The 71895-nt window shown below is 39.6% G+C and overlaps 3 protein-coding genes across 3 annotated transcripts in view; all 3 read right to left on the reverse strand.

Annotated features, from left to right (window-relative positions):
- Positions 1 to 1704: 1704 nt before the first annotated feature.
- OC90 (otoconin 90) lies at positions 1705 to 25856 on the reverse strand. Its single transcript, XM_068397219.1, has 17 exons — positions 25682 to 25856; positions 25108 to 25122; positions 23862 to 23957; positions 20019 to 20084; positions 19765 to 19824; positions 19323 to 19497; positions 15058 to 15170; positions 13560 to 13688; positions 12061 to 12102; positions 11150 to 11206; positions 8813 to 8863; positions 8436 to 8492; positions 6391 to 6540; positions 5927 to 6025; positions 3956 to 4130; positions 2791 to 2897; positions 1705 to 2015 (listed from the first exon to the last, which is right to left on the reverse strand). The coding sequence occupies exons 1-17, from the start codon at positions 25854 to 25856 to the stop codon at positions 1705 to 1707; spliced, it is 1878 nt and encodes a 625-aa protein (XP_068253320.1).
- Positions 25857 to 26658: 802 nt separating this feature from the next.
- On the reverse strand, positions 26659 to 49759 carry HHLA1 (HHLA1 neighbor of OC90). The gene is made up of 17 exons (XM_068397220.1): positions 49755 to 49759; positions 46194 to 46269; positions 43229 to 43337; positions 41459 to 41518; positions 40247 to 40327; positions 39707 to 39790; positions 39532 to 39615; positions 37991 to 38074; positions 37364 to 37420; positions 37169 to 37255; positions 36008 to 36100; positions 34678 to 34875; positions 34052 to 34123; positions 33744 to 33815; positions 27350 to 27506; positions 26931 to 27013; positions 26659 to 26702 (listed from the first exon to the last, which is right to left on the reverse strand). Exons 1-17 carry the CDS (start codon positions 49757 to 49759, stop codon positions 26659 to 26661), a joined length of 1446 nt encoding a protein of 481 aa, XP_068253321.1.
- An 11208-nt stretch (positions 49760 to 60967) lies between these two features.
- KCNQ3 (potassium voltage-gated channel subfamily Q member 3) overlaps positions 60968 to 71895 on the reverse strand; it is a 216352-nt gene continuing 205424 nt past the window's right edge. Inside the window, exons 10-15 of the mRNA XM_068396589.1 lie at positions 71135 to 71322; positions 69980 to 70082; positions 67356 to 67487; positions 64689 to 64787; positions 62826 to 62910; positions 60968 to 61862 (exon numbers count right to left, since the gene is read on the reverse strand). Coding sequence (XP_068252690.1) covers positions 61128 to 61862; positions 62826 to 62910; positions 64689 to 64787; positions 67356 to 67487; positions 69980 to 70082; positions 71135 to 71322 — 1342 coding nt within the window. The 3' untranslated portion in view covers positions 60968 to 61127. The remainder of the gene's footprint in view (positions 61863 to 62825; positions 62911 to 64688; positions 64788 to 67355; positions 67488 to 69979; positions 70083 to 71134; positions 71323 to 71895) is intronic.

Raw genomic sequence — 71895 nt, forward strand, 5'->3', positions numbered from 1 at the left:
AGGCTCAGAATTGTACAACTCAGAATCCAAGTGTCTCGGGTAATGTGGTACCTGAGCTATTGGTACCATGGTTAATGTCTGAAGACACCTCAAGTAGAAAGTGAAACTACCTTGTTTTGATTTCTGGTTCTGTTTTCTGAAATGCCTGGGAAGTTATGGTGAGAGACAGTGCAGAACTGAACCCAAACTCTGAGGTGGTGGTGGTGGGGTTGTTGGTCTTTGTTTCTGTCAGTGCTTGGCACTGGGGAAGCGGCTGGTGAGAGTGAGGTGCTGTTACTGCTTCCAGGGAGTGAAATACAGCACTAGGGATCAAGGATGCAGTTGAAGAGAATAAGACAAAGGAACGCCAATATGATTCAACTGAGTAAAAGAGTGGAAATCACCAGTCTAACCTTTAAAAGATCTCATGAGTGATGCAAACCCAGCACGAAGTCAGTTATGGCAGGTCAACAGATGAATGGTCAATCAAGTTAAAATGATAGGACTGGTTTTGGTCAAGAAGTTAAACCCTCACTCTTACAATTAGATGTGCTTACAGAGGAAGTACCTTATTAGTATGGTTTTGATTTTGTAAATACATACTCAGAGAAAACACGGAAATATCAGTAATCCTCTTGAATACGATGTTATGTGCTATTTTGGGCAGGTCACCTTCTGGGTTTAAGCTGTGTATTTGCACTGTTGTGTGCTATACAACTGAAAACTAATGAGAAAGACATATAAAGAGTGTACCTTTGTGCACATCTTTCATACCAAAGTAACAAGGTTGCTACTGATTTTGACCCTAGCCAAGGTTTTTGTTGTTTAGCTTTGTTATTAGTATCCAAGTTCCAGTAATTTTATTTCTTGTGGCAATATACTATGATCAAAGCATAGTCTAAATTAACACCTTCTCAAGTAAAAGGATGTACATATCCTTTTATACTGCTGTTGTCTAATAACTGATGAATCTTGTGAGTGGCGAATTTGGAAAAAAAAAAAGCAAACTTGGGTTCATTAAAAAACAAAAAGCATTATTCCAGCTTTACATTACATACTTCGGAATACATTTGTTTTAATTGATCCCAGGAAGCAGAACCTTTAAATTTCTTCCCTTTAACATCCTGGAGTCTCTTAAAACTGGAGATAACCATGCATGGTACAGAGCTTTGGGGCAAGGAATGGGTCTTTTACTGTCATGATCTGATTGACCAGCTGAAACTCTGCGGGTTGAAAACTGCAATTAGATAAGAAAGGAAGAAGGAACTAATTTTCATGTAATTGCCTTAGCTTCTCTTTTGGACGTTTTGTGCTAAGCTCAGTAAAGGAAGAATGTCTGCAAAAGAAGTTGGAGTAGTTGCAAATTGGTTTAATTAAAACCCTGAAATAGCCACCATAAGCAAGAGCCAGTCTGAACCAACTACACAGTTAACAAAAAAGCAGTCTCTGAATAGAAGAGTTTTTACATAGAAATCAAATGAAATTATATAGAATACTGTCAAATAATTATTAAAGGTAATATCTGACCTAAATAAATGGTCCATAGTGCTGACTTCACTATGGTAAGGAGTTATACAGCCTAACATTTAATACCTAGTGTATGATTATATCATTTGTGTGCTAGAAAGTGTAAAGCAGGCTGTAGAGTGATGAGAAAGAGTAAGGTACGCAATGGCTGACTGCGAAAGTCTCTGTGCCGTTTCTCAAGCGCGTGGTGGTGGTTGGTTATCTGCCTTCATGTTGCACAGTTCCGGAGTTTCCAAGGGGATGGTGTGTTTCTCTCTTTGATCTTCTTAGTACGCTCCGCAGTGGACCTTCCTCCTCACTGCTCTCCTCGGAGCTGGAAATCCCAGTGCCTATTTCTGTGCCAATCAAAGGCTTTTCATACGGGTCTCTTTGACATAAGACTTTGTCCTCTTGGCACTCTTGCCTGTGTGGAAACTTAAGGCTTTCATTGAAGGCAGCAGAAGCCATGCACTCGGCTGCTGTCTTATCGCAAGCACATAGTAGTTTCTCACACATGCTCCAACCAATACCTTAAAAAGAAGTTTCAGAATTAATACTTGAAAGCAGTTACAATCAGTCAATGTGTAATTTGCCATGGGACTAAAATTCATGCCTTGAATTTTAGTCTTCAAATTCACCTTTAATCATCTAAATAATCACAAAAGTCTCTTCTCCCAGGTAACAAGTGATAAGACAAGAGGAAACGGCCTCAAGTTGTGCCAGTGGAGTTTTAGATTGGGTATTAGGAAAAATTTATTCACGGAAAGGGTTGTCAAGCATTGGAACAGGCTGCCCAGGGCAGTGGTGGAGTCACCATCCCTGGAGGTATTTAAAAGATGAGTAGACGTGGTGCTTAGGGATATTGTTTAGTGGTTGACTTGGCAGTGTTAGGTTAATGGTTGGACTCGATGATCTTAAAGGTCCTTTCCAACCAAAACAATTCTGTGATTCTGAATAAGCCTGATACCAAGGTGCTGGGCAGCTGAAAGTCTGACTGGCTTTAGTTGAAAATGTGAATATAAAGACATCAGCAGCTGACTTCTGTCTCCGATCATAAAATATCTGAATGTAATTTTCTCAGCCTGACCTGGTGACATCATACACAGTGCACAGTGGTGCAATAACCTTTATCTTAACTAGGAGAAAAGCTCAGTTTTATAGTTAAGCATTGCTAACATTTGGTAAGCCAAATTTTTCTGTCTCCATGTTCAGCTCTAGCAGCTCACAGGCATGCTGGCAGTCAGTCTGTAATGCTTTGATACACTGTCATCAGGACAGAAGAAATTTCCTCTAACCCAAACTTACATTTTGGCTTATGATCAAAACATACAACTTCAGATCTTAAACTTCTTTCTGCATGACATCCAAGCTTCTTAACTTGTTCCATACAACAGTGATGAGAGAAGCAGCACCTAAAATGGACAGTAGATGTAACAGAAAAATACTCTTCCTGCATCACAGAGTACTTGCAATTATTTTCTCTATTTATTTTCAATGCCCATTAAAACAGCAAAATTTATTTTTCATATCATGGAAAAATCTAAGGAAGAAGAAGAAAAAACAAAACTGTTCCTACTCTCCTTCTATACCTGTTCCTACTTTCACGACTTCCTTCCTAATTCCTTTGGTATCATTTGCTTAACAGTGCTGTAGTTTTTTGGTGGCATTTGTTTTAATTTTAAGACATACAATTACAATTGTAACTGTGACCTAATCCTCTATGAGAAGTGTCTTCAAGTGTTCAAATGTTGTTGTGTGAAAATCTGAAAACTGCATCATGATAGCCAGAGCCTTGACTAGCCTTCATGTAGTCTACTTAATCATCCATAGGCAGTCTTGTTTGTGTGCAAGTGTAGGAAAATTGTGTGTGCTGTATACTAAGTGCTATACTTAGACCTGATGTGGCCACAACTATTATGAACTTCCACACAGGGAGAGATTGTCAGTTGTAAATGCAACACTCTTAAATGAGATTACTTTGGTTGAATTCTCTTCATTACTCTAGAATTACTGCTCTTTGTCAGTTGTACCATGACCGCACACAGTTGGCTGTGGAAGGTCTTTCTTGAGCTGTACTCTCTTCTGAAGGACAGTGAGGCACAGATGCATGTTAACTCTTCTGTTCATAAATCACTTTCCAGAGCATCTCTTAGCCAAGTTTCACAGCAACCCTTATCCTCATCTCTTTTGATATACTCTTCCTTCTGCTCTACTTACCTCCCATCGTTCTCCTTTCTTATTTTAATTGAATTAGTAAGTCCTCTCCAAAACATTGATGCAATAGAATGTGTCCTAGTGACATTATTTAATGCTTTAGGTGTTTAAGTGGATTTTTTTTTCTTTTCAAAATGTGGTCCGACTACTGGTACGTAGCTACACAAGGCCCAACAAAAGGTATACTGATCTTTGCTGGTCCGTAGGCACCCCAATAATACCCATAGTTAATGGCAGATTATAGAAGAGCCCATACCTGTCCAGTTCATCAGTAGGATAACCTCTTCCTTCTTGGCCACAGTAGCAACCGTAAGACTCAAATTCCTCTGGGCATCGCTCAGTTAAACAGAACAGCATTTCTCCTAGCTGGGGAAGCTCCCTCTTCACTCTTCCATTTCCTCTCTCTTGCAGAAAGATTAATCGCTCGCATACTATAAAGCAAAAGAAGTTATTTGACACGTCATGTTTGCACTGGTGGGGGCTCTCTTGTGATGAAGGAAGTGTTTTCAAAGCTATCAGAAACTTTTAAAGACAACATTTTACTATTTCTAAATTATTTCTCCAGTCCATGAACTATAGCTCTTAGAATACTACTGAGCAAGACAGCAGAAGTGGGGGGGAAATATTTAAAGGGGAAAGAGATCCCTATGAAGATGTAAATTACAAGTCAAATTGGATTGCAATGAGAGTACTTTGCAATCCTCCATAATCCTTCGTAGTTAAATTTTTCTTCTAGAATATTCAAACCTAGCTGAGTATTCAGTAGCTTCTCTCTTGGCTAATTCAGAAAATAGAGTCCTAACCTCTTGTGCTTGCACGGTGATAGCTGGGCAATGACTATGTTGTGCTGGAGGAAACAATAACTTTTTCTTTCATTTGAAATACTTCCACCTTGCATTGAAGGTGTACTAGGACTAAAACGTGCATGATTCCTTCATGATATGCTTACAAAAGTTGTCCCAATAGAGCTTGGCTACTGTCACAGAGCAATCAGTAATAGTGTTGCTTTCCCAAAGGAAAGATTCTGGATTTTCACTTCAAAGATAATTGTTTCCTGATCTTACAAACCAGGGAAAACCACCTTGGATTATCACATTCACACTTTTTAACTGCAACTCTATTAGAGCTATGATACCTCTATCCAAAATTCAGGAGCAATCTTACTGTGCTGCTGAGGTCTTGGCATCTCTGTGCCCCAACTCTAATGCCTCTGTGGCTTCACCCACTCAGGAAGAACTGATATTGTGGGAATTATCCCTAAGGTTTGAGAGAAGAGTGTGTTCCATGTCAGGAACAATGTCAAAGAGGCCTTTTCTGTGACTTTGCCAGGGAAAAGACTTGAAGGGATTGGACTGAGGGAGAGGGCAGGTTGCTGTTCCCTGTGCATCCTTCTTGCTCCCATGAGTAATCTCATCTTCCCTTCTGCAGCTCTAGCCTGACTCTCCCTGCTTCTTCAAGGGACAGCCCTGGATTTCTTCTCCCAGTAGGAAATTCCTGTCTATGTGCCTGCTTGGGTCTTTGCTCACTCATGTTAATTCACCAAGAATGAACCCCAGGTTCACACACTGACGTGCACTCTTTAAAAGCTGATATATCCTATCAAAGTTTCCAATTTGATGGAAGGGTGAGTTGATTCTTCATGTCTGCTCTGTTCCAGTTCTGGGACCTCTTCTCTCCGTTGGGAAGCCTAACAAGATGGATGGGACAGTCCGTGAGTGTGGATTTGCAGCAGTGACAGGTCTGAAATGTCTTGGGATCTCTGTGAACTCTGGGCAGGAGTTGGAACAGAATCAGAAATGGTGAGAAAAAGGCCGACTCCGGCAAGACTTTCTCAAGAGGTCACAGTGAGGAGCAGGGGAAGTTCCTTTTATCGATTCTGCCTGTACCATCAAGTAACCCAAAGATGTGATTGAATTATTGCCTAAAAGCAAAAGCAAGGGGAAGCATTCACTGAGCTCATTTTAGATCTTGTACTGTACGAAAAATCTACTTATACCTTAATCATAAATAGGTTTTGTAAGTGTTAATGATAACACATTGGTGGAAGAGGTCAAACTGTTGGAAGCTTTTGCAGATGACTGAATCTCCTGCTGTTCTTACAAATACCCATACATATGTGCTTATTTAACTGGTTTAGAATAACTGTAATCTTCATATGTACTATACACGTACCTTTTAATATAGAGGTAGCTATTTCATTAGATGTAACTGGGAAAAATTAATTTACCTTTTCCTGCAGGTTCATGGGGTCCCCTGTCAGACAGCACCAGTTCCAGAGCTATTCCAGAGGAAGCTGTGCTCTGGCCACTACTTGCAGGGCCTGTCTCTGGAGATGACATATGCCTAGATTAGACTTGCAAAGGTAGAATAAACTCTTCTTTCAGTCATGTGTCCAAAAGTGCATATTCTGAACCATAATCAGTTATCAGTCTTCTAACATTTGTTTAACTCATAGTTGGAAGACTGTTCATTAATGGTTAGTTAAGCTTTCCTGGGCAGTGTTCGATAGCGAAGTGCCCTTTCCAGTGCAGTCAGTGTTGTGCATCCTGTATTCTGTGTAATCTATCCAGTTTTAGGGAGAAAATAGTGTTATTCTACATATCTATGAGAAATGCTGAATCCTCAGACAGCTGTGGACAGGAATAGGGGGGTGCTGTAAGTTAGAATAGGTGTAATTCAGTTTTTACTTGCCTTTTTGCTTTGTCCTTGCAGATATGCCTGCAGGAATCTTCTCAGTGGGGACAATTTTGACTTGTATTGCGTTGATACCTCCTGGGAAGGAGCCTGGGGAGGAGGTTATCTCTTCCACTGGGACCACAGCTTCCATAAATCCATCCTCTTCTGAATAAGCAGAAAGAGGAAAGCGGAAGACATGGAGCAATAAACAGCAAGATTTTCATTTTAGATAGCAGGTCAGAGTAATATCCTCAGGCAGAACTGGTGTAAACCGATGGTCTTAGAGAAAAAAAATTCAAAATGAAGACTGGAAAAACAAAGAGTACCCACCCTTGTCATTTCTTCACATTTCTTGCCTTTCAGAAAACAAGATGCTGGTTAAATAGGACCAGTATAACTGCTGATTTTTTTTTTTAATTTTATATGTTGCATACTGAGGTAAAGACCTGTGCCAGTTGCTGAAAATCATATGGGTTACTGATTAGTCAGCCATACTGAGTTATAAATTGAAGGTGAGGTGTCATTTTCGGAGTAAATTGTTAAAAAAAAAAGTGTCCATTCACATGGGGGTATCAAAACTGATAGCAACATTAGGGAAGGTGGGAAATGATTTGACTGATGCAGAGCTGGGCAACAGAAGGATTTTATTCATTGTATCCACAAGCAAATATTAAGGGGAAAATAAGTTGAGGATGAACAGAAACATAATTTTAAGGAGATTCTTTATCCTAAAAATTAATTCGGTATTTATTTTTAGATTATCTGAAGCTTTATTGTTGAGCAAGAATGTTTTGTTTAATTTGGGGATTACTTAACTTTTTTTCTTTCTTTTTTAACCTTTTTTATATAAGCTAACTTGTAAATGAAAACAGTTATCAAGTGGAAATCAAATGGTTTCATTTTTCCTAAATGTCAATACAAAGAAGGTGGCATTTCACAAACAAAATACTTTGAAAATACTAGTGAACATGTGCTTCCACATTTTTAAAGCCCTTTCTTTTGAATTCCTTGGCTGAACTTATTAATTGGATTAAACTCAAATTCATTAAATTTGTCCCTCTGAAGTCCTGTTTTTAGTATGTATTGAAAATAACCTGTCATAGGATAAGAGAATAGATTAAAAAAAATGAAAGTACTGCTAAGAACTCAAGGAAGCCCATGAAAGGTTGCAGAGAGGGATCAATAGCAACATGCTAGTTTTCATAGCTCAGCGAGGTGCACATTTTATACCACTTTGTTTGGTGGTCCTGTGTTGAAATGAAAGCGATTCCTGCTAGATGCAGAAAATAAAACTGAAGTTTGGGAAATTCTGCACTTAGCTAAGAATAGATATTACAAATAATCCTCCGGGAGCCATGCAGACCTGCAACACGACACACAGATTTTCTGATACATTCAGGTTAACAGAGGAGAACATTTGACCAGTGTTTAGTACAGCAATGCCACATTTCTGTATTAGGGTGGGAGACATGGCTACTGTCCAGACAGTGTAATCAGGGTTAAAAAATGACCACTTTCTACTCTCCATATTCAGTTTTCCTTGTCTTTTTTCTTGTGCATTTCAATCTGCCTGAACAATCCTTTCTACAAAAAAGGGGGTACTGAAAACTTCCTAGTCTACCAAGGTGCTCCATTTCTAGCTGTAGCTACTGGTATGGCTGCGCTCAAAGCAATAACTGCAAAAGCTGAAGTAGTTTTTAGACTGGGAAAGACATCCGTGAAATTCTATATAACAAAGGAGAAGGCAAAATCAAAATGAACCCTTCTGGCAGCAGATGCTATGAATGTAATTTAAAGCACCAGCCATTATATTGAAAAACCTTATGTGAAAAGGTTTTCACAAATACTTGCATGGGGAGTGCAAATGAGTGGCTGGAGGCAACGAACAGCTAATACTTCTCAGTCTGGTTTCATTGTTTGTGTATCTGCTATCTGACCCTGATCTAAATTTGATTCTCCGGCAGCCCTGTCGTCACCATGCAAGGATTTTAAACTGTGATGATTTTAGATGAGGTATTGCTCTGTCAGTCAAAGGAAGCGGAAAGCTGAGAGTCACTGACCTTTTCTCGAGAGGATGGGGGGAGCAGGAGCTGTACCTCTGTGGTCCCTTGGGGTAACTGTACAAAAAGCAGAGGCATCCTGGTAGTGACCTACCTGCTGTATTTCTGCAATGCATTTCTGGAGTGAATTTACTGAAAATGCCATAAAGCTTAACCAAACATCACTATTAGCCTTGTTTCATAAAGGGGGTAATTAGGAGAAACACAGTGGTTTGCTGAAGGATGTGCAAGTCAGCAGAAGAGCTAGAGGTATTATCCAGAAATCCTGAGCTGCAGATTTTTGCCTGTGACACCACAGAGCTTCATAAACCAAAATCCATTTTCACCTGGAGTCAGGAGGGCCTGATTAATCAATAAAAGTATAATTAGACTCTTACCCTTAGCTTTGGAAGTCCCCAGGACCCTCTCACTGGGCTCAAAAGAAATCACTGTTGAAGACAGAAAATGTGAACTCAGAAAACAAGATGCCAGCACAAACTCATGAAAAGTCAAGCTGCTGAGAAGAGCTTTTTCAGCCAAGCAGGAAGACCCAGGCATTTCATGTATAGAGATTTGACTGTTTTTCTCAGGGGTGCATTGATTGTTGTAGATAGTGTGATACTGATAAAGCAATCTCATCGCTGCATTCAGATAATGTGCTTTTCACTGACAAAGAGGCAGCATGACTGAAGCAGCAAATTAAGTATTAAAGCCATTTGACAGACAAATATACTAAAGAGAATTAGGTCTAGAATCGCACTGTTGTGCATGGAAGGATGCCACATGTCTCGGGAACACCTTGTATTTGCTTGTGCTGAAAGTCAAGTGCGGATGGGCAGCTACCAGCCCAAATACCTCCCTAACCTCTAATTTATTTCTTTACCTGATAAACTTATTTTCACTTATCATCAGCTACATATTGATAAATTATAAACACATATTATTAAACCAAATCATCTCTGCATCCTTTTGTCTGTTAGGATGTTGTGATGTGAGGAAGAATGTCTTTGCCTTTGGACAACTTTGAGTAGTACTTAGCTTTGGCTTAATGCGGTTCCCACAGTTGTCAATGGTGAAGCTCTTCTGGGCTTAGATGGGGAGACAGCTAGTAAAATGGTAAGTGGTTCTTCGAATAGTTCCTCCAAAGTCTGACTAGATATGTTATCTGTGATACATTTTCAGCTTTCTGAAATTCCTAATACAGGTTTTTATCCCTGGGCAATATTTTGAGCCTTATGATTGGCTATGGCTCTTTAGAGAACACGAGTAATCATTTTTTTCAGGAAGTAAAAGATTGGTGCAGATGTGCAAATACAGGAGCGCTTACTCCTTCAGGAGTTCTCAGTTTTCTGTTACCAAGCCTCCCAGAGGCAGCTAGAAAAACATGAACAAATACCAGAGCTGTTGTTAGGCAAAAACAAGAAATATCTGGTAAAAAACCTACCTTGATAATATAGGAGAGGTATGAAGGAACAGCCAGCACTGACATTCGGCATAAAGCCTTTTCAGATGGGCACCCCTATGCATGTGGCACTTTTTTATAAATAAAAAAAAAAAAACCCTATGAAAGTCTGAAGCATTGTTTCTTAAAAAGAAAAAAAAAGAAGATAATAAGGAAAAAAAAAAAGAAAAAAATTCATATGGTTTTTCAGTATTCCAGATTCACACTTAAGGCAATGGCTCACTCTGAGAAACAGAGGAGCATACTACAGCTTGAAACCAGGTTCTTAAGTTCCCAAAAAGTGCAACTTTCCGCCTCCCCCCACTCCCACAAAATAACTCCCAAGTTTCTCTGAGTTGAGCAGTGGCTTGGTCGCACCCATCCAGTGCCCATTTCTTGTGTGCTTGGCAGATCCAGGGTCTCTGTACATGACAGTATGGCTTTGCTTGGGATGGGGCCACATTACAAGAGTGCATCAGCTAAACTGGACAGTGGATGGTCCAAGACTGGTCTTCTTCTCTATTTCACTACTGTATGACTTGGCCCTCACTTACTAGGTGTGCCCTCCCAGAGCCACACAGGGCTTTGGATGACTTCTGTCCATGGCCTTTTGTCTTGCAGTGCACACCATGCAGATAGGAAGAGAATAGTTTTCTCATACCGCAGCAATGAGATTTTGCAAGCATCCATTCCTGAATAAGATAGCCATTGATTGTAGCAGAAAAAAAATGAAGATTGTCAGAAGAACCACTTGGTCTTGTGGTTTAGGAACTCACCCAGGAGGCACCAGAGAGGGAGGGACTTCAACCTGGATCTCTACATTGCAAGTAAATAAACCACCAAACTGCTGGCTCGTTTGCAACAAACCATGATCTATTTTTCGTCATGCTACTGCTTGATCTTGTGTAATTAAATATCTCTTTAAAGACAACAAATATGCAATTGTTGCAACTGTTGGCACCCATGCAGCACATCTCTGCCAAACAGCTCACCTGCTGCAACCTGTGTTCCCAGGGAAAAAACAGTCTGTTTTGATGAAAACAGGTTTTGTCATAGAGTGCTCGTTCTCAGCCCTTGGGAAACTTACTCTAAACACTGGTTAAGCACATTGCATACACAAATTGAAAATTGCACCTTCTCATTCAGTCTTGAATTAGATCACTAAAACATTATATCTACTTTTATATCAGTCCTTTTAGAAGGGCAGAAAGAAAGCGAACAGCTTATTCTTGTATTTTATTCTTTCAGATTTTGGGAGCTAAAAATAGTGCTGCTTGCACTGTAAGTTGCAAACCTTCTTCCATGGATGCAGTTGCAGCCTGTGTTTCGTCAGTCCCATGATGAAGGAACTCTGCAAAAATAAAAGCAGTCTTACTCCAGAGAGTCATGCCTTAGGATGCTTATTAGACAGGATCTTGGCATAACGGGATCAGAGTCATCAGAACGGAACTTATTTCTAAATATTACTACTGTTGTGCTTTTTGTTCAGTTATTATGTGATATAAATATAACAAATAGAAACCTAATTATTGATAATTACAGTAACAGTATTAAAATCCTGCCTTAATATTTATTCAGTGCTGATACTAAATTCTAGTCAGCAAAATGCAGTATAATAAAAAAAAAACCCCTCAGTCTTTATCATCAAGAGTTTCAACCTGGACAAGAGAAATTGGCTAGCAGTCAGCATTCTTTAAATTCCCATTTCAGCAGGTACTTCTATTTTCAGCAGGTAATCTATGGCCTAGAGTGAAGGTATGAAGATTAAAATTAAACACTTAAACAGAAAAGTTAAATGTTTAAAACCAGGCAGTTGACTAGGAACGTTGTTGAAGCAGGGCCTTAAATGCACATTCAAATAGAAAAGGATCTATCCAAAAATACTTTTAAGTTGCTTTTAGTGTTTTTCTTCTTATATAATTTCTAAATGAGATTCAGGGCTTTCTTCTGAATTCCTTCGCAGAAAAAGGAGTCATTTGGCTGAAATTTTCCTGTGCACCTGTGTAAAAGCTTGTCACAAAAAAATGGTGCTTTAGTTTATCAGGCTTTTTTCTCTTCCTTTTGTATTTTAACATCTTGCTAAAACTTGTCTTTGCTTCTCAGAGAGGAATTCATAGCTTCCAAAATACTCATGTTATTTTCTGAGTATAAATTTATCTTGATTTAATATACTCCACTCAAAGAATTACAGAGATAAGGACATACCCTCCGCGTGAAGTGTTGTCATCTCTCTCTTGCTGGTTGTTTCTGAAAAGGAGAAAGTTCTCTCACAGACTAAAGTGTGTGAAGGGGGTTTGTCACTGTTTAATCAGAATAGTACAACGAATCAGGAGTTCATTGAATTTATTCCTATTAAAGCCAAGGTTTAGGCAAATATGTCCCCATTTCATTCACATTTTTTCTCTGAAATAATTGACCAAAATCCTTTTCTTAGAAATTTGTCAGATAGGATTATTTTTTTTCTCAAAGCCTGAACAGAGCAGCTACACAGAAAGATAATAACATGAGTGAACACTAAATAAAAATGTTTCATTAAAAGAATTTTTTTTTCCATTAAGAAATATAACCAGGAGCTTAAAATTAGTGGGGGGTATTCAGTGAGCTATCTTTATCAGCAGTGGTAAAACCAGCATGATTTTTCCTGTTAGCACCTAACAATTTCCCCTTTATTTGTAATGTGTTGGAACTGCCATACTTTACGAGAGCCATCTGATCCCAGTGAAGGATTACTGGCTTACATGAAACAATTTTCTGGCTTTGATGCAAACTTTCCTGTGGCATTTTCTTCTCCCTTGACCTCCTCACGAGGGGATGCACGCATCCAGAGCATGATTTAGATGCGTATATCTGTCCTTAGCACTGGGGTGCATGAATATGAGCCAAGGATTAGAAGGATTAGAAAAACTGGCATTGCTTTTTCATGTCTGTCTCAGCTTGGGAGTTCAAAGGTCCTCCCCCTGCCATTCTCTGATTGCAATCCATGTTAATTAAGTTTTTAATCCAGCCCTTTTCCCACAGGACAGGTATTCAGTCTTACAAGGCTGTAATTTCAGCTACAGAGCAAAGATCAGTGTATGACAATGGAGATAAATATCCCCTTCATCTTTAAAGAGGATTTTTCCTTCCAAGATGGAAACCAAGTAACAAAGCAGAGTGGGTCTATTTTTGCCTTTCCAGCTAGTTTTTGCATGATTGAAGGGGAGATTTGAGCTAGCAATATTTTCAGTTTGGCATTCCTGCTAGTGAACTCAGAGGGTCACTAGTCACCCCAAGTATCACCCATTCATTCAGGTTGGCAAGAGCCTCACAGGGTTGGCAGGAGCCTCCTGAAAAAAAATTTCTTCATATCTAACTGGAATTCCCCTGTTGCAGTTGTGTCTCTTGCCTCTTGTCCTGTCCCTGTGCACTTCCAGGAAGAGTCTGGCTCCATCTTCTCTAGCCACCCCACTAGGTATTGAGGACAGCAAAAAGATCTCCCCTGAGCCTCCTCCTCTTTCACCATATGCTCCAGCCCCCTCACCAGCTCAGTAACCTCTCCTGGATTTGCTCCAGGATGGCCATTAGTCCACCTTCCTCTCTCTTGGTATTCACTTAAGTAGCAGTAAATGGAAAACACCCAGCTCTGCTTTATTCTTGTTGGGTCAAATTTGATGCCAACAGAAAAACTGTCAGGAGAAGGCAGTCGATCAGATCCTTATTATTACCTGTAACCAGAGATGGACAGGAGGAGACATCCAGCCCATTCAGGGAAGAGTTAATATGTGCATTCACAAAGCATTCAATGGCATCTTTGTCACAGTTGCAGAGGAACTGTTCACAGGGATCCCCAGAGTCTGGAAATTAAATAAAAATCCAAACAAGGATTACTGAAATATCTTTTCCACCTCTTCCTTTTTCCTCCCTGCAAGGTTTGTGTCTCTATCCATTAGTGCAAACCTATTTGTACTGTGCTGCTTCACGTTAAACACAGTCAAGTTTCCTAGTCCAACACAGTTTGTTTTTGAAACGCCATCCAATGTAGCACGGCTGGCAACAGACTTCTTGCCTGTGCTGGTTCGTTTTTCAGAGTAGTGAGGACTACAGAGTAGTGCTTTGCTACCTCTAGTTTTTCCATGGAAAACTTAACCCAGCTGATACTGAGTTTGGCATTTCACAGACTTCATTAAAATATTCCTGCTAGCCTCAAAAAGTCATAGTCCACAAACCAAGCCTTTCATGTAAGATGTGTTTTGCTCCTTATAAAGGGTATGAAACAGTTTCCCAGAAAATACTATTTTCCCACTTCAAAACCTTCTACATTTCAGGGTTTCAAAGAAACACATTGACCTTTTGGAGCTGTCACGCTTATGTTTCACATTTTTGATGGGGACTATTTTTTTTCTTCCTTTTTTATTTTTAGTTAGAACAAAATATTTTCTGATTATTAAGTATAGAAAGAGCTAAAAAAGCACTATTCATGTTTAAATGCACTTGGATCTTTATAGAGAGGCCTAAATAACAAAAATTGTTTTAACTTGTAACAAGGAAAGGAAATTGGATCAGATTGTTGCTTAAACAAGCCGTAAGGGTGTTGGTTTGGGGATTCTGCACCTCTTTGCTGGTATCCTCAAATCATATTCTAGCATATAGTCTTTTCTGAGAGTCAATACTTGCTGAAAAACTATATTAAAATTGATTAGGCATTAAAGAGCCCCACTCCACACTTTCCAGGATTGTATTAGTATTGCATGGAGGTCTCTGCCCTCATTGGTGATACTGTTGTATCTGAGGAGTATATACGACCCTGTGAACAAAGAATTTGATCCCTCAAAGTATATAAAAATCAGTTCTTGAAGCTTCAGAAGGGGACTGTTTTTCAGGTCTTTCCCCAGCATCAGCTGCGTTTCTGATGTGTGGAGAGATCTCAAGCAATGCTTAGTGGCCCTGCAAATTCAGGGAAACCTCAGCAAAAGGCTGCCTAATAGAGGACCCCTGGCAAGTTTCTAGTTATTGGACTTCAATTTTCATGCCTAGTTGGGCTTTGATGCCTCTGTGTATTCCTATTTCCATTCAGCCCTGAGCAGAACACTTAAGCCCTTAAAAATCCACATGTGGAGGTTGTTTCTGCTTCATTTATACATGACTTTTGGTAGACAGACCAGAACAAACCTCTCAGTCATGGTAAGGCTACAGTGTTACTCTCTTGCGACAGGTTAATCTTACCACAGGTCAGGTTTTCAGTAGAGCAGCTGACGTCTGTAGAAACCTTTGATGGATCCCATGTGCACTCCATCTCCATTGCTTCCTCGTAGCATTTGCGGTGCTGGAAACAGCAGCTTAAAAAATGAAATAACACAAAGCTCAGACAATTTAGTTTCTGTTCAAGAACAGACTGAAATGTTTTTGTGTCACTCTTATACAAGAATGCAGAAGATGCCAAAAGAGAAAAAAGAGGTCCTCAGTGTGGTCCCTACAGACAAGAAAGGCTGAGTACTGCTTTTCCCTGAGTCAGTCTAGTGAGAGAAGTACAGCTGGATGCAAACCTCGGTGTCAGGAGCAGGTTTTTACGCTGTGGGACACCACACTTGCATTTCTCTCCTTCTGCGGTGCCTGAGTTCTTACAGCTCAGCTCTAGAGGTCTTGGCTCCAGCCCTGCCACAACCTTTTTCACTGCAGATTTGGAGAACCGCACAGAACCTGGCACTCACGGAGTGTTAAGGCCTCTGCAACGCCTTATGAATCCCTGTGTCTCACTGAGTCTATATAAATACGTGCAGTGTTACCCGCTGTTTCTTGTACTTTCTCTTCTATGCAACAATCAGAATTAAAATGCACCATTTAACCACGGGAAGGGGCCATGAAATATTCTTCTCACACTGGAGTAAAGCAGCTTTCTCCTACCACCACACAACAAAGGCAGTTAGAATCGTTGGTTTTCCTACACCCCTGCTGTTATGCAAATTCCAAATGCCTGCAGGACCACTTAGCTGTGAACGGCAGTGGAAAGTCAACTAAAACAACAAGCTTTTCATCAGTCCTCTCTTCTGTTCAGCTGTTTTTGAACAGGCAAGCCATCTACTTCTATAGTATAGCAACATATGCGTGCACTGACGTCAACTATAAATGAAACACCACTAAAACACGTAGTCATTATTTACCCCATATAAGATTGTTACATGAATTAAGCAGGGGCTTAATTTAGATTGAAATATCCTCATCTCAGAGAAATGGACTCAGAACATGGGTCTGGTATTGAATTGCCTTGGTCTTGACCATGCTGAATGCAAAGAAAACATTAACAATCAAAACCAGCATCTGCTGCCAGGAAGGGATAACTTGTGATCATGATGTAAGGAGTTAACTTCAATTAAGCTCGTGGGATTTTTGTTAAAGACACAGTGAGCGTGTTATTACACCTCACAGCTCTGCATGTGCACTGAACTCACTGATGGACAGAAGCAGTCCTGCACTGATCAGAGCAGGGACCAAAGATCTTCCCCTTGCAGGCTCCCTTCTAGGCTATGCATTCACTTTCTCAGTTCCTATATTTAGGAGGCATTTAATATTTAATCACTTACTACATTAATAAATAGTTATTACAAAATGTAATATGTCCTCACAACCAGGGAAGCAGTCCATGTCTTAACCGCAATCAGACTTTTGTCTTGGTGAAAGACATCAGTGATGAGGTTTGCTCAGGTTGCCAGCAGCGGATCAGAGCTGGTGAATAGTGCTATCCCAGCTGATGAAGCGTCAAAGCACAGTTTCTTGCACTCCAGTGTCTCTGCCGCCTGTTAGTGGATTCGCTCCCTGCTGTAACCTGGTCTAGGGGTCTGCAGGATGTATTGAACAAAGGTGAGGGCAAATAGCGTTCAGCAGAGAGGCCTTGATGGTTCCTCTGCCCCACAAACGCTACTGTGCCTTGTTTCAGATGTGAGGCTGAAGTTTGTAAGCTCCATCAGGAACAGGGTTTTAAACATATAACTGATGAAATGTCTCAAGACCCATTCCTGTCTCTGCCTGAGGTCTAGTGAGGTGTCAGCACCTGAAAGCTCCTCTAACTGCCTAATTAGTCTAATACAAACTCCCTGCAGTTCTTGTTTGTTTAGAGCATCACAATTACATCAACAGCTAATGCAACACTTAATCAGAATATTTACTTGTTTTCCCTTTGCAATCAGGGGATTGTAAGACATGGATTGTCCTTTGGGCATGCTTCTCTTTCCCCACGGACTATGGAGGTAGACTAGGCTCCTAATTTAGATATGACAATTAGCTACTCTGGGAAACGGGAAAAGGTTGGGCTTATCGGCACAAACATTTTCCAATGCCTTAAAAAACCTACAGTGAGATATTCAGCCCTTTTTTGTGGAACAGAAATGGCAGTGACAAAATCCAAGGTTTGTAAAAGTAGTTTCTAAGAAATTAAGTTAGTGAAAAAATTGCAACACTGTGGGAACTGTATCTGAGAAAGACACGTAGCAACCACCTGTTTGGAAGCTCTCTTGAACCAAGGGCATATCTGTGTCAGTGGCAAAACAATAATCAGTCCCCATTTGCTGAAGACTGCAGTGGGGTTGCCATGCTGCTAAGGAAACCTCACTGCAGGACTGCTAACCAATTTGTGAACACAAATGACTCTGTGGACATTTCTCAGGACAAAACTGCTGACAGATTATTCTGCTGTTTCTGTATTTATGCTGCTCTTCATTAAAATAAAGCTGAGTGAAGCGAAAGCCAAGGTGCTCAGCTCTTCAGGTATCAATCCATTGAACTCACTCAAGCTCTCATTTCAGCATGTCATCACAATTGTTCAGAAAACCTTTCATAAGAAGTCCCACTGCTTTTTTTTCCAGTAGCAGGGTTAGATCTTCATTTTCCCAGCCATCCCATGCTGGAAAGTGGATGGATTAACTTCCATCTAGCTACAGGCATTAGCCCTTTCTGAGCCATTGCTGTTTTCCCACAGGGAATTAGTACATTACATTACATTGTTGGAAAAAACTTTTTTCTATTTGCACACGGATGGATCTTGATTCTCTTTGAATTTCTTTTCACACCTTCTGCTGGCATAAGTGAACAACCATTTGATTGTCCTGTCCTGAGATTATATTTTTTTCTCACTAGCCCAGGCAGGGTCTAGGGCAGTATCCCTCCAAAGCACAGAGTGGAGTTCGGATGGTTTTGTTCCTGCTGCATGGTACTGGGAAGAGCCATTAAGCTATACTGTTCTTCTCCATGCCTAGATACTCCAGTGTCTTACAACCTCTGCATGTACACAGGTATTCAGGGAAAGATCTACTTAACCTCCTAACTATCATCTGAAGTCATACTTAGCTGTAGCCTGATTCTGTTGATGCTTAAATCCCCCTCAGATGCCAACAGTTTCATTATCATAGAATCATAGAATGGTTTGGGTTGGAAGGGACCTTAAAGATCATCTAGTTCCAACCGCCCCTGCCACGGGCAGGGACACCTTCCACTAGATCAAGTTGCTCAAGGCCTCATCCAACCTGACCTTTAACATTTCCAGGGAGGGAGCATCCACACCTTCTCTGGGCAACCTGTTCCAGTGCCTCACCACCCTCACAGTCAAGAATTTCTTCCTAATATCTACTCTAAATCTACCCTCTGACAGTTTAAAACCATTACCCCTTGTCCTATTATAGTCCACTATGAGCTTACATTGCTGGTGTATTACGCAGCTCTCAATTCCAACAGTTATGGTAAGATTGTAAACCCACTAAACTGCTCAGATTAATGCTCTCCCACCCACCTTATTAACAGGCCATCCAGTTTTTGGCACCAATGTTAGTGTGAGACAGAATTCCCCAGTACAGATAAATGAATGAGGTTTTTATTCACAAAGATCTGTTCAGAATTTAGAGACCTCTGGGTAAGATACATCAAGGAGATGGGTATGGCATTTACTTATTCTACTACGTTGTTGGCCACTCTTTGCAACCAATTTAAACCAGCTGTGCCACCAGAGTTGCACTGGTGGAATTATATGCAGGTGTTGGGGACCTTGCTTTTATCTGTAGGGTGGGAGTATTTCTCCACATCAAAGTGTGGGGAAATAGACACTTTGAGCTATGAGAAAAAAGAAGCGAGTGGATCATCACATGCTGTAGATTATGACCACCTCGACTTCATCTCTTTCTAAGACATGCTGTAAGGCAAGTGGTACGGGGTGTTGGCCTAGCAAAAAGATAGCGCTCACCAGCAGGTAGGAACAACAAGGGACAGGGCTGATAAACCAGAGTTATCTTTTGTAGGTCATATCAGATATTTAGGTTGCAAGTGAGTGATGACTAGATTAAACAGAGCTGGATGGTTTCGGACTGACTTGCCCTCTGAATAAATCTTCTATTTTTTCACAACTGTGCTTAAATCATTTAGGCAAGCATTATGCTTTGGGTCATCAGAGCTTGAGGTCACTGACAGCCAGTCAGGGCACAAGAGAACATCTCATAGGTAAGACTTACTCATCAGCTTCATCCACAGGGAGCCCTTCCATCTCAAACCGGCAAGAGCAACCATAGTCTTCAAAATCCCTGGGACAAAAACCAGTAACACACTGCATTTTGTTCACAAAGTTGAGCAGGGCAGGGAAGTTAGTGAAGATGGACTGTAACCAGGTGAAGTGAGAACCCAGGCAGTCTGGAAAGAGAACAGCCACAAAATGCATGGTAAATGGAGGTGAGCCACGTGTGGGTCACACATGAGTGACGTTCACATGAATGCTGAGCCTAAACAAGACAGTAACACAGGGCATTGACCAATGCTTGATACTCAGCAGTATTTAGTATTACAATAGTCTGGGGAAATCTACAGCCTCAGAAATCCCTGTTCCTTTTCAGTATATATAAAAGCAAACTCCTCGGGATTTCTATTCAGTGCTCGAGTACAACTGGAATACATACTTACCAAAAAATAGTGCAACACTTTCCACATTTTGAAAGACTCCATTGAAGAATGTGGCATTGTCTAAATAAAAAAATAAACAAACCACACTTTAAAAAAGTAAATGACAAGAATTGTCCTCAGACAGTTGTTAAACCATTTTGAGATGAGTCAATAGCTATTTGCTAACAGCACAGTTGCCTGCAATGCTTCTGGAGTATGAGTGATTCCCCACTGCCATGCAATATTGTAGAAAGCAAAGCTTAAACCATTCTTACTCAAGATTCTTTCAGGTGTGTTAAGAAGCTCTGGCAGGAATGCTGGCGGCTCCAATTCTTGGCCACCTACCTCAGCAAACAAATATGAGAAGAAAAAGATTTAAAAATAAAAAAAACACCACCAAACCAACAACATATACTTCATTATGACACATACACTACAGGCATTTTGGATACTTTCCTTCACTAGCAAGCTGATTTATCAAAGTCATGAAACGCTTAGCTCCATCTGCACCCAGGAAACCCCAGAAGCATACTCGTAAGTCACATTGACTTCATCTTAAAAATCAGTCCTCTGTTAAACTGAGGTATTGCCAGCGAGGTTGTGCTAACCCTTGTATTTCTGTGCTCTTCTGAACAGTAGCACTTATGGGGTTAAATCAGTAGAACTGTATAAAATTGGTTTAGTTGCCCAATTACTTTCATTATCCCAAATGTTTCTACTCTGTAGTCCTATGCTCCTCACTTATTTGAAGTCAAGAGATTTGATTTTTCTGAGTCCTGATTGCCTATTGACTTAGTGCCTCTCTTCCTATCACTATTTCTTTCGTAAGTTAATTATCTCTTTTTCCTTTTGAAGAAGCTATAGTATGTTTTCCACACTTTTATTTCTTTCTGTTTGCCATGTCCTGAATTAGGGTGAAATCTAATACTTGTTCTCTCCCTTCCCATTTTTTTCCCTTCTTCTTATCTTCTGCTCAGTTTTAGGAGAGAATGTATTACTTTGTATTTATTTAAAACTGACTTTTTTTTAAAAAAAAGGAAAATATGTCAAAGGTATTTATTGGCTCAAGGATCTAAAAACTGAAGAAAAAAAGTAATGTTAAATTAATGGCATAGCTTATGTCTCAGAATAACTGGCATTCAGAAAGCTGTCTAGTGTCTCTACGAAAAATTCTGGGAAAGAGTTGACAGTTATCTTGCTAATCTGTTGCATTTTCCTGCAATAAATGTAGGTGTAAGAGAGTAAAGCAGAGTAGTGGGTTTTTTAAGTATAAGCCTTAACTCTATGTTTAGCAAAGGATTAGGAAAAAATAAGACTTTTTTTTTTTTTTTTAGATCATATAAAAGGGCTTTCTCAGGATGTCTGCAACTTTTGTGGAGTGAACAAGATGTTGATGGTAACAGTTATATGCCTCCAGCAATTCATTTCTCAAGTTTAGTGGCAGAGTATGGATATGGGATTGAAGGAGGTAGGAACAGGTGCTTCTTTTTATATTATTCTTTTCCTGAAAGTCTTGGTCATGACAAAGAGCTTTTAGATGAACAGCAATCCATCAGAAGTGTCCTTCATTGCAGCTGGTCCAAGGGGAACAGACTGGTTTCCACAAACCAGAAAAGGTCTCCCAATAAAGGCTGGCCTTGTCACAGAACTGGAACAAGTCTGTTGGAAGCTTGACATTGATGAGGAATTGAGATTCAAGTGAAATAGTGGTGTGCCTTGCAAAATAAATAGCATTGAATGCTATATATTTGTACACATGCTTGGTAAAGAAAAAATGCCCCTTATTTTCTGGCTTAAAGCCTGTATTTCCCCTGCAATGACAAACGTCCTTCCCCCAAGCCATGTTCCATCAAGTGCATCTAGAGCCAGGTTTTGACACACTGCATAACACCACGGCTGAAACTCAGTGTCTGTTGATGACTAGCCATTGATCATTTAGTCCTTTCAGCAAAATTTTGGAAAACATGAAAATCCCATTGAGTTGAAATGAGACAGAGGAGAGAATTGATAAAGCCATGTTACAGAACTGCTGGAAGCTGTGATTGCTCCAGCATCGTTTACTTGCACTTAGTTCTTCTCAGCAAACTTAATTTGCACACACCCAATTAACACATAAATATTTCAAGCTTCCCGGAAGAAAAATCTCTACCACAGGGTCAGCAGCTTGGTAAAGCTTTGACTCTTCTAATCCTTTCGCTATGAAGAACAGTATTTCTAAACGTCACTAAGTCAAGATCAATGAACCAATGTTTGCTAACAAGATTGCTTAATTTTGTTTAAATTGTGGGGCGAGGGACAATGAAAAAATACTTTCTGGATGAATTATTCTCTTCTTTTGCTGTCATGTCTTTTGAGGCTATTGGTCCTACATCATTCCCTATATAGCCAGTGAAAGGCTGCACTACAAAAAACAATCCTTTAATCAATCCCTCAGAAGACCCCAGGGAGGACAACTTCTCTCACCTTTCTCTAAAACCTGCTAAAAGACTTGGCACATGTCCTGAGGAGACTTGTATGATACATCAGCTCTTGGGCTTTCCAGTTGTATACTTTATCCACAGAATTTTTTTCAACGTTCAGATACATGTAAAAATGTTTCTGGACTGTGTCTGTGATGTTACTACTCTGACAACACTTTCCTGAAGTGTTATCTGAAAAAAGCCCATCAAAAAAACATCATAGAATCATAGAATCATTTTGGTTGGAAAGGACCTTTAAGATCATTGAGTCCAACTGTTATCTCCAGTTGTTTTTTGCAATCATGGCTAATTAAAATGTCATAATATAGGTCACGGATGCAGTCATTATAATCCTCATGAAGCAGAAACCTTGACTGTGCCGGGAAAAGTCAGGGTGCAGCAAACCCAACCTATTTAATTTATTCAAGGTAAATCACATTAGCTCCTCACAAAGATGCTAGTTCATGCACAGATATTTGCTTCTGTCTCAAAGCAGAGATCAGCGGATTAGACCCCACATAAATATAAACCAATAATCCTATCCAAACCTAAAACCAGTAACAATTTACATCTTTGTGCTCAGATTGTGCTTAGCCGGGGTAAAAGAATCTGAAAACTGGGGCACCGTCTTTGGAGGTTTGGGGGGAAATCTCTTTCAAACATTATATCAGAAAAATTTCTGAGTGTCCAGATTTTTCTGAATGCACTAGATATTATTAATATATATAGCCCCCTTTACATCTGGGGACTAAATGCCCTTTTATATTTTATGAATAGACGTTGTAAGTATTTTGGCATTCTCTGTCACTGCAGTGAGAAATGCTAATATTCTTACTGATTTTTATTTGTATATTAGGAGTCTTAAGGTTCAGCTTCATCAATATATTTTAGCCCATGTGTTTTGTGTTAGACCTGTTTCTTTACTGACTTCTAATGCACACAAACCCTTAGAAGAGAGGCAACTGGTGAAGTTGAAGTAGGTCAGCGCAGGGTTTTGTCTATGCCAAGGTGCTGAGCTTTCTTTTCCCTTTAGAAATAAACCCATGGAGCAACCAGAAATGGTGTTAGACCTTCTAAAAGTCCTTCTCTTCACCTGCACACCACTGCCCTTAATGACATTCCTACACAGTGCAGGGACTGAAGAAATTTGAAATGTTTGCCCACCCCTGTCACTGGGAAGCTCATTCACCCATGACAATAAAATCTAAACAGTTATATGAAAAAAAAACCCTATTCATAGTAAAATTTGAAGGAGGAGCTTTAGCTGAACGTGAGTTCTATTTCAGGATGCACTGAATGGTTTGGGGAATTTAGACAATACATGTGTATTTAATGAGTAGAATCTCTTTATATGTAACTTGTAACTTTTTGGGAGTCTAAAGGACTTAAATAATGACCGAATGCTAGCAGAAGTGAAATTGGAATTTTTTGGTTATATTTTTAAGCCCACTAAACATTGCTTGCTTCACTACAAGTCCCAAGAAAAATATATTTTATAAGTACTCCATAGATAAACTTATTTAAGTGCATTTGGCTGTTGAACAACTAGGTTTGAGGGGACAGCAGGAGTGCTTCTAAAGGATTGTTTCCAAATGCGTACACTTAAAATAGTTTTTGTGCATAAATGTCAAATAATCATAAAAATACATTGCCACTTACCACTGTAGAACACCATTGACATAGACACCAGCAGAATTACAATCATTTTTTGTTTAATCCAAAGACAAGAAAAAGTCACACAGCAGACTGGTGTGCCTGGTGAGTTAAGTAAAATAATAGGCAGAATGTTATCTCTTGAATCTGGGAGTGGAAAGACATCAGCTTAGAAAATCATTCTTTTGTATCCTGGCCATATTTCTGCTTGATGCAATTGAGTTTTTACCTGTATCATAGTAAATGCACATATTACAGCAATGATGAGCCTTATGTACCCTTTAAATTTTACTAATGTCCTCTATAAACCTGACTAATAATATTTATTTTAGTATTGCTTTAGGTGAGTGAACAGGCTCTGCCAAAGTGCCATAGACAGGGAAAGTCCGTTTAGCAATAAAATGTTGTACTTGAAGTTTCTTTTGTTTTGTAATCAGTTTTCACATCTTACATGATCTAACAGGATGTTTAAACAATTCTTCACATTATGTTTAAATGCAGCTATTGTGAAACACTGTGTAAATGAAGAGACATGCTGGGATTACTTCTATTTAACCCAGTTAATCTGCAATCCATTATATTAGTTTGCTTCACATCACAAAAATCTCTCCCACTTTGTAATCAAACATTTACTCTAATCTGTGTTGAGACAGATCTAATGTATCATATATTTTTCTAATGATAAACACTATGTTGTCTGGAGATCTTCAAGTTCTGGGTGTGCTTGTCCTTACAGAAATGTGTGTGAAGAATTCTTCTGAAGCTAAAAGACTTGCCTAGTATTCATTAAATTACAGATAATGGATTGATTTTGAACTACAATCACTCTAAATTAGGAATTATTTTCTAAGTAAGTCAAGCATGGAGTTTTTTGCAGCCAAATAAATGAACCTTTATTTATCAGTTTTCAAATATGTGTCTACTGTTATTTATCTGCTCCCCTAAGGTCAAATATTGCATTAATTTCTGTGAAAAATCTTGTAATATTTCATCAGGAAGTGAGGTTATAAATCTAACAGCTCTAAATATTTATATTCTACTATCCCAAATCTCTTACCTACACTTAAGTCTACAACTCCACAGCCCCAAATAGCTTATTCTACATTGTTTTCTTCCTAATTGCTGTATTATAGAGTATATCTAGAAAGGCTTACCTTGAGGGATATTATTCGAAAGCAGTTGGATGGAGGACAAATGGATTTCAACAAAGTCAGTACTAAGCTATTTATACCCACTTGGATATATATCTCACCCATGTGATCACTTCCTTTATAAAACCCACTTCAACATTTATTAATTAATTCTTCCATGAGATTCCTTAGAGTCATTATGCCTACAGTGTATCTTAGTAATATAGCTCCAGCCATGTAAAGGATCTATACTGAGAAGTCTGTTCTGCAGGTGCATTCACCGCATAGTAACTTTCCCTAATACTCTCGGCTGTAATTAAATAACAATCATCTCATTGTTATTAATCACTCGCAAAATCTCTGGGGCATGTGAATATGGCTGTAATAGTTTAGCAAGAGGTAGTGTTCAGTGATGAAAGATGAATGAAAATTTATACAGCTTTAAACACTAGCATTCCTCAGGGTCGAGAAGTCTGCTCTCATCTATCCACAGTGGCTCCAAAGCTGAGTGAAACCCAGGGGAAGGTTGAGTCAATGAACCTTGGGATGGCTTCTTCTCATCAGAAAGGTGTGCTTTCTGCCAGAGTCAGACACAGATACTCTTCAAAGATGCCATCAACAAAGGCAAACTGTCCACTGAGTTTTAGCATGGAGAAGTGAGAAGTCTGACAAATTGGGAATTGTAAAAATACTTACGTGAACAAAAGACTGGCTCCTCCAAGGCCCTGTGAATTACCTTGTCTTCAGAAAGGCCTTTGACACCATCTCCCATAAAGTCCTCATAGAGAAGCTGTTGATATATGCGCTGGATGAGCCCAGTGAGGTGGGTTGAAAACTGGCTGAATGATGGGGCCCAGAGGGTGGTGGTCATCGGCGCAAAGTCTAGTTACAGGCCAGTGACTAGTGGTGTACACCGGTGGCCAAAACATCAATGTGCACCAGCTGTAGTGCAAATTATCTTCTTTTTTTGGAAATATTAATGGCTTGATGATGTACTTTGGGTTCATAGTAGCATCATATTGCTGCAGTGTAGCAAAATATAGGATTGTGTGATTTGTTTGGTTATTCTTTCTTTTTTTAGAACTGGCTTTTATTTCACCAAAGGTGCATATAAGGAAGGAGATGAATCTTGGTGAGCTCACACAAATATATCACAGAATGAGAGTACAAGAGGTGTGAACATTTCCTTGGTCGAGCTCTGCACTAGATCAGTTGCTGAAGTAATGGGAGACTCTTGATTTGGAATAATGGATGATCTGCATGTGTTTAACACCAGGAAAAATCCTTCTTGTCTTCAGTATTTCAGGTTGCTTTTAAATTATTTTGTATTTGTTCATTTTGTTTACTTTATCTTAATTGTAAATAAAGCTAGAATAAACTATTTGCATTAAGTAGCCAACCATACAAATGTCCTTTCTAAAATACAATTTTTAAAAGCCTTTCAATGCTTTTATTGCAGTTACATCAGTTGTATAAAATACATCTGTTTTTACACATTATTTTTACAATGCCTTGGAGGAAGACACATTTCTAGGTTAACATCTGGTTAATAGCTTGTCTTGTTACAAATATTTGCAAATAACATGTTGCATCCTGATTTTTACAGCGAGAAAGGAAAGAGACAACTAAAACTGCCAGCAATCTTCCAATTTGCAGTAAAACTCCTCAGTGCTCTAAACCGACCTGCAGATGTTTTTAAGACATTTTTGTTTTAATGCTGGAAGAATACAAGAAAACTGTCGTCAGAAGAGGTTTTACGAGGAAAATATTAAAAACATACATGAAGGTTAAATAATCTTTTTTTTTTCAATCCCTTTAAGAAATCATTAACAGATAAAATAGTTATCTATCTGATGAAAGACAGCAAATACTCCGTGAATATCTAAAACTTTTTGTTATACCTTCATAATAAGGTATGTAGAGTTATAAAGAGAAATATACTTACTGTGGGAGTAAGCAACTCTTTTGACTCTTTCACAGACATAACTTGCATTTTTCAAGAACCAGGAATAGTATTCAACACAGTACCTAAACATAGAGTTAAAGTTAGAAGAGTAGGAGCTTGTTATCTTCCATAAGCACAGCTGTATGCATGTCATACTGCTAATACTGAATATGGAAATAAAAAGCTAGATTCTGACCTCAATGATGTCATTGGACATTTGGAAAAGTTCAGCTGAGCTTTATTCACTTAGTTTGAATACCAGAAGCCAGATCAGGTATTGATCGGTGCACTGGGGACCCATTTGGGTCTCAGCCAGTAGCCACAGACTCAAAAATAAGAATTGGTGATTGAAAATTGTCATTTGAAAAAAGCCCAGTGCAATATTTTAAGCAGAGAGAGAAACTAGTGCCAGGTTTTACCTCATGGCTTCCTTTCTGGAATATCTTCTCTGACCAACACAGAGGCACAGCTGAAAAAACCTACACAGCTCCATCACACAGGGATTGATCTTTTGCACTATAAGAGTGACAGGAGGTGAGGTCACACGGGACTCTTTGAGGATCGCCTGTGGACACCCTAGGAAAAAATACAACTCTGAACTAGTTCAAATACTTGTTCCATTAAATTTCTTGCAATGTCTTATCTGGGCTACAAGAAACATGCAGATTAATAAGCTCATGTAGGTACCTTAAAATCAAAACTCAGTGAGGAAGATGACTGAAAAGAAAACAACACAACACACAGTCTGGCAGTTGCTTGAGTGAAAGCACAAACATTATGTTAAATTTATTATTATTTATCGTTACTAGTTAGTTACTTAAAACCATGTTGCTTTTATTTATCACAAATGTAAAGAACAACTCTAAAGATGTAATTTATTTATTGTTACTTGTTTAGGTGTAGGTTCAGTTGCCCCTGAAGCATCAGTTTTCCAGAGTGCAAAGCAACAAGACAAAGAACGGCACTGTACGCTTATTATAGTTGACATTTTCTATATGCATACACTACTTTAATGAAAAATTCACTTCCAGTGCTGCAGGCTTCCCTACATCCACCCTGTAAATCAGAATCCTAGATTAAATATGACTGAGCTAATAAACAGACTCTCACTGCTCTCTCCATCACTTTTTTTAGCCTCATTAACAAAATAAACATGATTTATGCAGAGGTTATGCCTTTCTCTCTGCCCATCCCTCCATCTGTCACTTTTCCCGTTCTTGCTTCTAGTGATGAATAATCAGCTAATTTCAGACCAAGTTTTAGGGGCATGTAAAGATCCTCTGGAAAAATACATTCCTACAGGTTTCATGGAAACAGACAAGTAACCGGAGGAAAAAAGGTCAATTTTTGCCTGCACTGAGAGGAAGGTAGGAATATTTTCTCCATCTTACTATTTGTTTGCCAGGAGCCAGATAGTTAATCAGTATTTTTTTCCTTCAAGTGACCATCATTATATTAACTTAAGAAAAATGCAAGGAAATGATGTACCTGGGGATGGACTCCCTCTTCCCCTCTCTTGAGCCAACTAAAAGGAAAATATCTAGTTTACTCTATTCATTGAATCTTCTGCAGTCAGCAGCAAGAGATAAACATTTGCCCATCAAACATTTCATCCTACCAGCAAATGCAGCTGTGCCACACTGCAGAAAAAGCAATACTACAGAATAGGTGATGGCAGATCATAACCAAATTCTGAATTGATATGTGGTTTTTCAGTGTCAAATACACTCTCTTTCCAGACTCCCTTTCTGTTATAGAAAAGAGAAAAGAAAGCAAGGTGAAAATTGGGGAAATTGAGAAAAGGTAAGGCAAAATTGAAGCTGTTTTCAGTTTTTCAGGGCTTTTCTTCATCATATTAAGAGAAAAACCTAACATTTGCCATAGTCTTGTCTTCTCCAAACCATGACCTGTGACACGTCATCTTGCACCTTAGCTAACAGTTGTGTTATGATGGGTCAGAATCAAAGGACTTACTAGAAATAAAAAAAAAGAAAAAAAAAAAAAAAGAAAAAAATGAGGCACGGCTAAAATAGGTCTGTACCCACCTCTCCTTTGCATATTTAATAACTATGCCCTGAAGACGAGATGCTGTGTGTGAGGGCACACTTTGGGTCACTGCAGTGAAGCTGCCTGTCCTGCAAGACATCACATCTGACCCTGGGGAGTTTCATGCACACAAATCATGTTGTCCCCTGCATACACCAAACCTTCCAAAGGGATACGTCCCCTACATCAGCACTCCAAAAAACAAGGGACATCCTTACAAATGCCACATTGTGGCTTTGAAAAGAAAACCAGGGACTAGGCTGTGAGATGACACATTTTGCATGATATGGGTGTCCCCCTCACATGCACCCAGTGGGGTGGAAGAGCCCAAACATGCAGAGTGAAGGTGGCTGCAGTGGGATTGTCAGCTATTTTTTCCATTTGTGTAACTAGTAGCAGGCTTTGGCCATGTGTAGATAAACTGCCTTCCCTGCAGAGTATAATCCCCTTAGACAGTGTAATTGCATTTCCAGGTTCACATGTCTCACATGCTTTATACCTTTGGGCCATCTTATGTTATGTGATAGGGAGAGGTTATGAAGGTTAAATTTGGACTAATGAAGTTCTGTTGAAATAAGCTTGAGCCGTCTAGTGCTGACAAGAAGTTTAATATAAAATGGCATTCATGGGCAGGCGGAAAAGAAAGGCTCTGCCAACCTGAAAGAGATCACTATGAAACTATTTCTCTTCTGCCATCTCTTACCCAAGGTAGCAGGAGTCATGGAGGAGTAATGGGCAGACACTTGCAGCTCCCAAACTCACGAGTCCCTCTGAAAACCAGTTGTGTGTCAAAGGCACTACACAAATATCAGGCCTAATTAGTGAGGGATGGGAAAGAGGGAGCCCCATTTCTCTTAATCTTAGCAGTTTTGCATAAATGTCATTAAGCTTTGTCCACTTAATGGCATTTGACACACCTTGATTTTTTCCCACTCGATGGCAGCTAAAAATTAATGATTTCTTGCTTTAATAAACACTTTTCATGTTAATAACTGAACATTAGAGCAAGAAGCAATGAGGTTTTAATGTCAGTTGTCAATGAAAAGTAATGTTAGAGTTGCTGTGAATAATTAAAACTTGCTAAAGCCACCCTCCACCGAATCTCAGTCTCCACTGAAGTGGGTGCTCGCTATCCTGCCTAACAGGTGTTAAATGCTTTACTCAAGCTATGTGTTTTGCCAGCAGAAATTCAGCTTTTTCTAAATGTAAATTGAATGACTGAAACTTCAATTTGGATTCATCTATGTGGGAAAGAGAAGTCAAAGGAAAAAGCTGAAAGTTAAACAATTTGCTTTGGTTTTAATTTTTGACAATCACTTAATTTTAAATTAATGCTGCATTTACAAATACTATATTTATTTAATGCTGAAATTATTTTTCAGTTAATGTTGCATTTAATTTTATTTGGATTGGATAGTATACTCACATCATATTATTGGAATTAAAATTTTCAGTGCTTCACAGTAATGTTTTATCTCTCTTCTGTAATAAATTTCTACTGTGAAATGTATTTTTTTGTATTCAATTCATAAGTTCCTAGAGATTTGGATTGAAATTTAAAAAAGAATTAAGCTACTTTCTTTTCTAAGAAAGGATTAAAGAACTTTATTTTCTAAGAATTGTCTTTCCTAAGAAATTAAGTCAGTCAAAAGAGGCCAGAAAACACAGGAACCACCGCTCCCTGTGCAGAGCTTTGTTCTTCTCTCTTTGAAATCACCATGTTACTGTCACAGGCAGGTAGGTAAGTGACCAATTCTTCCTGCAGTAAACAGACTTTTCCATTATTAACTCAATATCACATCTCTCTGATACTGAGATTAAATTTTGCTGCCAATGAAAGGCAATGTTATGGCTACTGCAAATAATTCAGACTTAAAATATCCCTCCCTGCATGCTCTAATATGCACACTTGCATATTTTCTCAGTTGGCATCCACTTTTGTGATTTAAGAAATTACTTCTTGGAATAATGTCTCATTCTTCAGAGCATTGTGGATGCCCTTCATTGCTTTGCAATCCCACTGTTCGATTTATTTCCCCAAATGCATGATTGATACACCAGGTAGACAGCCTCTGTCATCACAGGTTCTGACAGAGAGGCATTTTTATCTCTGATAACATTCCTCTGGAAATGGATGCCCCACTGAGTCATGTGTTCTCAAATGCTTTCTTTTCTAATAGTATGAGTAAAAAAAAAAAAAAAAAAAAAAAAAAGAAGATGAGCAAACCAACATATGCTGATAAACTCAGCCAACCAGAACAGGACTGAGAACTATGAAAAATCTGATCAGAATCAGCAAAAGCTACAAAAAGTAAGAGCTCAAGATCCTAGTCTTGGATTGCTGCCATAGGCAAGAACCAAGGGAAAAAGCAAATGACACGAAAACTGTAAGATACTGCTGCTCACCTACTGTGTGATTATTCCCAGTGACAGAAAAATTGAATATTTGTGAAAGAACCTTTCTCTCTGACTCAAATATGTTTATCCCCCAAAAAGCCCTTTACAGATAAATAAAGTTGTGTTGGAATTCAGCAATGAGCCGAGAGAAGTCAGTATTCAAAATATCATTAGAAATGGGAATCCAGGCCAGAACTTGGATTTTAAGCCTCCAAGTAATCCCAAAATGAAGACTTGAGGGTTACCTGTATGGAGTCAGGGAGCTGGCTACATCCTCAATGCTCTGGGTCACCTCCACTAGCAGAGAAGGAGGACATCAAGGCTGCAGTTTCCCTTCATGCAAAAACCTGCTGGTGATGCTCAGTTTTTCACTTTGCCTCTCCTGTTTTGACAGGCCAGCTATCAGCAGCAGTTTTCTCTTAGTCAGATATCAAAGACTCATGATCTCCTTTGACAATACCAGAATGATGCAGTTTCCTACTAATTCATCACAAACCATATAATCAGCTTTTCTCTTTGTTCTCCTCGCCTACCATCCTTCAGAATGTGCAGGCTTTTATTTGCTCATATTATCATTTTTTTTTTGTTCTATTTCCTAGATGCCCAAACAGACCTTTGAAAAAGTATAATTTGACTGGTATTTTAGTTCTTTGGATTCCTCTGGTTTTATCTATATCAAGTCCAAATACTACTGAAGACTTTCTGCAGTTTAGTCTGATGTATTATATTTGCACTACCCAGTGTCTATGCTTCTGGCTTTAGACAGTCACCACATAGAAACACAAGCACCTGATGGACAGATTTCCAAAATTCCCTTCGTCAGCCCTCACCACCCAGCAAGACTCATGTTCCCACTCATTTGTGGTAGCAGCAGAGCCAACTTCAATGGGGGGACAAAGGACAGCCCCTTCCCAGAGCATCCCATGAAGCTCATAGCTCCATCACAGCTCTAAGCAGTCAAAATGGCAGGACGTAGTCCTAATGCCAGGAAACCTTGGAATTGAGCCACCTGCTTATTCTGGAAAAGTGGGGACCAATTTTTTCCTTTCTAGTCTTGAGCTGAGTATAGGCATTGCCCCAGCTTCATGCACTGCAGGAGTTTTCACACTGACCTCAGTGGTAGCTACCAAATTTCCCTTCTGTCTCTGAAAAGATTATGAATAGCAGATAATCACAATCAGAGTCTGGATTACAGGCACGTAGATTTCCTCTGGATCCGAGAACAGGCATTCTGGATTCTCCTTCCAAATACAACAGCAATATGAAATAATAATAATAATACAGATGTGCTTTCTGTATTAGTATCAATGATGGAACATATACACCAACGTATCCCTCAAAATTACTTCCTTAACTATCAGGTTAACGGGGAGCATATAAACAGGAACTGTGACATATGTGCAACTTCAGCTGTACCTTGCCCACTGCTCAGATGCCCAAGTGACTTGGTTTCCAGTGTGACCACTAAGAGCAAGGACACCAGACTGGGAGTGGAAGGACCTTGAGGGTATGAAAGATTTCTACAGGATGGCGTGTGTTTTATCTAGTTTTAAGAGTCCATGATGCTGGTACCTAGACCTGAACTAGTGGTCTTCAGTCCCCAAGGCTGAGATTTGTGGCTGAGACTTATTCCCATTGTACTCCTAAGCTCTGCTCCTACTTTGCACATTTGGGAGTAGGTAGCCTGTACTCAGACACGCACATGCTCAGCATCCAAAGCAGGTGCTGGACTCTCCCAGAGTTCAGACTCCCCTCCTGGCATTGAATCAGGTCCAGTTTTTCAAAGCATGTAACCTCTTACTAAATACTTATATGTAGATATAATTTTATTGCCAACATGGATATATGATACTTATAAGTGGAGTGGCATGTCATCATATATTTACCGTGCTGAGCTCTTAAATTCCAGCTATTTTGGTGTTAAAAGGAGGAACTGAGCTTTCCTGAAAATCTGGTTGATAATGATCCTTTTTAGCTGAAGAAGTTGTTTGCAGTATTGTAAATTCAGGGCAATTCTGGAGATATCATATGGCATGGATTGACTTAATCTTTTTATTTGTACCAATAGGGAGATTCAAAACATGATATTTTCTTTTGGAATAAATGAATTTTAAGATTCTCCAATAACCAATCCATGTTAAAATTGACACACAGAGTATATATGTTAATTCTATCATCGTAGTATAATTTATGTTTTGAATGTGTGATTGTGTATGATTCACAAACAAATATGGAAGCAGTCCCTTCTACATGTTGGGTGCTTTAAATACATAAATATCATGTAAATTAAACAAGTATGTGGGAAAATTTGCATATTGATATACTTTCAAACATACTATTGTTTTTGCTGCGTGAGCTGCAGCTACTTACTAGTAGCTGAGTAAAGTTTCAGCATCACACCAGGCCTGTAGGGTGGTGTCGACAGTACCGAGGAAGGCAAATCTGAAGGAGGGAAAAGAATATAAGTTGCCTTGACATATTAACAGGAAAAAAAATAAAGGAAGGTTGATTGAAAGAATGACAGAAAAAAAAAAAAGCTGATGTCACAGATCAGTAATAAACACTTACATAGATTTTGATGTATAAATACACTCAGTCACCTATTTCTATACATGTTATTTTCTATTTCATAAATGTACCAACTGACACACTTTGTTATTATCCCATATCAATCTCACCTGGCTCTGTTTGCATCAGTTTGCTGGTTTCTTGAGGAGACACAGTCTGCGTCAAAAATGCGTACATGTCAGCTAAGGGAACAGAAAGACACATGCTTTGTGTCATTCAGGATATTTGTTATTTATCTGTCTACTGAGAACTGCTATATATGAGACAGCTCAACAGCCAGAGTCCCTCACTTGGTACTTCCAGTGGCATATAAAAATGTCAAGAGGAAAAAGGCAGGACAAAAGCTGTACTTTGCTAGATCTGGAAAAGTCCATGGGCTAGGGAAAGGTAGGATTTAGAGAAGGTGTGTTTAGTGGAGGCCAAGAGAAGCAGCTTTATATTGCTTTTTCACAAGTCTGCTCACTGTATTTGGAGCAAAAATCTGAGTGAAGACCTGGGTGGCAAAAGTGTCTGTGAGGAGCAAGGCTTATTTTTTCCCCAAAGGATACAAAACTACACATGGACCCTATAACTGATTTTAGCACTTCTACAATAAAAATATCTACTCACTAGTGACCCAGAGTGGGTCTCCCTGAAGGGTCTCCCAACCTCAACCTCAGAGCTATGGTTTCAGCATTTGGCCAAACCCCACCGCTAGCAGGGTAAAGCGGGTGTCAGTCCTCCGCACCGTACTCACCGTGGCTGGGCTGCAGGGCTGGCGGTGGGGCCGAGCTGCCCCCAGCAGCCAGAGGGGCTCCAGCCGTCCCTCCTGGTCTGGTAGCATCCACTTGTGGTGAAGGAAACCCCAACCCTTTCGCTCCAACTGTCTTTGGCCATGGTGGGAACCTTGTGGTGGGGATTTCCTCCCCTTTCAGGGCAAGAGGGATCCTGGTAGCTGGAGAAGCAGGAGAGACAGAGACAAAGGGAGGGCACCAGCAACACGCTGTGGATGCTGGTGCCCCACGGCAGCAGTGAACATAACACACTGGGGGACAATAATATCTAAAATAGACCCAGAAAATCCCATCTATGCCTTGAGTGCTTCCCCTGGCAGGTGAGCGGCCACCTCTCCATGTCATTTTAAATATGGAAACATGGGGAGTGCCAATAATGTTTGAAATTTTAACTGAGAACATTTTAATGTGCGAGTTTTCATAAACAAAAAAAAAGAAACTGAAATGTTCTTGAAAAGTGGTTTTTTTTTTTCTTCACATACATTATTTTTTATTTCCTAAACTGCTTCACTACAGAGGAAAGAGATGAAAGATCTTGTATATGTGAAGGAGAGCAGGCAGGTACCGGAGGGCAGATATTGGAATTTGAGAACTGATGACAATTTGTGTCAGGAGTGACACTTGGGGCTGGATGAGATAACGAAGGTTGGTATGCAGTTGAGCAAAATAAAAGAGCATATAAAAAAGACACTAGACTGACTAGGGAAAAGGTAGAATTTTTTTGTAGACAGATGCAGCTGCAGTGATGAGGAGGTATGAAGTAAAATTCTGAATTTCTCTTTGCTCCTACTATGTGGAAACAAGCGTGAGATTTTGCTTTTCTGCTTTCAAAATGAGGCAGACCAGCAGTTTTCTATCTTGTAGCCTTGGGACAAAGCTAAATGCACTGAAGCTTATGAAATATTCAGGTACTCACAACTGAACATCATATAAAGTCAAAGATTGAGGAAAAAAATGAAAAATTTGCAATAAGAAAGGAGGAAACAGTTTGAACTAGCTTTAAAAAAAACAACCTTTTTTTTTTTTTTACTTCTCTGCCTACTTAGAAAACTTCTTTTTCTAATATAATTTAAAAAAAAAAAAACAAAAACACAAAAAGGGCTTTTAACGATATTTTTTCCGTTCCCCAGCTATTCAGTGCATTACTGACCTGACCTGCTGTTTAGGACAAAATTTTATCTTATTCTGCAATTGTAGTTCAACATCACAGTGCTGTTCAGCAAACATATATAATCACTTATCAAGACATTAATCAAGAAGAATATAAATTTAGGTCTGACAATACTTGCTCACTTTTAAATATCCACACATGTTCTGCTGATAGATCCACTGTTTTGTTTGGGTCTTCCTGTAATTTCATGAAACTTGAAAAAATCGAATCTAGATCTTTGAGGTATGAGAAGACAGAGTTAGTACGCTCACCATCCATCCCATATTGTGTGATAAAAAGGAATGAAATCAGGTTCTGGTATAAATGAAACAGCTATTGTCTTTTTAAATGAAAGTAATTTTTGGCTAAGTGTCTTTGATTATTTTTTTAAAAAAACCTGAAAAATCTTACAGAATCACAGAATAGTTAAGGGTTGGAAGGGACCTCTGGAGATCATCTAGTCCAACCCCCTGTCAAAGCAGGTTCCCCTAGAGCACGTTGCACAGGGTCGTGTCCAGGCGGGTTTTGAATATCTCCAGAGAAGGAGACCACAACCTCCCTGGGCAATCTGTTCCAGGGCTCTGTCACCCTCACAGTAAAGAAGTTTTTCCTCATATTGAGATGGAACTTCCCATGTTTCAGCTTGTGCCCATTGCCCCTTGTCCTGTCACTGGGCACCACTGAGAAGAGTCTGGTCAGCTTTCAGCACAGGTAAACTAGTCAGTGATTTCACTGTCTGCCTTTTTTAACCAAGCATTGAAAATGAGAAATAGTCACAGGCAGCAATAAGAGGTGAGCATTTGAAGTGCAACTCAACCTGGCAAGGCAGTTTTGGTTGGAGGAGCCATGCAGCACACTGGCTGAATATATTCAACTCCTTTCTGGAGGTAACTCACGTAAAGGTGTGAGATAATTTGTGCTGAGAGCTAAGGGAGGTACCCATTTAGATTAAGAGCATCAGGGAGCCTCCATCATCCAATGCTGAATTCAGTTAAAAACTCCCATCCCAGGAGGTTTTGTTCATCCCTCCACTAGAAGATCTCATAACTAATAATTTAAAAGTTTATACATTTTACTGATATTTATAATACAAATATTGTATTACACTTATAATAATATAAAATATTAGTCTAACAATAAAATGTATAATAATGTATAAATATATACAAATAATAATGAAAATATAAAATAATACTTTAAAAATTATTTTTACATGATGAAGATGGTGTATTCATTTCAAGTTCTACCTGGACATGGTTTTCATTGTTGTGGCTGTTTCCTTTTGTTCCCCAGGATGTACTTACCCAGGTCAGAAGATGTATTACTGGAAAATGTGTAATTAATAACAGGAGACTTCTCCAGCATTTCCCAGAAGTCTGACATATTCCTCCCTGCAAGTAGAAATGCTTACAAATATCAAGAAAGGCTTGTTTCTAGTATAAGTCATCACTGAGAATAAATAGGGCAATATTTTGGGGTGGAATGGTTTTAGCATTTACCTGTCTGCCCTGTCATCACGCAGATGTAGATACAATCTGAATCATTGCTTGGACGCGCTGAGAGGCAAAAAAATGTAAACCAGATCATTGTTATCATTTTTCATTATATGATATTATCTTAAACAGTTGAAAACAGAAATACAAAATGGTATGTGGCTACTACAACTGGCCAAATATTTTCCTTCTCATCTGACTTTTGACAAAAACCTTGAACCAGCCCCAAACACAAATGCTAATATTTCCAGGGGAAATGTTTCTAGCTAGAATTCTAAATTACAAGCACTTCTACATGGAAAAAAATTTTTTTCAGATAATATAGCCCATAATTATTCTTTGGGAATCATAATTCCCCAAAATATCAGTATTTAATAATAATTCACCAAACTTTCAACCAAACATAACTGCTTATAGAAACATATATGTCTCTATATTATATATATATATACACATTATGTGTGTATCTTGTTCCGCTAAGAAGTCTTTGTTTACAACAGCAGTCCATGCTTTGCAAGAAGAATGCTGCTGAGTAAGAGCAATAGGCTTTTATACACATTTCTGTGCTTTTTTCCATGCCGGGATTAAATCAGACAGATACCACAATGATAAATATTAAAAGGAAATGCAAACCTGAGAGAATAGAAGTGGATTTGAAAATTTCTGTGAGATAACTGGTGGAGTTTCCAATAATATCAACAAGTAAAGCTGTAAAATCTAGACAACAAAATGGAGAAAGTTTATGATTTAAAACACATATTCTGTTATGGAGTTTCCAATAATATCAACAAGTAAAGCTGTAAAATCTAGACAACAAAATGGAGAATGTTTATGATTTAAAACACATATTCTGTCATCTATGCTAAGTCAAAAATCACTTTTACGTGTAATCATATTTTGGATACATGCTTGTATGTTACAATGTCTAAAATATTTTAAAGTTCAACATGCTTCTGCTGAATGGGAGTGGACTTAGGAAGCCACTGGAATACTCTGCAGAAGTATATACCAACTATATATCCAAAATAGCAGCAATGTGCCTAAAAGTAAACTTAAATGGAATTTATCTGTTCAAGAGAACAATTTAGAGTAACAATCTACTTCGTCTGCTTAAATGTAGAAGGAGAACCAAAGCCTCTACTAACTGCCTTTTTGCTATGTAGGATCTCCCACGAGGCATCTGATGGTCTCCTTTGAGGTCTACTTCAGACATACCGATGATGATGTTGTCAGCTCAAAAAATGGCTAGCGGTGGTGGTGGTACGACTTTTTCATAACAGGTTCTAGCAGTAACAGGTCAATGTTCTCACTCAGGGAGTGACGGACATGAGTCCTGTGTGGAGCCCTCAATTTTTACTACTTGGGAAGATGCTCTAATGACCAAGATATTCTGGATTTGGGACAGAAAAATTAAAGTTTCTTCATTATCCTCCAAGGCAGACTGGGTCATTATGCAATAAGGCTTATGAGATGTGTGCCATGAAAGCCATTGTGGCTCACGTGTGTGGTCATCACATGCAGCTTAGAGGGTATGGGTTCTGGTCCCTAACTGCTGAGCTACCCCTGATACCTTACATTAACCAGACATAGAATTAGAACACTCAGATCCATCCTGAATGTTAAATACTGTGAGATCAGGTGTGTGAATGAGGATTATAGGTGAAGGATTTGCCCAGTAGCATTTTACATGCCATTAAGCAGCTCTATGAAGACATTAATCCTTGTTTTTCACTCCTGTTGGGCTCGTTGAAGTTATTGGAGCCTGTTGGTGCAGAGAAGCCCTTGTTCATCTCCTGTGGGTTATCTCAGGAGAGTGAAAGTAAGGTACCGTACATTACTAAGGTAATGTATCACACATTGCCAGGTTGCCTCTCCTATGCTGCTCTTCGTACTCCAAGGAGGAAAGGGAGGTCTTTCTATTGGGTAAATCATGCTGGTCACTTGACTGATGGCTCCATCCCAGACGGGCTGTCTGGGCGCAGCCAAGTGAAACTGAGTTCATCGATTCTCCTCCAAGGTTCAGAACAGCCACTCATGAGTAATGGCCGTTGACCTCAGTATGGCGATGCTGTTCATGAGGATGAAGTCTGCAGAACACAGGCTACAGCTTTGAGCTCCAAAGGAAATAACTCAGTTTAAGCACATGCAATTGCCAACCTCTCTTGTGCACCCACCTGTCAAGTCATTTGTCACATTGTTCAAACAGTAGCAGTAATGCATAGGGAACTTGCCAGGGTCAACATTTTTCACGTTAGAAACTGTCGGGAGAGACAGGAAGATCAGTATCTGGATGCACAGGCTGTGTGAAAGAAAATGCTCCTGCACGGAGCAAAACGCCGAGGCACTCACTGTTATAAATGGTGACTGACGCTTTGTGGAAGGCAAATGAGCTGTAAGACGTGATGCTCAGCAAAGAGAAGAGATTTTTGGTACCTGCAGAAACACATGCTTATGCTAGTAGTAGTTGGAGCAAATTATGAGGACAACATGTTTTGACTCTTTTCATTTAATTTCTAAAAGACTTCTGAGGTGCTGATACTATACAGCTGCCTGAGACTCAATTCTTTCTCATTTCCACTGAGGGAAGGATCACTTGTATTACTTCTTTTTTTTTTTTTTTTTTCCAATTCAAACCTACACTGGATTATAAAATGCTTTCTAAAAGCATCCCATAAGTAATTATGTTGTGTCTATATATAAACACACACTAATTTCTTTGGGGCAGACAGCTATCTGCGTTATAAATGCACAAGGGTGACGTGCTCCTAGAATCAATTCTGGAGGCAGACAACATGCATTTATGGCTTCTCCTGCTGACACCGTTAGCCCTTTATCTCACTGACTGCCGGGCTGACAGCCTGCGTGACCCGCCTGGCCTCGTGGCATTACCTCTGAGCGCTGTGCTCAGCATACTGTTCACCAGCTCCGTCAGGTTAATAGCGGCCAGATCCACGGACTTCGCAGGCAGCTCTGAAAAAGAAGAGGTCTCTGAGCAGCTGGCTGCATGAGGGCACAAGGAAATGGCCACTAATCCCCTGCTTATATAGGGCAAAAATCTTCCAGAATGGGAACAAAATAAGCAGATTATGTATTGGGGTGCACCGAAAAACCTGTGGTGAGAAAATAAAGATGCCAGGAGTGCAGAGAGATGTCTGGAGAATCGGAAGATAAGGCGAGCAGTGCTATAGTAGGCCAAAATTTAGGTCGGGCTCTATGTCACCTCTTCCCTTGAGCGTGCCCTTGGGCAGGCTGCCAGGGAGCGGAGCCAGTCCTGACGTTTCGGTGCCCTCTCGTGCTGGGCAATGGGTATTTACTGCCAAAGCTGCAGCAGATCTCTCTTTGCAGATCACAAATGGAGGAGAAAGTGCCTAGGAAACGTTCCTCCTTCCCCAGTGCTGCATGTAACTGGAATGAAAATACAGATTTTTTTTTCAGTACCTCGATGGCTATAGTGCTACCACAGAATAAATTGACTGCCGCTGAATTACACTTTTTAACAGATGTTTTCCTTCTGTTGATGTCATTTATTTATTTTTCCCCAAGTGAAAATTTCTGAATAGGTTCCTTTGCTTCCCCCCGACAAAGTCATGACGACTCAGAGCAGTATGGCATCTGTGTGTGTGTGTGAGGAGGAAGGTCTCTGTGTGCGTGACAGAGAGAGAAACAGGAGAGCAAGACGGAAAAAGAAACACAGAAAGATGAGATGAGAATAAAATTTAATTTGGGGAGAAATATAATTTTCCAATGACATCAGTATCATTTTTAACCAGTTCGAAACCAAGCTGCACCCCAGGGCTGGAAGCAGGGCTTGTCCACAGCATAGAAGAGAGGAAAAGGAAAACAAAGGGAGTGGAGGTCTGGGAAGGCAAGAAAGGAAAAAAGAGAAAACAACATTTTAGATTCCTGGAAGGATGGAGGTTAAACTGGCGAGGGACCTGTATAAGCCCTGTGTTGGGTGAGGAGCCCTTGCAGCACTGGTGGGTTGAGGCTCAGAGACTCTGCAGGAGAAGGGCCCATCTGCGACCACCTCTGTGTCCAGCACAGCACCTCCCGCTCCCATTAACACCCCCACACAGGGTCTCCTGATATGCTGCCTGTTACCTGCGGTAGCCAGCACTGCCACTTGCTTCTCTTTCCTATGTTCTCTTCTTATGCACAAAGCTGTGAAGTGAAGAAAGAGACTGAGAAACAGTTTTCCCTGTTGAGCTACCAAGCAACTCTCTGTTGAGTTCTTTGCCTGGGTTACTTGCTGCTCTCATTCATTATAGCTCAGAAACCAATGGACATTAGCACTGCAAAGCAGGCCACTGAGTATCCAAATAATACAGTCAAACCTAACCAAATCTTCCCAGGCTGTGCAGACGTTTGTTATTCAGAGCAGTTCTTCAACTGAGTATTGTTCTCAAGAGCTGTATTGTGGGAGGAATGAACCGGATCAGGGCTGAGGAGATTGGACTTACTTCCTGGGATTCCCTCAGTGACCAACAAGGACAAGGTGCAGGGCAGTGACTTAGACATTGCAGGACAAGTTGTAAGTGCAGGAGTTTGGTGCTTAGGCTCCCTATCAAATCAGTGCAGAGCTGAGTGCCTCCAAAGAGTAATCCAGAAGGCTCCCCAAATCCTAGAATCATAGAATCACAGAATCCTAGAATCATAGAATTTTTTTGGTTGGAAAAGACCTTTAAGATCATCAAGTCCAACCATTAACCTAGCACTGCCAAGTCCACCGCTAAACCATGTCCCTAAGCACCACATCTACTCATCTTTTAAATACCTCCCAGGATGGTGACTCAACTACTTGCCTGGGCAGCCTGTTCCAATGTTTGATAACCCTTCTGGTGACGAAATTTTTTCCTAATATCCAATCTAAACCTCCCCTGATGCAACTTGAGGCCGTTTCCTCTTGTCTTATCACTTGCTGCCTGGGAGAAGAGACCGTCATGCACCTCACTACAACCTTGCAGGTAGTTGTAGAGAGCAATAAGGTCTCTCCTGAGCCTCCTTTTCTCCAGACTAAACAACCCCAGTTCCCTCAGCCACTCATCATAAGACTTGTGCTCTAAACCCTTCACCAGCTTCGTTGCCCTTGGTTGCCCAAATGAGCCAGTGCTAGCAAATGCTAAACTCCCATGCCTCTGTGAAACTTCATCTTCTCAGTCCGTTCAAGCTCCCCAGAGAGAAGTCCTCTCCTGGGAGGTGGTGGTGGAGAGGGCTTACCTCAGTGGTGGTGATGCCCCACTCTGTTATAATCTAATGGGCAGAGCTATCACCAGGGATTAGAAAACCTGGGTTCAGCTTCCTCTTCATCAAGAGGAAATCTGTAGGACTGGAAGCAGCAGAAGAAAGAGATGTGACTGCATGATCTGGTTGATTGTACCTAAATTTGTGAAACCTGAGTGCTTGTCCTTATTTGTGCAAAAACCTATGCCTTGTACAGAAGACAATCCTGGATACATTTCCCTTTCTTCTCTCTTTCTACATAAGAAGAAATATCCTACGAATAATCTGTAGTACAAGGTTGGTAAATCGTGGCTCCTCATATGGCACTAGTCAGCTGTATTAACAACTCTGACTTAGTATGAGTTAAATTTGGATCAACAACCTAGGTGGTATGAGCTCTTCTAACCCTCTCTCTCTTTCCATATAACCCTTCTGACTCCAGATTCATGGCATGGGAGCCAAGAGTAGACATTTGCCATCATCTGGTCTGTCCTGCTGCATGGCATCAGCCCTGGAGCTCAAGCCCATCAGCCTTGCCTATGCAGGGTGAAAGAAACAAGCCTCACACAGATGCGGGAATGGGGCTATGGGAGCAACTGGGAAAGAGACACCTGGATAATTCCCTGGGGAGCACCAAGCCATTGTCCTTACCTGTGTTGCAAACCAGAAAAAGACACAGAAATCCCAAGCTCATCTTTGCTGGCACATGCCAGCAGAACCACTGCATTGTGGACTCTGACTTCCAGCAGTTTGGGCTGCCCTAGAAGAAAGAAATACTATTTTGGTGGTGTTAAATTTTGTGGTATTGTGTGATTTTGTCCAACCCTTGTACCAGAATGACACGATGATGAGAGAAATATTAGGTCTCTGGGATGCAGAAAAAAGATTGGTAGTGTAAATGGCAAAGAACTAGAAATCACAGAATCAGTATTTTCTGTGTATATGTGTATGTGACATGAGTTAGTATGTAACTCTTGGTTTTTGAGTCCTATGTAACTGTGGCTTTGGTGGGACTTGGTAAGGTCATCCACGCAGTTCTCTTCTCTGGCAGATTGACCTGTGCCCAAAGGACACTGACACACCAGGCACCTCAACCCTTTCTGTTGAAACAAGATAAAATTTACTTATGTTCAATTTCAGACCAGATATTAACTGAGCTCCTTTTCTGCAGAAATGTTGCTTGCCTGGTCATCTCTAGTCTTGTACTTTTATAGTTAATTATTATCACCAAGCTGTGTCCTGTGCTGCTTTGCCTAGTTGCCTGGAAGGCATTAACAGAGCTCTGCCTTTCAGACAATGAGCTGCTTTCCAGGTTTCAAAGATTTAATTAGAGGCGGTTAGAAAAAAGAACGAACGTCCTTGCTTCTTTACATGTTTCCCCCCCTGTTTTTGTAATATCGGAACATGTCAAATAGCTCTGTAGTTGTCAGAAAATGAGGGAGAGTATGAAAATTAGCAAAAAAAAAATCCAAACATTTTTTTCATATCATCTCAGAGTAGATAATCTTGCAAGTACTCAGCAAACCATTATCTTGAAGATAATACTCTTTGATTAATAAACTATTATCATCATGTTTAAAATCTTTCTCATATTTAATTCACTAGAGAATTAACACATTCTAAAAATAGCTAATTTGTACTTAGCAGTTCTAAAGGTACTCTTCCTTGGGATGATGAAATGATACCAAGCATTTCTGTGTTTGAAATTTCCATGTTTGCTTGTCTGATGAGTCAAAAACATTTAAGTGCCAGCTCTTCTAATTTACACAAATCTCTGAGAAGATTTTTGTGTAGTTCTCCCTATCTATTCAGTCCATCTGCCTAATCCTTTTTATTTGACCCCAAGCCTAATCCTTTTTACTTGATCCATCCATGGTTTCTGCACAGCATGTGCAGAAGAGTGGGGCTGAGGCAGAAAGAAAGCCATGGCCCGATCTCACTCCCCAGACTTTGTACTCCATCACCTTTCTGTGAGCTGGACTAATTATGCATGGACAGAATCCAGTGTCCTGTGGACCAGTCTAGCATGAAAAATCCTAAGCTTGGCTCTTCTTGCAACAATATTTGGGATCTGACCAACAACTAGACTACAGACCATGAATGTATTGCTGGCATGAGAATCATAGGGCCTGAAACCCTGTCAAGGCTATCCCTGCTTCCAGTATCTGGTATTATGAAGCTTACTGGGACTTGTAACAGCTTTTTCTATGGACCTGTGGACTCTGTAGTTAGGGGAGACTGTAGCATGGTAGCTCAAGCCTGATAACATACTGACATAATGGAAGCAGTGGTGATGTAGTCTGCACTGAGGTAGGTAAAAAATTAATCCACTTTTATGGATTCTGTTCAGTGTTATATTTTTTTCCCCTCTTTGGTTTGACAGTATGAAACAGAGAGGCATTAACGAGAGATACTCCTCAGTCATGCTGAATTTGAAGAACTGGTGCTTTGCAAAGGTGTGGGGAGGTGGCTGTTGGGGTGAGCAGGCTCTGGGGTCACCTGAGGTTGTGGGATGGAGAGTTGGGCAAGCATGTCAAGAGGAGGTTTGTAGCTACCTATGTTTTGGAGCAGGAGAGCTATAATGGCTGGTGCACATAGTCAATTAAGCGTCCTGTTAAGGAAGAACTGTTGGGTTGTGTCTTTGACTGAGATCAGCATTGAGGTGGTTTGCCATTTTTTTAATGGAACTTCATGAATTTTTATTCCTGTACTATGAGCAGTGACTATCTCATTAGCTCTGGAAGATCTACTTATGATGAGCCATGCTTCATGATGACAGTTCAGTGTTTATGGGCCACAGACCTCCCCCTCAGCAAGTTCCTCATGACCTGTTCCCTGCACACAGGGTGTGATCAGGCTGCATGGCCAGTGCTGTCTCTGTGCATGCCGACCCAGGGGACATCAATAGGAAACATGGCCAAAAGCAGGGCTGCGACCATAATGTCCCTATGGCATAAGGCTGATCTTGGCTGAAGGGTCTCTGCTGCAAAAGAGCCCAAACCCCTACACTTCATGAAGATTTTGGCTACATGGTGAGTGAGAGGCTTACACCTAGCAGGTGGAAGGAGAGGACATCCTCTGCCCCGCTCTCAGTCTGCCCCTACACATTGGTAGCGCTTATGCCAGAGTGGGGAGACTTGTTTTCCAGCACATGCTTTGAGGAACGTGGGCTCTCCTGGGTCACCAGTGAATCATGTATGCCCTAACACAGAAATCCTTGGTAAGAGAATTTCACAGACTGATGTGCAAGCGCAGCTGTTCTGCAAAGGTGCACAAGTAAAAGGGTTGATGATAGGCTGTAGATTATTTCCTATTGGGGATTTAAATTCATTACTGATTTATTGAAACTGGCCCAGAGCTGTTCATGGTGGCAGGATGGGGAAAATCATCTGACAGAGGACTCGGTGCAGCAGGCTAGGGCAGAGGCTAGAGAGAGCACGTTCCCAAGAGACAGAGAATAGGCGAGAAGATTGACATATGTAGGATCTGTGCTACCAAATCACCTTGAGAGAGAAGAAAAAAAGCAGCTGTAAATCAGAAACAAAATTGAAAGAGTGAGATACAAAGTTGTGCTTGGAAGCATCCCATGCACGTTGAGAGACGCTTTCTTGCTCACCTGAATTTGCAGCTCCCTGCTGTCCTCCCCGCTGACCTGTTCCTCCACGCTAACCAACACACACAATTTTCGCTGCCTACAACGCTGATTTGCGGCAGGAGTTCAGAGCCGGCATTAGTCTGCACTAACACCCACACTTAACTGAGGTGTGATTACACACTACAGACTCAGTCAAGCAAAACATCTAATGATCGGGACAACGTGCAAATATAACCTGGAAGGACGGATCGTAATAAGCCAAATCCTGTTCTATTTCTAGCAAAGAAGTATTAAATAAAGTTGGTACAAAATGAATGGAAAATGCTCCATTCATGGGAGAGCTTGTTTTGCCTGAATGCCAGATTTAGCATTGTGGTGTCCTCTGGCCAGTACACGATGTTTAAAAAGAAATTGCAGAGAAATCTCAAGACCAAGAGCATCGCTCCAGCAAGGACTGCCCTTCCTCCTCAATAGGTAGAGAATGATTTAAAGTTGAAGCATTAGGTTTTTGCTGCTTTCCAATATCTTTTCCTGGCATTAACTCTCTGAACATTTATGCTGTCCAAAGAAATTTCAAAGTCATCTGTGACAAATATTTGTAGAACTACAGCCTGAAATATCTTCTCTCTCAGCAATGTGGATATTAGTAATATTAACTCTTACAATATATGTCATGTTTGATCTACTCTGGTTATCTGATATTTAATTTTTATCTATCAGAGATAAATCTTTATTACTTTGTAACTGTATCTCTTTTGTTTGTCTAAGTGACACCACTGTGGTCAATAAAATACATGTCCAGATTGCAAATATGAAACCTCCATTGTACTCCAGCTCAAAATCACTTGCAATTTCCATTTCAAAACATAGTGAGATTCACAGGCACTAAAGGCACAGGTGCCACACAACCATCCCATAAACCCACTCTCATTGAATATTTTCCTTCTGAACATTTATCTGATACAGACTGCAGGTCAAGCCTTTAGTTACAAATGCTCTTTCACCTCTACTGGATGTAATAATCTTCCTCTTGTGTTTATTTTGAGCTGAATGATATTATGAGAATTCATTTTACTTAGAACTGTTGATCCAGAGTTCCCTGAACTGCTGAATTGGAGATTTTAATCCAGTTCAGATTACCTTTATACACTCATGAAGACCTCTTATTAAATATCTCGTTGTTCTTCTAGATTAACAGTAATCTTAAACCAACATGTTTATTAGCTATGCTTCATTTGAACTCAATTTAATGTGATATGTAACCATGAAGTTTGAATTGTTTTCATTTTTCCTGCACAAACAGAATGCAATCAGATATCAAGTAGTTTTTCCATGTCTTCACGCTAAACAGAGCAGAACATAAGTCAAGAGAACAAAGAAATAAAAAAAGAAAGTCCTTGCATATTAATTTCCTTACCTTCATTCAGTTTCAACATCTAAAGGTCATCTCTCATTTTAAGCACATCATGATACAGCAGGTCTAAAGAAATATTGCATGTTAGTATGAAAACATGCCCATGTTACAATCACACGCTTCATTAAATCGCTACAACTACTTTTTAAGGTCAGATTTATTTGCATGAGAATCTAATAAAATGTAATAAATATACATTTAATAAAAATACATTCCATTTGCTATATTTCCACCGAGCATTAATACCACAGCTGAAATGGTTTCGTCCAAGTACATGTGAAACCACTGGGATCTGGAATACTTAATATCAACTTACCTGATTTCTCTTGACAAAGATGATTATCTTCAGAGCCTATATAAAGCTGGGGGTTATTGCCAGGTCTTACTAATCACTTTGTGAAAGACTTTGAGTAGACAGACTTGATAATCTTGCTTTAAAATCCTGTGAAAATTGTTATCCTAATCCCAGAAGGACTAACTAGAGGTAACACAATCATAAGCACTCAAAGTGCCTGTTGAATCCTGCATGGAAAGGCTCTGTGGCAGGTCGAGTGAGGACTGGAAGCTCCTTTTGGCAGTAATGAATTGAAAAGGATTTTTTTTCCCTTTTAAAGGGGCAGCTCATCTTACTGTAATTAGGCCAGTGCCACCTTTGATGGCGAGAGGTAGGCCAGGTAAGCCCCTTTGGTAAAGCTTTAGCTATCCTTGGAGAAGCAACTTAAACAAGGGGCATTGTTGAGATGATGGAGAAGGAACTTGAAGTGTATCACCTTAAATGTAGAAAATGAAAAGGGACAAAATAACAGTTAAACTAGAATATTACCTGGCATTGTGGTTGAGTGGTGAGGAAGGAAGAGAGATCTGGTCACAACAATGATATAGGGCAATTTCAGTGATGATGAATGATGTTTAGTGTTACTGATTTACTCCTGTGGACTGCAAGTGATTCTTCTGAAATCAGTGAGTTTAGAGGCAACTCTGTTAAAAGCTGTTAATCATCCATGCAGTAGTTTTATCATAAGCCACTGAACACCTCAACGTGTGAATTAATTCAAAACCTCATAGCAATTAGAGAGAGGCAACCTAAAAGGATTCACAGTTAGTTCATGGAATAAAAAGTACTATAAAGATCTGTGCAAAACCTCAACAGAGGAACATTCTGATCCCTGTTAGAAAGGGAGAGGATAAAGAGGAGGTAGCAGATGAGATGCACAAGGACGGCTGCTTACAAACTGTCTGTTGGGAGTGGTCCCCAGCCTCTCCCCAGTTTCCAAACCTGTCTTGGGAAACGTTGGAGCTTCTGGTCAGGAGCATTCTAAGATTGTCCTTTGAATGTCATGGTCCTACCAATACTACGGACATCTGGATTGCAGGGCTCCCCAGCACTACTTAATTTATTATTGTAGGTATTGCCCAGGTAATTGGTGTGTCATCAGGCTTGTTTTGTTGTCACTTGTCTTTAATTGTATTGTCCCAGTCTTGCATGTCCACCAGTTAAGGCAAAGCAATCTGTGATGTTACCCAAAGAAGGAAGAAACTTACTGCAGCAGCTAAAACACTGCAACCTCACAGCGTGTCAGATATGAGAAAGTGATTTTTCTGGCTTCAGATTTCAGGCAGGTCCTGGTTTCCCACAGAAAATATGTTTATGGGATCATGTAACGTGTGTGGTAGGGCTGGGTCTCTGTCTGTCCTACAATCCTGTTTTCACCAAGAACTTCAGAAGCTCGAAGGCAACTGTAGCATTTAACAGAGTTATAGCCGGTAAATATGATACTTGCACATGTGTGCGCACACACATGCACAATCTTACCTTTGTTTCTTTTCACTCTGCCTTTCATGAAAAAACGTTATGCATGGGGATGTCATTTAATCTAAAATTATCTAATTCCATATGGAAGTCACTGGTGTGACAAAAGGAAGATTTTTTTTGACTCGTGACTAAATGCTGCAGTTTGAGGAATATGGAAGCACCTTTTCTTTGACAAGACTTACTTTTACTGATTTAATTACCAGTTGCTCAAAATCTCATCAAGAAGGCTAGGATGAAAGTCCTCTCTGTACCAGCTGACAAAACCAGGTATAGCCAGAAAAATGTGTGCGCTGGGATCAGGTCCAACCGTTTGATGTTTGGCTATGAGGATAATTTGACTTTCAGCAGGTTTTACCTCATGCTGCCTTTTACCCTGGGACTCTGTAGTTTTAACTTTCCTCAGCTGCAGAGCGATGCTCAGGTGACCGGGGAGGGGGCTATTGTTCAGCCCCAACTTTGACTCTTGGGGACAATGCTGTGTTCTCACTCAGAGCATCACTCTGAGCGAGTCGCTTTCTCAGGAGTATAGTCTTTACGCGCCTCCTTTTTCCAGCGTCTCTTTGTATGACAGGATTGTGTCCGTCCGTAACTAGCATCCCAAAATCCAGAAGAAGAAAAGGAATCATTTTTAGCATCTTCTTAGTAAGCTGGGATAGGCAGATAATTCATATACATTACTGAGTAAATGCATTCACTTGCTGAAGGCTATGCAGGATAAGTACAATTAATGCAATTAAATAAACACACATTCAAGCCAAATGCCTGTGATTTATTTGTAAGAGAGAGGACACGCATGAAGTTCTGGGAAGGAGGGAGAAAGGTGCTTTATCTGTCTGTGGGTTGAGAACACAACGTGGAAGCAATGTACTACTTCTTCCTTGTAGCTTTTTTCTTAGACATTTTAAACACATTCTTCTATGTAGCAGCTACAATATGCATGAGCGACTGCAAGGGCTCTGGTCATATGTTCTTGCAACCTGAGCCAGAGTCAGCAACTAGCATCCCTTCCCACCCACTCTGTCCCAATCTGCCAGAGTCCTCAGGTGCAGCTGCCCACTGCCCCGGCTGGGATATCAACCAACTCTGCCCTAAAATATGAGCTGTGGCACATGGAATACTGCAGTACCTAAAGCATCTTGCAAACCTACCTATTTTATATGCCTAGTAGGAAAATGCATATCCAGCTGTACCTCTCTCTTCAGATGCCAACATGAAATAGAAAATGAAGCACTGTTTTTAAAAAAGATCAAACTTAATCCAAGCTTGCTCCAGAGGATTGAAGTTTTACCTTCAGTTACACTTTATTGTACTACAGTAAATGCTTCCATGAAAAGTCTTTTGAGTAATTGTTTAATAAACTTTGTTTAGAAAAGTAACAACTGTGTAAATTACATTTTTTTTCTGAAAAATACTGATTATAATTCAACACTTCTCCTTTAGTCCTCTGCCATTACAATTTTACAAGACATTTAGTTTATTTTATTAAGAACTGTACTAGCTCTATAAAGTCTCTTTTCATCTGAATTTTCATTTCAGATATTAGCAATATTCTTCTAATTATATTTTATTTATTTTTGCACAAATTTCATTAAGGAAAATTCTCTAAATGTAATAATGTTTCTTTGTAACTCTTATTTTAGAAGAATAAAAAAAATTAATCTCTTAAAGGCACAATTTTATATATATATACATATATATATAAAACATTTTTTTATTCCTCTTCATAAAACTTCTTTCCCATTTCAGAAAATTTATTTAGAATTGCAAACAAATCCTGTTCTTCATAACATTTTTTCTTTAAACTTTTTTATTAATATTTTGCTAAGATTGGTACTAAAGACACAAACCCTCCTGAAAAGAATGAGCACTAAATCCACAGCCATTCAGTTTGAATGTTTCCAGCAAAAAATGTTTTGTATATTTATTTGTTTAAAGTAACTAACACTTTCCTTTAAAGTGTCTGACACTTTAAAACTTTTATGAATTCAAGCATGTTCTTAAGGAAGGGAGGAAAAGGAGACAGGGAAAAAAGGAGGCCTGGGAACTGTGAAAATATGTGGTGGCAATAGACATAAAGTTACCACATTTGATGTGGAAAAGGACTATGAGTTGTTTTTACCATATTCTTTGTCAGAAGCACACCTCAGCTGGAAAATTAGAAAGACAGTGCTTCTCAGAGACACTTTTGTTTTCTGCCGCCAGACCTTGATTTATTTGTTTAAATGGGACAAGGTTTCTGCACCAGGGGCACCCAGAATTTCATCCGTTGAAGATTGCCTCTGCTTGCCCCATGGAAGATGCATTAAGTGCATAAAAACTGAGGAGCTGGGTGCTACTCTGTTCCTCAACAATGATGTTGGCATGTCACGACAAGAAAAATTAAAGCAGAGGCAGATGAGCCACCTGGGTTGATAGAGCAAAATATATTTTTATACATATATATACTCATTAGACAGTCTTGAAGAGAACAAAGCCATTGCAACCATCTCTCTGCAGAGCTGTGCCACCAAATGTTCATCACAGTGTAAATGTTTCTCCAGAAAAGCAGTGAGCACAGCTGCTGTCGCAGTGACTGCATAGCTCTGTTTTCCTGCCTATAAAACAAAATGGGAACTGCAGGGAATATACTGAATCTCAAAACCAGTTCATCACTCCTGATGGTTCTCTGCATGTTATACACATCCCATGAGATTTTTACAGGCCCATGCAACACAGAATCAACTAGCTTGGAAGAGACCTCTGGGATCATCGAGTCCAACCTTTGACCTAACATGACTGTGTCAACTAGACTATGGCACGAAGTGCCACATCCAGTCTTTTCTTAAACACCTCCAGGGATGGTGACTCCACCACCTCCCTGGGTAGCCCATTCCAATGCCTAATAACCCTTTCTGTGAAGAAATTTTTCCTAGTGTCTAACCTGAACCTCTCATGGTGCAGATTGAGGCTATGCCCTCTAGTCCTGTTGCTAGTTGCCCAGGAGAAGAGGCCAACCCCCACCCCGCTACAACCTCCTTTCAGGTAGCTGTAGAGAGCAGTACCTTGCACTGTTCTTTTGGGGCTTCCAAAGACAATAGTTAGTGATCAAGCACTCTGCATTTGTAAATCTAGAGACTCATAAAGCTTTGATTAGATACAGAGAAATTGCAGCAGTCCAGAACTTCCTTAGAAAATATTTAATGATTTATCCAGTGTTGTTATTTCTGACATGTGTCAGACACATAACTGGTCCCATCAAACTTGCCAAAACATTCACAGCACATCTTACATCTCCTTTTTTTCATGAGCCCTGGTCTATATTCTGCTGACCATCTGCATCTGACACAAGGCAGCAGGAGAGAAGCTGTGGTGCTGTGCCAAGCCCACTGGGCTACCAGCCATCAGGGACCATATGCCTGAAAAAATTGTCTTCGAGGGCAATTTCTTTAAAGGTAGTCTAGCTCTCCTGCTGCTCTGTGCCATGGGACTTGGCTTTCCTGATTCCTTCCCTTCTCTGTGATCCAAGAGGATGCTCCATGTTAAGCAAGAGACCATTTTATATGAGCTAGTTTTCAAGACTCTGGAAAGTCTTGAAAATCAAAGTTCCCTTACAAGCATCCTGAGAAGAAAGAGAAGGATACACTGAGAAACTTCCATTCCTGACACTGGTGCTTGTGCCATACTGGAAGCATCGATATTTACCCTTTCTAAATCATTAAGTCTTGGTCTTACTTTGTTCAGGCAGAGGACAATTATATATGACCTTAGTAGTCCCATACAGATGTAAGCAGACCCTGCAGGAGGGGAAAATTCCCTCGATATAAGCAGGGCTCTGCCTGCAGATAGATATCACATCTTCTTTCTATTTTCAAATCCATTTCTTAAAAGATCAGACCCTGCGCCTGCGTGAAATCCAGTGATTCGGCAAGATTATGTATTTGGGTGACAGCCAAGGGAAATTTTAATTCAATATATTTCAGTTCAGGTGAACAAAAGCTGAGTGGTTCACCTATTGTGTCTGTGAAATACTCATTTAAATGTCATTGTTGTGGCTGTCTGCTTTTCCTTGCAAAAAAATTCTGTTGCGCAGTTGCTGTTCAGTTCAAACTGGGACACTCTGAGTAAGGAATCATAACGCGTGGTAATATTGTCTGTAAAAGTATGTGAATACATCCGAAGTACCTTTGTGTTTACCTTGAATGAAATGCAGGGAATAAAGAAAATGTTGGTGTTGTACATGGTCTTTTGAGCTGTGTGGAAAACTGAACCGAAGAGATTTGAAATTCCACACCCTGGTGCATTAGATTAAAAAAATACTGTCAGGCTTTGGAAAAAACGACAGACTCGGCTGTAAGAGCTTGGCACTGATCCTATTTAAATTGATCCATTCTTAAAAAAAACCAAAAAAAAAAACAAAAAAAACCCCACCACCACAACTGGATGTTGTAGTACTACAGGATTTTTTAAAATCATTCCCAATTTAGAGAGATATAGAAGTTGGATAAGAAACTGGAAAACTGTTGAGTAATAATTTACCTATCACAAAAACTTAAGAAATCTTTTTTTAGGTTGCATTTCAAGTGTTGAGCAGAGCTGGTTCCCTGGTGACAGTCATGATGCTGAAGCCACAGGGAATGCCTTGAAATTATCTCACTGGGTCCAGCTATATTTTTGGGAAGAGGCGATGTTTCACATGCTCTCTTCCTGTCTCAATCAGGACAATTACCAGTCAGCCTTCTATCCAACTGATAGTATGGGATTCACCACATATCATTTAGCTATCTGAAAGAGGTGTTTTTGTCCAAGCTGGTCACCTTCAACTCTATAATTAAGAAAGATGCCAGTTAGAGACAAGCATCATCTGAGGGAGGCAGTCTGGGGTGTTTGATATATGACTGACTGGACCATGCTCTGAAAAGTGCTGATTTTCCTCCAGTCATTGCAAAAGGAGTCTAACAAGGACAGAAACTGGTATCTTTGACTTGATATTGATATTACCTGACTGTTGTCACTGAGAGAAATCAAACCCGCTCAACCAGACAGGCTGTACGATGTCCCTCTCCTTCCTCACACACCAATACTGCTGCGATACTGTGAGCCAAGCAAACTGAGCTGTACACGTGTGCATGCACACTCTGTGCCTTTTCCAAGGAAACCAAAACAGCATTTAGAGCAAAAAACCTACATACCTGATATATTTATATTTTTAATAGCATTAAAATACTATGTCCAGCCAAAACTACCAACAGAACCACTTCTAGAAAAGATGTTAGAGATGAATTTTCCTTAGTAACACCCTCCTATTGGTGTAAGAGGGCAAAACATTTTAAATAGTTCATACTGTCCCCCAACATTGCTGGGAGGCAAGTGAGAGGCCTTCTGGTGGTTTTACACATCAGGAAGATGGACTGACAGCTGAAGATGTGAGGCCAAGACTACACAGAAACACAGCAACAGAACCAGGGACAGAATTCAGGAAACTGAACACCCAACTTAACCCTCTTGCCAGCTGTTGAATTCCCTGCAAAGGATATTCAGAGCAGCCTTGTGCCATTACTATGTTCTCCATATATTTTGCATGTAACTTCATATTTTAGCATGTTAATATCTGTAATTTGAATGTATTTTCCCCTAGATTTTATTTTCCCACACACATAAGGTCAAAGCCATATAAGTTACATGGCCACTAAATGGAAAGAAGTCGCAAATAATCATAGAATCATTTTGGTTGGAGAAGACCTTTAAGACCTAGCACAGCCAAGTCCACCACGAAACCATGTCCCTAAGCACCACATCTACGTGTCTTTTAAATGCCTCCAGGGATGCTGAGTCAACCACTTCCCTGGGCAGCCTGTTCCAATGTTTGACAACCCTTTCGGTGAAGACATTTTTCCTAATATCCAATCTAAACCTCCCCTGGTGCAACTTGAGGCCGTTTCTGCTTGTTACTTGGGAAAGTAGTTGTAGTTTCAGGTAGTTGTAGAGAGCGATAAGGTCTCCCCTGAGCCTCCTTTTTTTCTGGACTGAGAAACCCCAGATCTACCATATGTAATATTACAACAGGACTAGCTGTGGAGCCCGCATAAAGCCTACTTGTAGCTATGAGCTCAGTCCTGCATGAGTGAAGTCAAAAGGTTCTTTGCCAATGTTTTTGCTGGGGGGACATTTGAGACCGTGTTCCTTGAATATGTATGAAGATATCACAGGTTAGATGAAAAGAAAATCCTCCACATCATAATTGAAATTTCTATTTATTAATAAGTGGTGCAGTTTTTAAAGACAGAACATAAAAAATCAGTTAAGAAGTATTATTTGCATAATATATTGAAATAAACATATTAAAGTTGTTCAAATATTGGACAGTGCCAGAATATAAATTACACATACAGTTTAAAAATTACAATAAATAATATTATAAAGAGCACTAAAGGCCACTTGTATAAAAGTTGTGTTCCCTTGTCAGCCAGAATCTGAAAAGCATCTTTGTAGCATGGAGAAAATTTCAGTGAGCAAGGCACAAATACTAGTAATAATAAGATGCCATAACTAGAAAACAAAATGCAGTTGGCCATGTAACCTTCAGTCTCAGCATATTCTTGAGGATGGAAATAGGATCCCACTTCCAGTATTTTGCTTCACTTAACTTCAGAGGAAAGCTACTACAAGCTGAATTGGGAAGGATCAAATCTTACAGCCTAAATAATCAGAAGCAATAATGATACCCAGGATCTTCATTCCCACAGTGCCCAGCTAAAACCACTTGAGAATGGCCCCTTTTTCCTCTGCACCTCTGAAAATGCTCTTCAGAAGTGAACACCCACATTCAGCTGGGCTCCTGAAAAAGCGGCATCACACCAAATTTGTGAGGTGCTGTAGAAAATGTACGTTTGCAGCTCTTGGGCACCTAAAGCTTAGCGGAGGGGGCTGTGGGGTGCAAGGAATCAAGATCCAGCTCTTTCTCACGTGCTCTGCGCTAAGCGCCACAAATTCAGTTCTTACATAGACAGATGTGACACCCCTGCAACAACCGGGCTCCCAGCAGGGCTGAATTTGCTCCTTAATTGGCGTTTTCTGATTGCTTTAGGCTGTGATCTCGCAAACTGGTTGGACCACAGTGCTTGCCTGAAGGCCACAAGTCAGCAGCCCTGCTACGCACTGGTTCAGGTGGGAATTAGTTTGCAGCGCTGCTGGGCCACAGTTTGAAGCAGAAAAATTTAAAACTATTTCCACCCTGAACCGTAACAATGCAGCAAAGTTATTAGATGAGAACAGAGCAAATATAGCTGAAGTCAGTTTAGGGACTTTTCAATCAGTCTCTCCACGTGCTGAATTCCTTTTTGTTTTGATAGGGGCCAGATTGATTAATTCTGTGCAGGGAAAAGCCAAGGCAAGGACAACAGCCATTACCTGACTAGATTTTTTTTAAAGGACCAACTCCTTAGATGGAGCATAAACCACATTTTCTATACCTGCCTACTTTAGCTAAACATTCACTTCTGCTTTAATGAAATATTCTCAGTTTGAATCTGAAGAGAGGAAGCTTGATTGATAACAATGCTGCAAAGAGAGGTACCCAATATTATCACAGAGTCACCTTTTCAACTTCCAAATGTCATTTGTTAGTGACTGAAAAATCAGTGTAAAAATACAGCTAAGAAAAATGTCTCCAGATCAGTGCTATCTTTCACAAGGAAATTCATAAAGACAGATCAGGACCCAATCCTGCTCCCAGTGTGTCAGTTTGAGGTTTCTTACTGCCTTCAAGGAAAGCAGAGGAAAGCCCCACACTTTCTGATTATGAAAAACATCTCAAGGCCTGAAATAAATCCTTGGTCACTCGTAGGAATTAAGAGTTAGCAAAGAGCAGATTCCAATGGTTATTTCTCTTTAATGTTCACTATACATAAACAAAGTGTCAGTCTAGATGCTAGGAAGATCTGACCCAAACAAAACTGATACTGAAACGTCACACACAAATAGAAGGGATAATTCTAATCCATTCCCTGTATGAAGAGAACTATTGACCCAGATGCCTCTCAAATGAAATTGTGAATAATCGATTCCTTGTATGTGGTGAACCTACTCTGCAAAACAGGTCCTGACCTTTTAAATGTTTCCAGGACCAATAATCACAGATACTTTATTTTGTTTTGTCCATTATCTATGGCAGAAACCTAGACTGCATGTCCAAGGTTGATACACTTCCTGGACTCAACTTGAACTGGAGTCTGATGAAATTTGTGTGCACATCCCAGATCAGGGATGGTCTCCAGATCTCACCTTGCTGGTGACATCTTGACACATATCTGTTGTCAGCACAGACACAGAAGTGATGCACACCCTATTTATAATGCAGGTGATGTAGGAGGCAGAGAGCTACTAAGCACATAACCCTTTAGAAGAAAGCAGTGATTGGTTTCAACGAAAATAAGTATGTTAGAAAAAAAAAATATTAAAATAAGCTAATCAGACCTTCCTTGACCCTCTTCTTGGGTCTCTTCCAGAGGATCCAGAAATGTCCACTGCGGAGGGCTTTGCTGAGCTTACCACCGGTGACTTTTAAGAAGAGGCAGACCTTATCTTCCCAGGTAGCACATCACTAAATATTTCATGCTGTGGCTACAAGTACCTGACCTGGTGTTTTTAAGCTGCATGTAGTAAATTGGTGCTTACAGCCCATAGAAAATGCTAACTTGAAGGCAGTTCAGCTTCTAAGTGTACACAGTGCAGGGCAGCCCAAATCCCACTTTCTCTGGGGCTGCACTCTGTGTGCAGGTTAAGACTCATCCAAGTCTCTGCCCTTGCTTGGATTTTCTCTTGGAATGAGTATACCTTTATAATGAGGTGATTTATGGATTTTCAGCCAGGTTTAATACTGGGAAAAGATTCCCTTCATATGACCTAGCATAGGAGAGATTAGAAACTTGAACTGAAGAATTTGAGGGGGAACTGGGCAGGGAACTGCATGGCATAGTCATTGTCAAAGACATTCACAAACAAATTTCTCAGGTTGCACTTGGTTTTGGCTGCCTTGATTTTTGATTGCTCAGATCTAGAAAGCATTTTAAGAAGGACCAAACTTGAATGAAATCAGTAGGAATGCCAGGCACTTGACATGTAAGTAAAGTAAAGCAAGCTTATCTACCACATACACCAATTTCAGAAATCTAGCAATGTTGAAATCAGTTTTCATTCTTTTCCATTAATTTGCCATGTGAGGGTTAAATCTTACGAGCTGGCACAGACATGTATCAGAAAGCCTGAAGCAGGTGCAATACAGGTATTTCCAAGAATCACTGATGGCCAAAGAATTCTTCTCAATATGCCAAATTATAATGAATTACACCTTTGTCAGCTAGTTTTATTCTTTTCAAGTTTAGCCATGAAACTGCACCAAACACAGAATACCTTTCAGGGCAATGGCTATTTTGTCAATTAAGTAATTACCAAAATTGTACCTCATGTCATCATAGTTACTGGCCTCAGAATAGCTCCATAGACTCAGCCCAGTCTTCAAAGGCTGCAACTGGTCTGCATTATTTACTCTGGTAACTACAGCAATTTGGTCTCCCTGAAGATCTGTCCCAGAAGGATGTATCATGATTTAGCTGAAGAAGCAGATGAAGTAAGAAGATCCTAACCCTTTAGAGGTCTCTTTAAATAGAGAATGAGCAATGAAGATGAAGGCAATGCCTACATCTGGAAGAAAATAGAAGCTCCCTGGATGGAATGACTGTTATGAGATGTCAACGATACTGAGGAATCAAACACAAAGTTCACTACAGTGGGCAAAACCCAACAAGGTATCTTCCATTGAAGCACACTCTGTCCAGGCCTGTGCAATTCCCAGTTACACATGGGAAGCCCAGTAAAGTGTATCTCTTTCTTGTGCTCTGAATGGATGTGCCAACGATGCTCAGTTGTGCAGCTGCAGTATCATACAAGCAGTCCCTACAGAAAGTTCACTTTCTAACGTCTTACATGGGCCAAATCCTTGTGTCTTTGCAGTGCTCTAGCCATGGTGGTGAAGTCATTTTGTGGAGTGACAGGGGTCATTCTCAACAGGAGGTAGACATGAGCCATGGTAGAGAGGCTGCACCTTGGATCAATGGGTTAGAGGTGAGAGCCTTCCCACTGACTGTGGGTGTCTCTGATCATCTGGCATTTAAGCAAGTCACCCTCTGCTCCCTTTGAATTCGGTAGAAATCTGGTCATTGTAGATAATTCTGATTAATCTCATCTGAAAGCTGATGTGTGCTTTCGTTCTTGAACCCTGTGCTCACTGACCGTACTGATCAGTTTTCCACCAGCTGTAAAGAGTGCATAGCTGTTGAACTTGACATCAAATGGATGCTATTTCATGGACACCTGGATTGATATCAGATGAATCTTGTACAGGATATTTGGACAGGTTGATTTCACTAGCTGTATAGATACTACATTCCCACTGTAATGGTGAGATCTTTGATTCATTTCTGCCCTGTTCTGAGTAGGCTGGATTTCCAATTCCCATGAAAAAACTATTTGTCTGAGGCCTAGGGAGCGTATTTATCCCTCTGTTGTTCAGGGACAGGTGACAAGAATGGTATTCATTTATTTGTACATTGATCTTAAATATGGCACACATTCATGGATTTGCAGCAGTCCATCTCCAAGAGAAACAGTAAACAGAGAGAAACAGACCCTGACAGCATCCTACATTGTGGAGCTCCCACGGGACAGAATAGCAATACTTTGCACATCTGAGGAGCTCAAAGTGCTTGGCAAATATTAGTGAATTGAGCCTTACAACCTGTATATTAGTATGGAAGTATAACTCCCAATTAACAGATTGGGAAACTGAGGCACGGTTACATTATGCAGCTTATTTAGCAGCATATAAGTCAATAAAAGAGTGGAGTGTATAAACCTGGAGTTCCCTACACTGAACAACCTTATTTTTGAAATAGAAAGAAAATTTGGCCCCCTTAAGTAACAAATGGGCTGAGCAAAAGATTTTCTACAAAATAGCATTGTAGTCACACTTCAAACAATTTTGTAAACACTAGTGGAGATTTTCAAAGTAGTTTGAGGGATTTATATTCACATTTTATAATAAATAAATACCCATGACCAATCCCAGGAGGTGGCTTTGACAATTTCAAATTCTACCCCTAATTTCATTTTGACATTGTCTGTCATGAGTAGTTGTATAATAATCACATGAGGAACATTTTCTTCACAAAATCATTTCAATAAGGTCATTTACTTTGACTCAGCTTTTTCCCTGCTTTGAATATTAGATATTCTTGGCTAGGCTGCTTAGAGATTGATTTACTTATATTGGAAAATAGATTCAGATGTTATATTTCCACAAAGGGATATTGCTCCTGAAAATATTTTTACTTTGCTGCTCTGTTACAAAATGTAGCAAGGACCACCATATCTCGCCTGTTGTCAATTCACCATTGTGGTCTTGAAGAGTATCAGATAGATATGTATCATAGAAGAAATCAGCTGTACCATTTATATAGGGTAAAGTCATGCAAACCATGCTCAAAACTAAGCTCCTTAGTTTTGGTAGCATGAAAAAAACTGCATTAGTAAATTGTATGAAATGGTGCAGAATGACTACCACTAATATCACATGCATCTTACGCAGCCATTGGTGTTTTGAACTAGTAAGCTTTGGGTGTAGAGTAAGTGAGATATACAAAGTATGCTTACATTACACGGAGAAGTCAACCAGTGACTGTCCCCACACGCACTTTTAAACTGGCTTATTTGAAGGGGTCCATATTGAATCTGAAATCCCATCTCCTGTAGAAGACAAAGGCATGGAGCCGCTTGGTGTAAAAGGGTCGGTGTCTGTGTCCGTTTCCCCCTCTGCTAGGTAGCGTTTCTCTCTCATCCATGCCGATCCTCCATTAGGACCAAACGGGAAGTCGTCTCTGTCTTGGGAGATACTGAAGCCACTTGGGGAGCGCTCAAGTTCCTCATGGTTGACGGAGAGAAGGGATAATGGAGTATCGCTGTCTCTTGTTAAGCTCCTTCTCTGCCTTGGAGACACCTTATCTGAGTAAGGGCTTTGTAGGTCTCCTTGGGAGTGGTAGCTAACCTGGGAGTCCATTAATGTAAATATAGGCAAAACTGTTGGCCTTTCTGCATGTGAAGTTGAGGAAGGTGTGGCCTGCAGTTTGCCAGAGTTTTGCCCACCTTTTGATAAAGGTTGTGGATGAGTCATATGACCATGGGCTGAGAAACCATAAGGACTGACTTTGTTGACTGGAACCTGCTGGAAGTTGTAAGGAGTTTCATGAGCACACTGCTCAGTGTATTTATATATTATTGTTTTTAATTCAGAATATTTGTTTTCTTCTCTCTTCTTTGCAGGAGAAGCAGTTTCTTTCAATGGACTTATCTCAGCGACTTGTATTTGCAGCTGTTCCATATGATGCATATGCATATCAACAAGAAAATCCAGTTTCTTCCCCATGTCATTAACCTGAAAAATACCAATGCTGTGATATTGTCTCAAGTCAGTTGTTCAATGAAAGAGTCAGTGCTCCCATAGGTGCACTGCCCCAAGCAATGGTGTGCTGCCATCTTTATTGGTCATGAAGGTAATTATAGGATAATCATGACTTTCCCTTGGAAGCTGGACTGAAGTATGCCAATTTATCCTCTAACTGCCTCAGATTAAGAAGACCTGTCCCTATGAACTGTGCCAAAAACAAAAATCTTAACATTGCTGGATATTTGGCAGTCCAGCATCCAACAGCAGTCTATAATGCTATGACCAGTGTCTTGATACCATACAATAAATAGCTATTACCAAAATACAACAGATGGAATTACCTTTGCACACAGATCTATTCTCTAACTCTTAATAGTACCACAACCTCAGCGTTAAATGTCAGGACTAATTTCCTTTCTCTTTTGATAGTACTTTGTACCTGAACATTTACATTCCATGAAAGGAATTAATGTGAATCAATGTCACTTGCCTCTATCTTACTTAGTTATGTATTTAAAAATGAGAGTGTCTTGATTTGCTAAGCAATAGGTTAGGATGCACAAAGAGGGCCCAAAAATACCCGTGGAGGCAATTCTTTTGAGTGCCAGACCCTGCAAAAGAAAGTGGTGCTCACAGCAAAACACCAGATATGATGAGTATGGCGTTTAATGGAATGAAAAAGTCCCATCTAAACATCATGGTTAGGGCCTTGCTGCCATATATAATGATATCCGTTCAACAGGTTTCAAAACACACACCTCCCAGTTAATTAAATTCTTTCATGAAAAACTAACAACATAGTTTTTTGATCATTAGTATGAGATCTGTGTGAGTCTTGATCAACAACAGCACAAATCTGCCTGCATCAGCCAAAGACTCACAGAAGTTATGTCAGCTTTATCATTTCTGTACAAGTGCCTCAGTCTCCATCATTGTCATGAAATTACATACCTGTCGTTCTACTTTCACAAATTTGCCCATCATACTTTGGTCTTCAATATCTGCTGTAGATGCTTTGGCTACATATGGATCATTTCTATAAAGAATTAATAACTCTATTAGTGTTCAGTTTTTCTTTGCATCACAGTAAGTAATTTATATCAGAAAACAGAATTACCATCTCGGTGGTATATTCATATAGATCCTTGGAGCACCATTTAAGAAAAGATTGAATTTAGTTATTTATCATACAAACAGGAGCAAATGTCTATTCTATGAGATTCCAATGCATTTCTAAAAAAATGTATTCCTGATTTCTAATTTAAAATTGTTTTGGTTCAAAATTAAGATAAAGACTAAGAAAAAACGAAAGCAAACAAGAAATTCAAAATGAAAGTGAAATTAACCTCAGACTTGGTGAAATAATTTCAGGTTTGTGAAAAATTTTGAGATAGTCTGGATAGTGAGTCTACAGATGGCCATGTGTTTTTAAATCTAATTCTTTATAATTATTGTTTTTGAAGACTGAATCTGAGTTTCAAGGCTGAGTGGTTTTTTTTTTCCCAATTTCATTAAATTTAATACTAAGTGGCAGAGACTGGAAATGATGAAAAGAGACAGTCTGGCCTGGAGATTTAAAGTATATTCCGGAATAAATTTTATCCTGTGTAATTTCCTACTGCCCGTCCATCAGATAGACTAACTTCAGGAGGTAAGAAGATGATCTCTGCTTAACGAAAGAACTTTGATTTATAACTTCATGGGATCTAGGATGGTCATTATTAAGTTAAATCTTTATCCAAAGGTTTCCAAAGAAACCTCAAAGGAATCTATGTCTTTTCACAACCTATGTCAAAGTCTAGAAAAACAATTTCTAAGCACTTGTTCTTTAACATGACTTAGAACACATACACCCTAAAGCTTTTGTCCAGTTCTCTTTCTGACAAAATTCAAAACATAGATGTGAATATATCTTACTAAAGCAGAAACTATAACTAAAACATGTCAGATTTTGCACAGGGGTTTACTGATGATATGGGCTCATTCAAATTTTGTAATCTGCTTTGTTTCCCAAATGATCGTTTCCTCTTCCGTATGTGTAGGTCTCTGTCTTCACATTTACATGTTTTTGGATTTTTTACTGGGTGGGATAAACCAGATAGAGCCAAGTTAATTTATTTTCTGTAAGATTACTTTCATTCTGAGCAACCATAACAGCTTTGGGGACAGATTGTTGATGGTCTTGTGTGGTTTTTCATGGGTATTTATTGACAGATTGATAGTTGTAAATAACAGAAGAAATGTAATTTATTATCGAATTCTTGCTACCAGGAATGCAGCAATAAAATAACATGCTGTAACTTTCACACCCAGAAACCTGGTATTGTAATTTATTTTCAGTAATTCTCACCAGTCATTGGTTTAAAAGCAGCATCATTAAAAATCTGGACTTGCCATTTGACAGGGGCTATAATGAAACTTTTTTCACTTCAGGAAGATAACTGGTTTACCTTCAAACTATTGGTGATTTTTATTGAGTTTTTAACTGGGTTTACAAGTTGAATGTTAGAAGTTCAGCACATCAGTAATCAAATGTACATATTTCATACCAAACCATATTTCCAAACCGTGCAGAAGCTGAGCTAGACAATTAAGAAGCCATTAAGTTTAGATTTCCATCATGCATTGTTCTTAGGGAAGCTAGTGTCTTTCTGGCTCATCATTTACACATATATATCTTGTAGCAACATATCTTCTCAGTACCATTACTATTACAGTATACTGGCTGGATGAATGAAGGGCATGCTTATTGGTATGCATGAATTTTTTGTTTCTGTTTTGGTCTGTGCAAAATACTAGGCATAAAAAATTCACCTGGGAGACTGTTGTGAAGGGTAAGAAAAAGTTCCTCCCTTTTGGAATTTCTTATGCTTGGGAGTAGATGGAGGTCCAGGTGTAAAAATCATATCTACTCTGAAAAAAAGAAAAGTGCAACTGCATAAGTCCATCTCTAAATGCTAATACATGACAGAAAATGCTATGCATCTCTGCAGCAAACAGCAAAGATTCAAAAAGGAAGCACGTTTCAGTTTGGTAATATACTGAGGGTCATGATGTATTTGTTCTGTTCTGGGTCCACAATCAATATATTGAATTGTAATTACCTGGTAATTTTATGGTAATTGAGTAATTATCTAGCTCACTGTTTCCAAACTTTGACATTTGAAACACATGACTTCATTTCCTTCAAAGGAACTAAATAGTGTGATTGTCAAAAAGGCTCCAATAACAGCTGCTCCTAAAAGTGTCAAGAGAGACCCACCAGGTTCTGTGCTGGATAGTGAAAATCAGAATTTGGCGAACGCTGGCCATTCTTCGTACTCTTAATAAACCAATTACTTTCTAGCAGTTATTGTGCCTAATTATCAGTAATTTTTTTTTGTCTTCCCTAATTATTCTTCTGGTTTGAAAAACATAACTATAAATGAAGTTTGACAAAGAATCTACTTGACTTTTTTTTTGGAACAAAACGAAAAGGATTGTTTGGGAGGCTCCAGCATGTTTAATTACACTCTTTTACTATACCAGTATATTCTGTCATTTGGCATATCCAACTGCTCAGGTTCAAGCAAGCCTCTGTTCATTCAGCCTACACACCAAACTGACCAGATATCAGTCAGCACTAGTTCACAGAGCAGTTATCTATACAATCAGACAATCCATGCAGGTACATTGCATGGCTTCATGGTGCCCCATGGAGTTTTGAAAATGGAACTCAAAAAAGCTCAAGGCAAACCTTGCAAAGCTAGCTAGATATTTGCTAGGCACCCAAGCATTGCTGGGCCATCAGCCAATGCCTCATCAAACTCCTACGGTATTTTGCTATTCACAGCAGTACTCACTTCCCTGGTTTTGCCCAGTTACAATCAGTGGAGATCTAGTCAACACAGTGAAGAAAACTTGGGGGAGAGTAAGGGAGATTCAACTATCAAATGAAGGCATCTGATTTAAGCAGGGTTTAATTGTGCCATAAAGGCCATTAATTATGTTGACTAGCTCTCTGTTAACAATAAGAGGAATCTCACATGGCTTGCCAGGATAACGCTTTTTTTCTAATAAGGTCTTCCCTGTATATGCGCAAAATGGATGTTGAAATTTTGTGGTTCTTCCACTACTGATGATTCTTTGTGCTGTGGCATGGCATTGCTGAGCTGAACATCACAAGGCTGGGCTGTGCTATGATTCTCGCCCTGACTTACCTGCCATAACCACTATATGAGATGGGCTCAATCATGTCAGGCACCTTTACTGCTGCTAGGACTCAAGCGAGTACCTGAGAGGGGCTCTGCTGTCCAAAATCACACAACACCTCAGTCTGAGATAAAGGAAGGATCTCCAGTATAAGGCATGTAGACCCCACCATAGGTAAGTGCTGATTTCTAACATCATGAGCCCTCCTCAACTTCCTGAGTTCAAAAAGATGCTACCACATTGAAACCTAAGCTCATGAGTTGCAGAGCTCATTTTATAGAGTAACAATGGTGTTTTGTGGTATATAATTAAAGAGAGCAGCTTTTCTAGAGCAATAATAGTGGGGTAGGAACCAGAGAAATGTTATACACTTGAAAATGAGATAGATCAGTACATGGAAAAGCACTTTGAAATAAGAAATTACAAAGTTCAACAGAAGGACCAAAGCATCCTTACAAGGTCTAAGTAAGTCTAGGTAAGTCCCAAATGTGCAGCAAGAGTTTCACTTCTTCAGCCCATTCTTGAGAGAAATCAAGGTTAGGCCTGCATGGCGTTTTGATGTTCAGAGTAATTGAGAGGGCTCAGGGAATGTGGAGAGTGCTCTGCTGAGACTGAACTAAAACAGCTACATGCATACACACACACGTGCACCCAAACCCAGAAAAGCTTACTAGCTCAATCTCTGACCTGTGCCCATGGTTCAGGAGGCAAGCAGCACAAATTTTTGTAGACATGCTTCAAAAGCACATCGGGATGAACCGCTTCTGTGAGGAAACAACTGTGGAAGCAGATTGTACCTGAACAGTCACAAGGGCCTGAAACTCCAATATTTTCATATAAGTCAATTTACACCTGAGTGAAGGGGATGTACAACCTTCTGTGCTGATGTATTTTTGCACTTGTATGAGATGTTTCACCAGGCACAGGTCAGCAGAGAATCCAGCCCAAAGACAAGCTCATGTAGAGCAACTATTGCTTTTATTTATCATCTGTAAAAAGGGGAGAAGGGGAGAAACTTGGCCTAATCAAATAAGGTGATGGTCAAGAAAATTCACAGGAGTTTTTACTCTGATTTCCTTGTTATAAATATGAGCCAGTGGTCTCTTCTACTGCAGTTACCCCTGCTAGCTGCTCACTTGCCTTTATTCTTCGGGGAAAAGGCTTTCTTACTGACCAGCTACGCTATGCAAAGACATAGCTTCTGAGTAGCCTTGTAGGCAAATAGGCCAACTATGCTTTTATTTTGCTGGCACAGCTATACATTTTCCCCATTTACGAGAGGATTCTTACCTTGCCTGAAGATATTTTATTCTGGAAAGCATATCAAGATGCCCTGCTGAGTATTGCTCTATCACATCCTTTACATCATAAGGCCTCAAAGTCTCCTTGAATTTTTTTTTATAGAGACGAAACTGTAGTATCCTACATAATAAACAGAAAAATTACTAACTTCTTATATAACTTCTATAATGATAATTTGCATTTTTATTGACTAATTGATAAATAATCTGAATGTTTGGAAATTGACCATATTATTTCAAAACAAGGCAATAAAACATAAGCAGAGAATCTCTAATATCGTACCACATTTGTAAATATATAATAGTTGGCTTTTCATAACTAACAGGCTAAAAAAAGTTATACACACAAAATGTCTTTTCAGCACTATCATCATAACTAGAAATCATTCAAATCTACAAGATCATATGTGGAATTTGATTTTGAACAACATAAGTCAGGAGATTTTGAAGCTGTGAAGCTGAAGCTGCTTTTTTATGCTTCAGCCTATTATAAAGTTAACTTATTGTATCTATAATGCTGTATCATTTCGAGCTTGGTTTTAATTTTGTGCCTGGGAAAGTTTCGGATAGGAAATGTTAATTAGATAAAAATGTGGAAGTTAAGAACTCAGCAGCAGTTCAAGTTATGGAGAAAAGAAAAAGTGAACTTCCTGAAGTGTCCTGGAAAAAACAGCAGTATAACATTATTGTTGTTGTTGTAACAATAATAATAATATAATTGCTGTTATTATTACTATTATTATAAAATGTCTTAGTAATTAATAACAGAATTCTTATTATAAGGACTAGTGCTGGCCAGAGCACTTGAAAACTGTTTGGCATTCTTTTTTTCATTCTTTTCTGTTTATATATTAGTTTACACTACTGTATCGTGGTAGATTAAACAAATAGACAAGAAACATATGTAAAGAATGAAAAGCATTTTATTTCTTTAATCTGTCTTAGGCTTGGGATCCAAGGGTTTGCTTTCTCGGTAGAGTCTCCATGTTCTTGTTAGTCTGAGTTGGGAAATTTCTGTTATCTGTTAAGATTCTCACCTGCTTTTTATTCAAGGTTGGTGGGGGTTTTTAACCCTTTTAAAATCTGTATAAACTTTCACTTAGTAAAAATAATTCTACTATGACTTTTTAAGTGTTTTTGTCTCTTTTTGACTCTGTTGCTTATAAATCTTTCAAGTTTTCAAAATTATACCTATGCCTGTTATAACCAAACTATATATGATAACAGGAAAACTATATTTAAAAAAAAACATAAATAAAAAATAGGAATCACACTGTTAGCAATTTCAATTTAAAATCTCCTTGATCATGACCCTGAAAAACCACTAAGGGTTTTGTCTGAAAGATTTACTTCCCATTAGCATTCAGGATTTGAGTAAACTATAAAAGGAAAAAAAAAAAAGCCTGGCTCCTGGTTAAGTTTAAAGGGAAATTGCATGAATCAATCAGATTTGCACAGGATGTGGGAAAGGAAGTTTTGCAGAAGTAATAGCATGTTTCACAGAGGTGGGGCTGGAAAACAGGACAGATGTATAGTCTGTGTTTGAAAGCAAGCAGGTACCAGGGAAAGAAAGGGAAAAGCGTGGAGGAAGTAGGGATGAAGAAACTTCCAGTGGGAGGGAAGCAGTCATAGGTAACATGAGCAAAGTCTGTGGGACATGTCTTTCAGCAGGCTTGAGGAAACGGAGTTTTTAATGACTGGTTCTCCTGCACCCAACTGGAAAAGAACCAGGAGAATATATATTATAGTTATATACATATAACTGTATGTTTATATATGTATAAGTATATATTTATATACTTATAACCATCTTCCTTGAACATTTTCTAAGAAGGTAATTTTGGGTCACTCCAGACTTGCAGTATTTCACTTGGAAGGTGGTAGCTGCCTGGCCCAAAACTTAACAACTTCTGGAAAAAAAAGCAATTATAATGAAACTATTTTCCTATGGCGCATTTTTCAAGGGGAGAGAGTAACAAATACTGAGTGGAGGAGTAATAGAGCATCAGTGAATGAATCGTATGTGCCTGATGTGCTAAACAGGTTATCAAACCTTACTAGGAATTTTCTAACCCTAGGGAATATCTCTTTGTGATATGAAAATAGAGGTGACACATGTCACAAGCTGAAGACTGCTGAAATGGAGACCTCATCATCTCTTAAAATATGACAGCTGAAAAGTATATTGCACACTCATACAATTGTTAATAAAAAAGAGTTGAATCAGCTCAGAATTTATTGTTAAGCAAAAATTCCAGTTTTACATAAATACTACAGTCACTAAATTGAGCAAGATGCTATATTTATAGCATATTTTAATGAGGAACTGTGTACAACATTATTTTATAATAAATACATTTATGGGGTATCTTGCAAAAATGGCATGGTCAATGTTACTGAAAAACATTTCCTTTCTGCATTTTTTCAAAGAGGACTTTAAAGAGGGTCTGTCTTGTGCTTTTCAATATATCTAGAATTACCTATTTTATTGCATTTAAAGAAAAGTAGTAACAGCAACAATGAATCAACATGTAGCAACATGGTAATGTGTTTTCCTGAAGCATAAGCATTCAAAATCAAAGCAAAGCATTAAAGAGCATCAGAGACATTTACCTGACAGCTCGGATGGCTGTCTTGAATGTGGGGATCATATCTTCCATAAGGAAGTCACTACTGTCGCCTCTCTCTTCTGCCATGGGTTCCCCTGTTCCTGCATCTGCAAAGCAGGTCAAAAAAAGCTGTGTGAACATCTGACCACGTAATGTTTAGAGGGAGGTCTGGCTAACTAAAGCACTATATAAAGCAAATGTAATTTAGTAAAGGAACATCTCTTGCAGGTTCCTCTTTCTCTGGTCAGATCTTGAAAGGGATTTCATAATTCTGCTGGGACAGCAGTAAGATGCATTATTTGAGGGAACTCCTCTCAGATTTCAGCATTTCTGAAATTTAGGAACTTTTCCTCCTTTCCAACGGATTTAGAAGTTTCCACTTTTAGGAGCTTTTACAATGATAAATCTTTGCCAAAATTATTTTATGTAAGGCTAAAACAGGTGTAGAAGCTATAGGCCAAGTTCTCCTCTCACTTGCTCCACTTGGAGCTCATGTAACTTCCTGAAAGAGGATAATCAAGTTCCCGGTGTGGACACCCAGAATACTTCCATGGTAGTCTGCCCAGCATGCACTGATACCAGCTGGCATAATAAAGGAGAAACTTGTTTAGAGACCATTTAGACACTAAAGATAGTTAGAGGAAAATGTGTACCCAGGGAAGCCGAGAAGAAAAATTCTCTTTCATGTTGCATGGACACCCAATGGAAATCTGCTGAGGGGCAGGAGTCTTGGGGAGAGTGGGAGGGAAGCAGCCATTGACTCTATAATACAAGGTTTTAAGAGATTGCAGTGAGGAGATATTTGAGATGCCTGGACACAGGCTAGTGCAGGGCTGGATGCAGTTTAGGAGGGAGCTACCTTAGCAGAACATCACTGCTCAGTGTGCCCTCTTGTTCTAGGTCAAATAGGTTGATTATGCCACTGGCTATATCCTGTATTGATTGCTGTTTTTTGGAGGGCCATTGTCTTATTTCAAGAATAGTGTTGCCTGGACTCCAGCATTCATTGCCCGGAGCTTCCCCAAATGTGCCATGTAAAACCAGCGACTGGCCATGCTTGGCCTAGAAAGTCACAAACCATCAACAGAAGATGCAGAGGAACAAAGTAAAATGGGGAGAATAGGGAATGGATAGAAAGAAATCAACACAGATGGGCTACCTTCTGAGCTTTGCCAAAAAGCGTACGCTTTCATTCGGAATGCAGTGCGAAAACGCTCCTTATTATTCAAGACAACATTCTTAGGCTCTTTTGAAGGACTTTCTTCAATGGCATCTACATTCAGAGGGGTAAATAGCTTTCCTTTAGTATTGGTACCACGAACCCGATCCAAGAGACCCAGCTTTTGGCTACAAAATAAGCAAAAGTAATCATTTTCCTCCTTTGTACGCTTTTAACTTGTTTTCATGATGCTTTAAGTATATAATGGGCTAAATAAATGTTTGTACATGAGGACACTGCTGGGGCTACCATAATACATCAACGTCTTTGTAAGCAAATGCTAAGCTCCACAGGTAATTAACTGCTTTTTATGAGCATTTTTTTATCAATGTTGAAAATGTTACCGGAGGGTCTTGCTATCCTCTCTATGTAATGTATCACAGTGCTTCAGCTCCAGTAGCATGTCTGAAGCATTAGATTTATTATTAATAAGACAAACAGTACTAGTTAGGCAGTTGTATTGTTTAATGATAAGGATGCTTGGCCTTTCCTGTTCAGTGCTTTCTTTAACTACTGGGTCTGTGGCAGGCCATTAAATGAATAACTCGTGTGCGCAGCCAGGACTAAAAGAAAGTCAGATGTGCTGTGAACCAAATAAATTATCAGTAAAGCACTGGAAAGGCATTGCCAAGCAATTACTAGCTACATGGTAGGGCAGGCTACCCAGTTCTCTCCACCATTCACTTTCAGTCATCTCTCAC

This window comes from Nyctibius grandis, chromosome 3 (assembly GCF_013368605.1).
Source record: "Nyctibius grandis isolate bNycGra1 chromosome 3, bNycGra1.pri, whole genome shotgun sequence".
Classification (NCBI taxonomy): domain Eukaryota; kingdom Metazoa; phylum Chordata; class Aves; order Nyctibiiformes; family Nyctibiidae; genus Nyctibius; species Nyctibius grandis.

Excerpts from the sequence above, each read along its gene's own strand:
- OC90 (XM_068397219.1), bottom strand. The coding sequence starts at position 25,856 with ATGACCACCACCCTCTGGGCCCCATCATTCAGCCAGTTTTCAACCCAC. Across the intron at positions 20,085-23,861 it reads GTCAATGGTGTTCTACAGTG|GTGGCCAAGAATTGGAGCCG; the intron begins GTAAGTGGCAAT and ends TTGCTGAGGTAG. Across the intron at positions 19,498-19,764 it reads AAGTGTTGCACTATTTTTTG|ACTGCCTGGGTTCTCACTTC; the intron begins GTAAGTATGTAT and ends TTCTCTTTCCAG.
- HHLA1 (XM_068397220.1), bottom strand. Across the intron at positions 33,816-34,051 it reads ACTGATGCAAACAGAGCCAG|ATTTGCCTTCCTCGGTACTG; the intron begins GTGAGATTGATA and ends TCCCTCCTTCAG. Across the intron at positions 26,703-26,930 it reads AAGAGTTGCTTACTCCCACA|CATTAAAACAAAAATGTCTT; the intron begins GTAAGTATATTT and ends GTATTCTTCCAG.